The sequence below is a fragment of the Sarcophilus harrisii genome, chromosome 1 (assembly GCF_902635505.1).
Source record: "Sarcophilus harrisii chromosome 1, mSarHar1.11, whole genome shotgun sequence".
In the NCBI taxonomy this organism is placed as follows: domain Eukaryota; kingdom Metazoa; phylum Chordata; class Mammalia; order Dasyuromorphia; family Dasyuridae; genus Sarcophilus; species Sarcophilus harrisii.
The window spans coordinates 217,042,889-217,097,887 of record NC_045426.1 but is presented as its reverse complement, the minus strand read 5'-3'; the positions used below and the strand labels follow the sequence as shown (position 1 = coordinate 217,097,887).

Below are 54,999 nucleotides of genomic sequence, written 5' to 3'. Positions count from 1 at the left end.
ATACTTGTAACTCCTAAGAACTTTTTCTTTATTAGGGCAGTTAGAAGGAGGGTATACAAACAGAGGATGTTGAAGATAAGCTGAATGTGATGGGATGATATCCAAAAAAATCAAAATAAGGAGTGGAAAAAAAAAGGAGAGAATAGGAGGAGGGGAGAGAATGGGAGAAATTATGCCGCAAAAAATATACAAATAAGACTTTTTTATAGTGAAAGGGAAGATGGGGGGGAGATAAGAATGCTTGAACCTTATTCTTATCAGTATTGGCTCAAAAAGGGAATAATATACACAACTGAGTTTAGAAAGCTATCATACCCTACTTCGAAGTAGGAGGAGAGGAGGATGAAAGAAGTGGGAAGAAATATGCCAGTGCTTTTAAAAGGGGGGGCAAATTGGGGGAGGCAATGGTCAGAAACAAAACACTTTGGAGGAGGAAAGGTGGAAAGGAGGGAGAAATGGGTGAAAACAATATGGAGAAAAATTAAACAGTAATCATAACTGAGAATGTGAATGGGATAAGCTCACTCATAAAACAAACAGCAGAGTAGATTAAAAATCAGAATTCTACAATATGTTGTTTACAAGGAATATCCTTGAAGCAGAGAGGCACAGAGTAAAATTAAAGGGCTAAATGTGTTACCTGAAGTTTAAAAAAAAAAAAAAACTTCTCAGACAAAGCAAGGGTTAAACAAGAAAACTACATTTTGCTGAAAGATATCATAGTAGACAAGGTGGTGCAGTAGATAGAATGCTGAACCTGGAATCAGAAGGACTCATCTTCCTGAATTCAAACTTTATCACAAACTAACTAGTGTGATCCTGGCTAAATTAACTCTGCCTCAGTTTCCTGACCTAGAGAAAGAAATGGCAAACCATTTCCGTATCTTTGCAAAGAAAACCCCAAAAGGAGTCACAAAAAGTAGAACACTACTGAAACAACTGAATATAAATAACAATAATAATATAGCATATAAATTATTTAAAAAATTTTAATAATAGCCTTTTATTTTTAAAATACATGCAAAGATTGTTTTCAACATCCACTATTGCAAAACCTTGTGTTCCAAATTTTTTTTTCCCTCCCTCCTCCCTTCCACCTACATAGCAAGTAATTCAGATAGGTTAAGCAGTTATTCTAAACATATTTCCACATTTATCATGCTGCACAAGAAAAATAAGAGCAAAAAGAAAAACAAATGTCAAAGGGAAAAAAAGGAAGCAAGCAACAAAAAAAAAGTGAAAATACTATGTTGTGATCCATATGTGTCCCCATAATCCTCTTTCTAGGTGCAGATGGCTCTCTCCATCCCAAGTCTATTGGAATTGGCCTGAATCATCTCATTATTGAGAAGAGTCACGTCCATCAGAGTTCATTATCACATAATCTTGTTGCTGTGTACAATGATCTCCTGGTTCTACTCACTTCACTTAGTATCAGTTCATGTCTCCAGGCCTCCAAAATCATGCTGCTGACCATTTCTTATAGAACAATAATATTCCATAGCATTCATATACCACAATTTATTCAGCCATTCTCCAACTGATGGGCAGCCACTCAGTTTCCAGTTCCTTGCCACTACGAAAAAGGCTGCTATAAACATTTTTTGTACATGTGAGTTCTTTCCCCTTTTTTGTGATCTCCTTGGGATACAGACCCTGTCCAGCAGGATAGAGACACTTCGGGATCAAAGGGTATGCACAGTTTGAACAGTTGTTTTAGTGTCCCAGTTTTCCCATATCCCCTACATTTATCACAGTTTTCCCACATCCCCTATAACATTTATCATTATCTTTTCCTGTCATTTTCGCTAATCTGAGAGATACATAGTGGTATATAATCAAAATTGTATTAATTTGCATTCCTCTAATCAATAGTGATTTAGAGTATTTTTATATGATTAGAAATGACTTTAATTTCTTTATCTGAAATTGTCTGTTTCCATCCTTTGACCATTGATCCTTTGGAGAATTGCTTGTGTTCTCATAACATTGAATCAGTTCTCTATATATTTTAGAAATGAGGCCTTTATTAGAGCCCTTGAATATAAATTTTTTTTCCAGTTTTCTGCTTCATTTCTAATCTTAGCTGCTTTGATTTTGTTTGTATAAAACCTTTTTAATTTGATATAATCAAAATTATGCATTTTGTATTTTATAATTTCTCTAGTTCTTCTTTGATCATAAATTCCTTCCTTCTCCACGGATCTAAGAGTTAAACCATCCTTTGTTCTTCCAAATGGCTTATAATGTTACTCTTTATGTCTAAAAATCATGAACCCATTTCAACCTTATCTTGGTATAGGGTATTAGATGTTGGTCAATGCCTAGTTCTGTCATATTATTTCCCGATTTCCCCAGCAATTTTTTAGCAAATAATGAGTTTTTATCCCAGAAGCTGGAGTCTTTGAGTTTATCAACCACTAGATTGCTATAGTTATTGATTATTGTATCTTGTAAACCTAACCTATTTCACGGATTAACTTCTCTATTTCTTAGCTATTACCAAATGGTTTTGATGACTGCTGCTTTATAATATAGTTTTAGGTCCCTTGAAATTTTTTGCTTTTTGATCTTCTAGATAAATTGTGTTATTATTTTTTTTCTGCTCTGTAAAGTAATTTCTTAGCAGTTTGATTGATATGGAACTGAATAAGTAGATTAATTTAGGTAGAATTGTAATTTTTATTATATTAGCTCAGTTTACCCATGAGCACTTGATATTCTTCAAATTGTTTAGGTCTAATTTTATTTGTGGAGAAAGTGTCATATAATTTATAATTGGTTCCTATCATTACTGGCTTTGTATTTATATTATCTACATTTAAATGGAATTTCTTTTTGTATTTCTTGCTGCTTGACTTTGTTGGTAACATATAGAAAGGTCAGTGATTTATATGAATTTATTTTATATCCTAAAACTTTGCCAAAGTTGTTAATTGTTTCTAGTAGTTTTTAGTTGATTCTCTAAGTATACCATCTTTATAAAAACTTTCTCTCAGTGATACAAGAGCCTACAGTCACAAAAATTGACCTTGTTTTAGAGAAGAATAACCTCATAACTGTGGAAAAGCAGAAATATTAAATGCATTCTTTTCAGATAATAATGCAATAAAAATTATATTCAATAAAAGGCAATGGAAATGTAGAGTAAAATTAATTGAAAATTAAAGCTAATCCTAAAAAATGAGTGGATCAAAGAACAAAATAATAACAGTCAATAATTTCAATAAAGAGAATGATAACAATGAAACAACATACCAAAATTTGTGGGATACAGCTAAAGCAGTACTTAAGGGAAAATGTAAATCTTTAAATTAATAAAGAAAAGATCAATGAATAGGAATGCAACCAAATATTGAAAAAAAACTATAAAAGAACAATATTAAAAATCTCCTGTTAAACACAAAATTAGAAATCCTGAAAAGCAAAGGAATGATTAATAAAATTAAAAGAAAACCATTGAACTAATAAATAAAACTAGAATCTTGTTTTATAAAAAGAAATCACAATAAAATAAAATGTTGGTTAATTTTGATTTAAAAAAAAACAAACTACTGTATCAAAAATGAAAATAGTGGATTTACCACCAATAAACATAAAATTAAAGAAATCACTGTAATCTATTTAACATGTATAGGACTGCTTGCCATCTTTGGGGAGAGGGTGGAAGGAGGGAGGGGAAAAATCGGAACAGAAGTGACTGCAAGGGATAATGTTGTAAAAAATTACCCTGGCATGGGTTCTGTCAATAAAAAGTTATTTAATTAAAAATAAATTAAAGAAATCATTAAGAACTAAGAACTATTTTGCTCAAACAAGGAAATCATTGTATACAGCCACAGCAATGTCATAAGACGATCAATTGTGATGGACATGATTCTTTCCAACAATCAGATGATTGAGATCAGTTTCAGGGATCTTGTGATGAAGAGAGCCATCTGTACCCAGACAGAGACTGTGGGGACTGAGTATAGATAATAACATAATATTGTCACTTTTTTTGTTGTTATTTGTTTGCATTTTGTTTCCTTATTCATTTTCTTTCCTTTTTGATCTGATCTTTCTTGTGCAGCAAGATAATTATACAAATATATTTACATATATTGGATTTAACATATTTTAGTATGTATAACATATTGGATTACTTGCCATCTAGGGGTGGGGGTGGAGGGAAGGAATGGAAAATTTGAAACACAAGGCTATGCAAGGATCAGTGTTGAAAAATTATCTGTACGTATGTTTTGAAAGTAAAAAGCTTTAATAAAAGACAATAAAAAAGCTATTTTGCTGAATTATATTCCAATAAAACTGACAATCTAATTGAAATGGATAAATCTTTGCAATAATATAATTACTTATATTAACAGAAGAAGAAATAGAATATTTAAAGAATTTATAGGAAAAAGAAAATGAACAAGCCATGAATGAGCTCCGTAAGAAAAAAAAATTCCCAGAACCAGATATAAAAAATGGAAAATTCAGGGCTCATTCAATATTAGGAAAACCATCACTATAATTGACCATATCATTGACAAAACCCACAAAAATCATGATTATCTTAATAGATGTTAAAAAAAAAAGCTTTTGAAAAAATACAACACTCATTCCTATTAAACAACAAGAACAACAACAACAAAACCTTAGAAAGCATAAATATAAATGGAGCTTTCTTTAAAGTGATAATAGCTACATAAACTAGGTAAACATTATCTACAATAGGTGTAAGGCAGAAGCCTTCCCAATAATATTAAGGGTGAATCAATGATGCTTATTATCGCCACTCTTATTCAGTATTGTACTAGAAAGATCACATTGACAGTGACTTAACCCCATCCATAAGTTCTTTCAATACTATGATTTATTCTTTCAGACCTGGCAATTTGATATCTTTAAGAATTCAATAATGTGCTCACTTTTCCACATATACACATATATGGGTGTGTATATATTTATATGTGTATATACATGCATGTACATGTGTGTGTATCACATGCTTAAGTGTACATATAATACATATGTGTATATAATTCATAAATAAATCACTGTCACCAAGATTAAAATAAAAGGAGAAAGCAGGGGGACATTTTTACAGCAATTATCTCTGATAAAGGCTTTATTTCTCAAATTGTTGTTGCTTATTCTTCCTTTTTAAAGAGAACCAATAACTCACAAGTGCTATCTCTACTTGTGCGTGAATTGGATTTAAGTGTGGCAGAGTTATATAAAATTGTTACTCTTTCTTCCTGAGCCATTGAAGTCCATTGACAAGTGAAAAGTCAAAATTACTAGCAATGGTCCAGGATGCAGTAAACAATGTTTGACCAAGCTCTTAAGTGATTCACACACAGCACCTGCTTCAGCTACCTTCTTGGACAGATTGTTCTCAGCTGCCCCTCTTTCCAGAAGTCTTCATGTGCTTGGGGTAGACATTCCCCCAAGTCACTGAGGAGTTTGAAGCCTGTCGGTTACCCTCAGCCCGACTTACCCTGTATCCCAAAATGGGTTGCCAGGCTATGATCCCTTTGCATGCTATAGCTTCTTGGAGCCATAGGTAAGAGTTAGGTGAATCAGGTAGACATTAAAGGTAGATGAGCAGCCATGAAAAGGGCTTGGCAATTTTTTACAACAGACATTCTAAAACTTTATAAGAATATGTCATTCCCTAATTAATAAATGGTCAAAAGATATGAACAGATAGTTTTCAAAAGAAGAAATCAGTTATCTGTTATCAAATGAAAAGTGCTAATTGTTGATTAGAGAAATGCAAATGAAAATAACTCTGAGGTACCATCTCATATCTATCAAATAGGCTAATAAAATAAGACAGAAAAGGAAAATGACTAATATTGGAAGGAATGCGGGGGAAAATTAGAACAATAATGCATTGTTAGTGAAGTTGTGAACTGATCCAATCATTCTGGAGATTAATTTGGAACTATGCCCAAAGTACTATAAATCTGTATATACCCTTTGAACTAATAATATCACTATTAAGTCTATATCCCAAAGATTAAAAAAAAAAAAAAAAAAGGAAAGGATCTATTTGTACAAAATTATTTATAGTAGCTCTTTTTCTGGTGGCAAAGAATTGGAAATTGAAGGGATGTCCATTAATTGGATAATGGTTGAACAAGTTGTGATATATGATTGTAATGGAATATTGTTGTGCTGTAAAAAATGATAAACAGAATCATTTCTTCTGTTTCAGAACAGATCTGGAAAATCTTATATGAACTGATGCAAAGTGAAGCGTGCAGAGCCAGTAGAACATTGTACACTAATAGAGTAGTAACATAGTGGCATGAATAGAGAAATTTGTATTTTATCCTAAAGGTACCAGAGAGTTCTTAAAAACTTCTTGATTAGGGAAATGACATGATGAGAACTGTTGTTTAGGATTTCTAGCTAAGCAAATGGGAGTTTGTAGAGAGTCCAAATTGAAACAGAATTTTTAACTTCATAAAATTTTATTTTTTTTTCCAAATTACATATAAAAGCAGTTCTTAATTTTTTTAAATTTCAAGTTAAAAATTTTTTTCCCTCCATCTCTTCTTTTCCTCCTCCCTTCAGCATACCATTCTAAGGTTTACTTCATATGTCTCCTAATCATGCATTAGGAGACTACTTTACCTGACATTTAAAGCTCTTTAACAAGAAAGTGACTAAAATGTCCATATTTTCTTACTCAGAAATTCCTCTGTTAGACATATACCCCAACCAAGAACCAGTGACAAACCAAAACTATTTGGTATTGGCTAAGAAATAGATTAGTCGATCAGTGGAATAGGTTAACAAGACAAAATGTCAACTATAGCAATCTAGTGTTTGACAAACCCAAAGATCCTAACTTTTGGGATAAGAATTCATTATTTGACAAAAACTGCTGGGATAACTGGAAATTAGTATGGCAGAAATTAGGCATGGACCCACACTTAACACCGTATAGCAAGATAAGATCAAAATGGGTCCATGATTTAGACATAAAGAATGAAATCATAAATAAATTAGAGGAACATAGGATAGTTTATTTCTCAGACTTGTGGAGAAGGAAGAAATTTGTGACCAAAGATGAACTAGAGACATTACTGATCACAAAATAGAAAATTTTGATTATATCAAATTAAAAAGCCTTTGTACAAACAAAACTAATGCAAATAAGATTAGAAGGGAAGCAACAAACTGGGAAAACAATTTCACAGTTAAAGGTTCTGATAAAGGCCTCATCTCCAAAATATATAGAGAACTGACTGTAATTTATAAGAAATCAAGCCATTCTCCAATTGATAAATGGTCAAAGGATATGAACAGACAATTTTCAGATGATGAAATTGAAACTATTGCCACTCATATGAAAGTGTTCCAAATCACTGTTAATCAGAGAAATGCAAATTAAGACAACTCTGAGATACCGCTACACACCTGTCAGATTGGCTAAGATGACAGGAAAAAATAATGACGAATGTTGGAGGGGATGCAGGAAAACTGGGACACTGATACATTATTGGTGGAGTTGTGAACGAATCCAATCATTCTGGAGAGCAATCTGGGATTATGTCCCAAAAGTTATCAAACTGTGCATACCCTTTGATCCAGCAGTGTTTCTACTGGGCTTATACCCCAAGGAGATACTAAAGAAGGGAAAGGGACCTGTATGTGCCAAAATGTTTGTGGCAGCCCTCTTTGTAGTGGCTAGAAACTGGAAAATGAATGGATGCCCATCAATTGGAGAGTGGTTGGGTAAATTGTGGTATATGAATGTTATAGAATATTACTGTTCTGTAAGAAATGACCAGCAGGATGGATACAGAGAGGCTTGGAGAGACTTACACGAACTGATGCTCAGTGAAATGAGCAGAACCAGGAGATCATTATATCCTTCAACAACGATACTGTATGAGGTTATATTCTGATGGAAGTGGATTTCTTTGACAAAGAGAAGATCTAACTCAGTTACAATTGATCAATGATGGACAGAAGCAGCTACACCCAAAGAAAGAACACTGGGAAATGAATGTAAATTGTTTGCATTTTGGTTTTTCTTCCTGGGTTATTTTTACCTTCTGAATCCAATTCTTCCTGTGCCACAAGAGAACTGTTCGGTTCTGCACACATATATTGTATCTAGGATATACTGTGATATATTTAACATGCATAGGACTGCTTGGTATCTAGGGGAGAGGGTGGAGGGAGAGAGGGGAAAAATCGGAACAGAAGTGAGTCCAAGAGATAATGTAAAAAAGTACCCTGGAATGGGTTCTGTCAATAAAAAGTTATAATTATTAAAAAAAAAAAAAAAGAACCAGTGACAAAAAAATATTTGTAAATAGCCCATGTGTGTGTGGTAGCAAGGGCCTAGAAACAAAAGAGGATGTCCCTTAATTGGGGAATGGCTAACAAATTGTCATATGTTAAGTAATAGAATTATACTTTGATGTAAAAAATGCTGAATATGAATAAACAGGGAAAAATACCTAAATTGATGTAAAGTGAAGTAAAAATATCATACACAATTAATACAGTAGTGAAAAACAACTACAAAAGAAATTGAACGTTGTAAAATTACTGCTTACCAAACTCAGTGCTAAAGAGGAGATTTGATTAAATGACTCATCCTGTTTCTTGCAGTGGTAGGGACCTATAGGTATGGAACACAGCATATATCAACGTTTTTCAATATTTTAGTTTATTTTGCTATACTTTTTCTTTTTTGTTGCAAGAGATGTCTCTCTTAGAGGATTGGGAGTGGAGAGGATACATTAGGAAATATAGGTGACATTTTAAAAAAGGGATTAAAAATATTTAAAAAGTAAATTTTATTATTAAAAAAAGTCAACAAATAGATTTACAACCTGGCCCCATCTTACTTTTTTTTTTCTTTTTCTATATAAAGCTCCTCCCCTCCTTCTGTGATTCATTCATATTGGCCTCTGATATTCTGCATATGAAATGCAGTGGGAGAGCAATTTTGATAGGTAAGAATTACCTGGACACCAGACTGGTTTCTCACAGGAAAAGGATATAAATCAGGACAGGACCAAGCAGCATCAGGGGACTGGTTAATCTAAAGGGGTATTCCAGGATAAATATTGTATAGAGAAAGATAGGGGTGGGGGAAAATGGTTACTCTTTGCTCATTAGTGCAGGGGTCCTCAAACTACGGCCCGTGGGCAAGATGCGGCAGCTGAGGACATTTATTCCCCTCACCAGGGCAATGAAGTTTGTTTATTTAAAGGCCCACAAAACAAAGTTTTTGTTTTTACTATAGTCCAGCCCTCCAACAGTCTGAGGGACAGTGAACTGGCCCCCTATTTAAAAAGTTTGAGAACTCCTGAATTGTTAGACCCTCTCTAGGGAGATGTTTGCTTCTTAACTATTGGCCAAATTTTGAGAAAAACAAGCAACAGAAAGTCGTAGCAAGACCATCCTGGAGCAGGCATCTTGTGTACTAGTATCCAAGCTCTTCGTACTTTCTAGTTAACCATGTCCAGTTTACTACAACCCAAGCCTCCTGCTCCTGTCCCAGTAGGCAACAACAATTTTATTTTCCTCCTCTACCCCTAATACAAACAGAGGCCCTGAAGGAGCCCATTCCAACAACACTCCATTTCCCATCTCTTTGCCTTTGTACTGACTGTCCTTGATGTCTGGAATGCATTCCTTCCTCATCTCCAGGTAAGAACACTTAGGTTCATTCAAGTTTCATCCCTTCAGACACTTCTAACTTCTTTCAGATGTCTACAAACTACCTGTAGGCTAAATCTGAAGGCCACCTATTTTTGTACGTGGCTAGCAAGATAAGAATGGATTTTTCATTTTTAAATATAAAACTTTATTTAAAAATATAAAACCATTATTAGCTTAGGAACCATCCAGTCAACTCGGGAATGATAAAAAATAAAAAGCAGGTTTGATTTGGTACAGGCTGGTATTCCTGTTTTAGATGAATCCTTTCCTTATTCTTCTGGCTGCTAGTACCCACTGTTCCATGCTCATATTGTTTTTATTTTGTATATATTAACATATACACATGTTGTTAGTTCCACTAGTATATAAGCTCCTTATCTCTAAGACTGGCTAAAATGATAGGAAAAGATAATGTTGGAGGGGATGTGGGAAAACTGGGATATAGTAGAACTGTGAACAGATTGAACCATTCTGGAGAGCAGTTTGGAAATATGCTCAAAAAGTTATCTAAATGTACAGATCCTTTGCTCCAGCAGTGTTACTACTGGACTTATATCCCAAAGAGATCTTAAAGGAGGGAAAGAGACCTGTACATGCAAAAATGTTTGTGGCAGCCCTTTTTGTAGTGGCAAGAAACTGGAAACTGAGTGGACACCCATCAGTTGGAAAATGGCTGAATAAGTTATGGTATATGAATGTTATAGAATATTATTATTCTGTAACAAACAACCAGCAGGAAGATTTCAGAGAGACTTGGAGAGAATTAACATGAACTGATGCTGAGTAAAATGAGCAGAACCAGGAGATCATTGTACATGGCGGCAACAACAAGGCTATACAGTGATCAATTCTGATGGATGTGGCTCTTTTCAACTATATAATTCAGGCCAGTTCCAATGGTCTTGCGATGGAGAGAGCCATCTGTATCCAGAGAGGGTCTATGGGGACTCAATATGGATCACAACATAGTATTTTCACCTTTTTTTATTGTTGTTTGCTTGCTTTTTGTTTTCTTTCTTATTTTTTCCCTTTTTTGATATGATTTTTGTTGTGCAGCATGATAATTATGGAAATATGTATAGAAGAATTACACATATTTAACATATATTGGATTATTTGCCATGTAGGGGAGAGGTTAGGGAGGAGAAGGGAGGAAAAAAATGCATATGTTTTGAAAATAAAAAGCTTTATACAAATATTTAAGGCAAAAATATGAGGAAACATTGGGGAAAAAAAAACAGTATTTTGGGAAGGTTAATTGAATGCAAGAACTATTTTGACTATGTCTCTGTATTCCTAGCCCTTAATTCAGTGTGTTGTACATATTATACTCTAATAAACATTTGTTAAATTAAAAAAAAAAAGAATAGAAGCTTCTTGAAGGTGGGTGCAGTTTCACTGCTATTTTTTCTACAATGTTTAAAATAGTAAGTGCTTAATAAAATTTTGTCAGTTATATATACTGATCCATTTATATAATACTGATCCATTTATGTTTCATAGTGTGAAGACTTCTTGCAATTACAAAATTCTAAGAAGCAAAACTCTATTGTTATATACATAATTTGGGAGGACCTAGAACTACAGAGACCAGACATGGAAAGCACTTGGGTAGTCAGTTTTCTTAGCTGTGGCATCCTAGAAGTCTTTCTAGCATGTCATAAAGTCAGATCATGTCCTTTGACAGTATAGTAAATAAGAACTGAGAGCCACCTCCATGCTAAAATGAGGCATAAGAACAGAATTTTTGTGGCCATTAGTTGTCTCAGTTATAATAAAAACCATTTAACCCCTTGGCCTCAATGACCTCAACAGTAAAATGAGAAGACTCGAATCAGATAGCCCTTAAGCATCTTTCTTCTAGCCCTAAATCTACAATCCTGTAGTCCCAGATTCACTAGAGAACCAGATTTTACTTGCTTTAGTTGTATCACCACATTGTCTCATTGTTTTCATCACCTTTTACAGTCATTCTTTTTCATATTTTATTCTTTGATCCATTCATTAGTCAGGATGTCATCACTTAGTTGCTGTTAGGATTTGTATTCTTTGCTCTTGTTCCTTGTATAAAGTACTTTTTATTGAATTATGATCTGTAAGAGATGTAGTCTTCCTGCCTCTTTAGCATTTATTTATAATTTCTTGTTGTGTTAGCACTCTATGTAATAGACCATGCAGTGCCAAGAAATTTCAAGCAAAGTGAAAAAGGCTTCAATTTGTGCATGCTGCTCCTAAAAGGTAGATGGTGATACAATAGCAAGCTCCAGTGAGGGAAAGACTACAACTGCAGCAAAGCAATCATTGAACAGAACACTGGTTCAAATCCAATCTCAGATACTTACTAGCTCTGTGACCCTGGGCAAATCATTTAGTGTCTGTTTGCCTCAATTTTTCAACCATAAAGTGGAAATGAAAGTAGCAATAGCCTCCCAGGGCTGTTGTAAGGTTAAATGAGATAATATTTTCCAAGTGCTTTGCAAGCCTTCAAATGCTATATGTTCAGTCGTTCATGTGCCTGAACAAATGGAGATTCAGATCTGACTATTCTTTCATCAGACATGGCCTCTGTCTTGTCAGTTTTTCTCCTACTTCTTACAGCTTTATTCAAGCCTTTTAAATGTACCCAATTCCACCAGGTCTGGCTATAAATATTTGAACAGAGAAGTGAGAGGCTTCATGTTTTGAATAAATCATAAAAATCAGACCTTGAGCAGCCCCAGGGCCTTTTGCAATGGGACTATCTTTGTACTGCAAGGGCTTATAACTGTTTCTCTGATTGTTTCTTAGTGTCATCTTACAAAGACAGCCTGTTTCTATTCTGATCCTTAATAATTTCAATAGGTTTAGTCTTTATCCTTGGATAACACAATGGATAACACAAGAAACTTAAATAATTTTTTTTAAATAATAGCTTTTATTTTCAAAATTTATGCAAGGATAGTTTTCAACATTCACTCTTGCAAAAACTTGTATTTCTTCTTTCCCTCCCTTCCCTCCACCCTAGACAGGAAGTAATCCAATATGTGTTAAACATGTACAATTCTTCTATATATATTCTCACATTAATCATGCTGTACAAGAAAAATCAGATCAAAAGGAAAAAAATAAGAATAATATTTAAAATAATAAAAAATATATATATTATTTTATAGATAAATATACAATAATATATAATTAAATAATATTTAATAATAAAATAATAAATAATAAAAATTTAACAAAATATATAATTTTATAAAAATATAAATATAATTTAAATAAAAATAAAATTATATATGTATTATATATATTTAATAAATAAAAATTATAAAATAAAAATATAATATATTATATAATAATATTAATATATAATAATAATATTAAATATTTAAAATATCAATATAAAATAAGAAAAAGCAAGTTTATAATAAAAATGGTGAAAATACTATGCTGTGATCCACATTCAGTCCCCATAGTCCTCTCTGGGTGCAGATGGCTCTCTCCATCATACTTTGGAACTGGCCTGAATCATTTCATTGTTGAAAAGAGCCGAGTATATCAGAGTTGATCATCGTATAATCTTGTTGTTATTGTGTACAATGATCTCCTGGTTCTACTCACTTCAGCATCAGTTCCTGTAAGTCTCTCCAGGTCTCTTTGAAATCATCTTGCTAATCATTTCTAATAAAACAGTAACTTCAGTCATCTCTTTATGGGGCCAAATAATGAAGCATTTCCTGGGTGATCAAAATAAGGAATGTGATCACTGGTCAAAATAAGGAATGTGATCACTAGTCAATCAACACTCCTGGGTTCTCTTCATAGGTGACAAAGGATAATTTGTAAGAAAGAAGAATAATATTACTAAGTGCTACCAAGCCTTCCCATTCAAACTAATTTTGTATTTATATTTATTTTGTATAATTTTTACCTATGTATTTGTCTTCTCTGCCACTAGAAGGTAAATTTCTTGCAAGTAAAAAAAAAAAATTGTTCTAATGCTCTTATCCTAACCAAAAGAAAATGGCATATATCTCTCTCATTTGCCAAAGACCCTTAGCTAACCAATCTCAAAGGAAGTTGAGAAGGCAGAAATATCTGGAGCATATATTCCATAAGCTGAATATATTTGATTTATCATTTGAAAAAGAAAACAACACTTGTCTGGTTATTCTCCAATTATTCGATGTGTCTGAAGGCAGACAATGAGCCATTTCTTATCTTTTTATATCAATGTTAAGAAGTGCTTTGAACATGGTAATAAATGTTTTTTTTTTAGTTGTCTCTCCTAGGAGAATATAAACTCCTCCGTGGCACATACTGAGTCTCATTTTTTTTTTTTTTTTTTTTTTGTATTCCCCATAGTGTACACATACTACAATGCCAGGAAAATTAGCCACACTTATTAAATGCTTACAACATTGTACAGAAGATGAAGGAAAGATCTCCAGTTGGTTTTTAAAAATCAGAAGCCAAAAAAGGGAAAGAGAAAGCAGGAGAGGTCAGCTGAAGAGATTCAGATCAATAAAAAAGCAAAATTCAGAAGACCTTCGGCAAGGCAGTCCTTCCATTGTAGCAAAACTACTATGAACACTAAAATTTCTACAACATACCACTACAAGAGCCAAATATAAAACTAAGGAGGAAACAAAAAACTATCAGGAAAATTAAAAGAAATCAAGATAAATGTAAAATATTATATTTTTGTTCAAAAAATCAACTTCTTATGTACAAGATAGGAGAATCAATAAGTCATTATATATATATATATATAATTATTATTATTATTATTATATGATGTAGAAGGGTCAATCCTGGGGTAAGAAGGCCTTTTCTGATTCCATTTACAATTCATGCAGTTGCTTCCCCATCCTACCACCAACTTTTCTGTCAAAGCAGGTTAAGAAGCAGTGAGGACAGAAATTCTTTTTTCTTTTTGTAACCCCAGGACTTTGTATATGTGGCACAGGGAAAGTGATGATTTGATTGATTGGTTGGTTGATCCATAGAGCTGATAGTACTATTGTACATAAGGCACTCAAACCTTTCCAAAGGTTAATATGGGAGAGTCTCAAAGAGGTGCTAACAGATCAGACATGCATCTTTAGATGTCTCATTAAAGTGCTATTATCGCAGCATCACTTAACGCCCGAAGGTTGATACCACAGCCAATGGAAAGATAACAATCAAATGGAATACAAAAGCACTTAATAAGTGCTTACAACACGTATATGTTAAGTGCTAGGGATCCAAATAGAAAACTAAGACAGTGTTTACCCTCAAGATCATGTTCTTATAGGGCAAATAACACATAAAGGCATTCAGTTCAACACATAAAGGAGATCTAGTTTCAAGCCAGAAAGACTGGGAAGGAAAGCATGGCTCCGCCCTCCCCCCAACAAATTCCAAGGCAAAATTAGTGGTTAAGACCAGAGGAGTCCAATATTACCAAACCATACTAAAACATAATTGGGAAATATTTAGTAAAATAAATAAAAATACAATAGAACACAATTCATGTTAATTTGTGTTTTTCTAAGCCAATTTTTGACATGAAGAGATCCTTTTGTTTGGTTTTGTGGTCCCCATTTTTATTTGACTTTGACACCATTGATAAAGACAAATGATCCTTGACAGTGTAATAAAATAATCAACTTGCTAGTTAGATTCCCTAGTTAGAATAACCCTATCTGAAAGTGCTTCTCCTAGACCCAATATTGAAGAAATTGACTAAAATGCATCAGAAGAGAGAAATTCCACACAACTCTTCAAAAGTTGAACAATTTAAATTTATAGCCAAGACAAGTAGCAGTTTAAAAATAGATTTGAGTTGTGGAAAACTAGGCAATCTGAATACTTGAAAGTGGGCAAAGGAAGAGAAGTGAACATTGCACTTTTTCAGTACTGAAAACATGTAGAAATGCAATTCTTCTGGAGAATAAAGTCTATTTAAAATGGTTATCATAAAAAAAAAAAGAATAGATGCTCACAGAGGTCAGGAGAATTTGCTTTTATATTCTTATCCCTAGAACTTGGCAGAGTTTTTGATAAGAGTAATCCCTTAATGAATGCCCTTTCATTCTAACAATGTCCAAGGATTATTGGTAGAGTTTGATTCATAAGGAGACCTAAAGTATTACATTACTTTGGCTTTTCAACTATACACTCCTACCAAGACATAGCAGGCATATCTGAAAGTAAAAAGGAAAGTGTTTAGTCAACCTGTTAGATATGAGGAATTCAATATCTTAGTAACATCTTGATTCTTCCAGGCAAGGATGTATTTTAATTCATTAAGAATGAATCAATCCCAGAGAGGTAGAGATCAGTATTTTTCAAGATGTGGTATTATAAGATCCTTTAGTACCCTGGAGTTTTATATGATTTACTTCAATTCAATAATAAGCACTTAATGGGTGCAAGTAGTATGCTAGAAATGGAAACATAAAAACTAAAAACAGTTCCTGCCTCTATGATTCTGTAAGGACATTTCAGTGTTGACAGTTTTATTTGGGTAATTGGGGCATAGGAGAGAAGGGATGAAAAAAGACCTAATTCTATTTTGCTTCAAAATGTCCTTTTATTTTTAAAAAAGGCTATATCTTGGATTAATATTTATAGGTTATATCAATGCATTCAAGCAAAATTGTGTTCTGTAGTTAAATTAATTGGGAGAATTCTGGAATAGTTGATCTTGAAGATTTTCCCCTTTCCCCACAATTATGCAATTCCATGATTAAGATTCTTTATCCTCACCTGGGCAGCTCTTAAAATGCTGTGAGTAATTATAATTTTTCCACATGGTATTTTTCACAATAACTCATAACTATTAATAGTGTTAGTTAGAATCCCTCTAGGGCAATTAGATGTTATAGTTGATAAAGTACTGGGCCTAGAGTCAAGCAAGCTCATCTTCCTGAGTTCAAATCTAGTATCAGACATGTATTAGCTAGTTGTGTGACTCTGGTTGGGTTACTTTTTTTTTTTTTTTTTTGGAGTTTTCTTTTTAAAAAATTTTTTAAATTTATTATTATAACTTTTTATTGACAGAGCCCATGCCTGGGTAATTTTTTTTTTACATTATCCCTTGCACTCAGTTCTGTCCCGACTTTTCCCCTCCCTTCCTTCATCCCCTCCCCCAGATGGCAAACATTCCTATACAAGTTAAATATGTCACAGTGTATCCTACATACAATATATGTGTGCAGAACCGAACAGTTCTCTTGTAGCACAGGGAGAATTGGATTCAGAAGGTGAAAATAACCCGGGAAGAAAAACAAAAATGCAAACAGTTTACATTCATTTCCCAGTGTTCTTTCTTTGGGTGTAGCTGCTTCTGTCCATCACTGATCAGTTGAAACTGAGTTCGATCTTCTCTTTGTCTAAGAAATCTACTTCCATCAGATTACATTTTCATACAGTATCGTTGTTGAAGTATATAATGATCTCCTGGTTCTGCTCATTCACTCAGCATCAGTTCATGCAAGTCTCACCAATCCTCTCTGTATTCGTCCTGCTGGTCATTTCTTACAGAACAATAATATTCCATAACATTCATATACCACAATTTACTCAACCATTCTCCAATTGATGGGCATCCATTCATTTTCTAGCTTCTGGCCACTACAAACAGGGCTGCCACAAACATTCTTGCACATACAGGTCCCTTTCCCTTCTTTAGTATCTCTTTGGGGCATAAGCCCAGTAGTAGCACTGCTGGATCAAAGGGTATGCACAGTTTGATAACTTTTTGAGCATAGTTCCCAATTGCTCTCCAGAATGGCTGGATGTATTCATAATTCCACCAACAATGTATCAGTGTCCCTGTTTTCCACATCCCCTCCAACATTCCGCATTGTCTTTCCCTGTCTTTCTAGCCAGTCTTGACAGGTGTGTAGTGGTATCTCAGAGTTGTCTTAATTTGCATTTCTCTGATTAATAATGATTTGGAACATTTTTCATATGGCTAGAAATTGTCTGTTCATATCCTTTGACCATTTATCAATTGGAGAATGGCTTGATTTCTTATAAATTAGAGTCAATTCTCTATATATTTTGGAAATGAGGCCTTTATCAGAACCTTTGACTGTAAAAAATGTTTTCCCAATTTATTGCTTCCCTTCTAATCTTGTCTGCATTAGTTTTGTTTGTACAAAAACTTTTCAATTTGATATAATCAAAATTTTCTATTTTGTAGTCAATCGTGATCTTTAGTTCTTCTTTGGTCATAAATTCCTTCCTCTTCCACAGGTCTGAGAGGTAAACTATCCTATGCTCTTCCAATTTATTTATAATCTCATTCTTTATGCCTAGGTCATGAACCCATTTTGACCTTATCTTCATGTACGGTGTTAAGTGTGGGTCAATGCCTAGTTTCTGCCATACTAATTTCCAGTTTTCCCAGCAATTTTTGTCAAACAGTGAGTTCTTATCCCAAAATCTGGGGTCTTTGGGTTTGTCAAACACTAGATTATTAAAGTTATTGATTGTTTTGTCCTTTGAACCTAACCTATTCCATTGATCAACTAGTCTATTTCTTAGCCAATACCAAATGGTTTTGGTAACCACGGCTTGCTGTTTTATAATGTAATTTTAGATCTGGTACAGCTAGGCCACCTTCATTTGATTTTTTTTTTCATTAATTCCCTTGAAATTCTTGACCTTTTGTTTTTCCATATGAACTTTGTTGTTATATTTTTCTAGATCATTAAAATAGTTTTTTGGGAGTCTGAATGGTATAGCACTAAATAATAGATTAGTTTAGGTAGTATTGTCATCTTTATTATATTTGCTCGCCCAATCCAAGAGCATTTAATATTTTTCCAGTTGGTTAGATCAGACTTAATTTGTGTGGAAAGTGTTTTGTAGTTTTGCTCATAAAGTTTCTGATTTTCCCTTGGCAGATAGATTCCCAAATATTTTATACAATCAGTAGTTACTTTAAATGGAATTTCTCTTTGTAACTCTAATTGTTGGGTTTTGTTAGTGATATATAAGAATGGTATACTTTGCTAATGGTGTAGATTGTTTCTAATAACTTTTTAGTAGAATTTCTGGGGTTCTCTAAGTATAACATCATATCATCAGTAAAGAGTGATAATTTGATTTCCTCATTGCCTACTCTAATTCTTTAATCTCTTTCTCAACTTTTACTCTGGCTGGGTTACTTAACCCAGCTTCAATTTTTCATCTGTAAAATGAGCTAGAGAAGGAAAAGATGATTTGTGTGGGGAGATGACACAATAATAAAAACATTGAAGAAATGATATACACACAGTATCTGAAGGAGAAAAACACACTAAAATTGCATTAAAAATTTGCATCATTATTAATATGAAAAAAGTCAACTAAGACACCAATGACAATAGACCTACATGCCAATTTTCCCATTTATACAAAATCTGTATGAGTTCTATATATGTGTATATACACATACACACACATATATATGTATATATATACATATATATATATAAATCAAGATATTCTTAATGAGGGGAATTGATAAAAAATGAGGCTTTTACAAGTGATATTCAATAATAGACATATCTTTGCTAATATTGATAATATTAACATTGTACTATATTTATTGCTTTTCAACTATGGAAAAGTATTTGATTCATAAAAGAAAACATGTTATAGGTTTCCACTCATATGTCAAAATGTCTTGAAAATTTGTATTTTTAAAAACTTGTCAGAGGAAGCTATGTGATATGTTGGATAGAACACCAACCTTGGAGTTAGAAGGACCTGAGTTCAAATATAGCCTCAGACACTTACTAGCTGTCTGACCCTGGACAAGTCACTTAATTACCTCAAAAAATAAATTTAAGTTAAAAAGAAAAAATCCTGTTTAACACTTCTCTAATGATAAATATCAAGCAAGGTATAAACAAGGGAAATGTGTACTCAGCAATGATGTTCTCCATTGTAATAAAACACAGAATCCTATGCATGGTAAGCTCCTCCAGATGGTGCTTTTTTGGGGATGACATTGTTCTAACTGCATCAAATCCCTGAACATTGTAGTCTTGCAGAAGAGATCAGTATTCACTTCAAAAAGATGGGCAGACTAAATGTTGGCATTTCAGTATTGATTGCCCTGATCACAAGATGCATTTGAGCAAACACCTTAGCTTGCCCATCAGTATATATATCTAAGACAGTACAGTTGGACTATTAGTTGAGTCTAGAGTTTGGGGAAACTGCAGTGCTCTTTTTCCCACGAAAACAAAGGCCCATCTTTTTTTTCTACTATATGATCCTATTATATGATACTAAGACATGGCCTCCATCTGTCTCCAAATAATCCAAAATGAATATCACACAAATGGCAACAAAGATGTTCATATATATAGTACATGTTACAGACTATCATATATAATCAATGAGGAACTCCAAAAATAAAGAAATAAAAGGAATTGTATGAAACAAAGATACGGATTTATCACAGGACATGAGAAAAGGAGATAAACAGATGGACAGTCAGAGAAATCTACTGGTGACATGACCTTAAAGTGTCAAGTGAAAGTGAAAAAGATCTCTGGTATGGTGGGTGGACCATCTGTGACAAATTTATGGGAGGAAATGAGATGGACAAAAATGATACAACATAAATAGGCCTAGTAAGTTGTAATCAAAATTGTTTGAGGGAACTTTGGAATATATAAGATCACAGATCCATTTCAGTGTCTGTATAGTTGAAATCAATCTGCCCCCATTAGTTGAGGAATCCCTAATTTTCAAATATATCAATACCTGCCAATATAACTCTCTCAGAAGGATCTCAGTCATGCACATACATAAATATTTGTATGTATATATATACACACACACACATGAATATATAATTTTTCTATGTAGTTGGGTGACTTTTGAAGAGAGTATTTTCCTGTCCACTATGTACAACTCCATGAAGATTAAGCAATTATTACTATTACATAAAAACTCTCAGTTTTAGATTCTAGTACAATCTAGATACCAGGTCAACTCTTGTGATATTGTTACAAATGGCTAGCTGAGAAGCTAGCTTATTTCATGTCATAAACCAGCTACTATGGGGCAAATCACTTTGTCCCTCTGAGTTTATTTCTTAATCTATAAATAGGATCATAAAAATGACTGCCCTATTTCATAATTATTATGATGATCATACATGATAATTTATGTAAAGCAATTTATGAGCCACAAAGTGATATATAAATGTCAAATCTTATTATTTCAGTCTCACTTAGCTAAAGTATTCTTTCATTGATGGGGATTATATAACTAGAGACCAATGCACCTTATCCACTCCCAAAGATTTAATGCTTTTTGTAAGTGGCTCCTCAATCTCTACATTATTTATTGCTTATCGGTCTTCTGATCTCCAATCCTGCCATCCCCAACTGCCTAATAGGCATTTCAAACTGATTCTTCTAAAGGCACCTCTACATGCCCTGAAATGGAACTCATTATCTTCTCCCCAGAGCTTAACACTTCAGACTTTCAACTTTTTTATTTCTACCAGGGTCACCATCATCTTTATATCACTGACACAACTCTACTTCAGGTTTTCAACACTTCTCTCCTGTACTTATGCAATAGCACCTGAATTAGACTCACAGCTTCCATTCGTTCTTTTCTCTAAGCCTACAAATAATTGCCAAAAATAATTTTCTTAAAGCAGAGGTCTAACCATGTCACTTCTCAACTCTGACTTGTAGGATCAAATAGAAACTCCTCTGTCTGGCATTTAAAATCCTTTACTCTGTGGCTGCAACTTACCTTTCCAGCCTTTCATTACTCCCTTCACACACTTAGCATTTCAGATATATTATCCTCCTTATGATTCCTCACCTGTAGCATAGCCTGTATGTCTGCCTTTGGATGTCCCTTCAGCCTAAAATACCCTCACCCCTTAAAATGTAATGCCGGAGAAACTGAGCAAGACAGAGATTAGAAAACAATTCAAGAGTTTATTAAATGGAGAGATATATTGGGACCAAATGGATCCAAATGGTCCCAGGGCTGGACAAGTCTGTCATCTCAAAGAATCCAGCATTGAGCATTAGACAGCAAGACTCAACAAGAACAATAACATAATGGGGAAGATACCTGGATGGGGATAACCTAATAGGGGGAGGCACTTAGGATGACACAATGGAGGGAGGTACTGGAGAGGTTACTGATGTTCTAATGACATCTAAAATGGATAAACCTTTATCCTGTCAAACATCAAGAAGGAATGATTATAACCTAAAGATATAAACCCTTTATCTCATCAGCCATTTAAGAGGGAATGATTATAGCCTGGGACTTTGAGTCAGAGCAACTGAGGTAGACATTTATCTCATCAAACATTAAGAGGGAAAGGTTATAACCTGAGGCAGAGTAACTAAATAGGGAAACTATTAGGAATAGGAAACAATTACGTCAGGACATGAAAAGAGAACTGTGGCACAACAAAAATGCCTAGGAACAGTCCCAGCACTACCCTGAGCATTAGATCTTGATTTCCCTCCAAATTGAAAGTAACCTTTCCATATTCCCTTGTTCTTCATAGACTTATTTACATAACATACAGCATGCTGTGTCCTACAATTAAATACACACACACCCCAGCCCAATTTCCTTTAACCTTTGTCACTTCATTAACTTTTCTATCATCATTTAATCAAAGATACTTTTAGAGTACCAACTTTTTCCATATGACGTTAATGAAATCACTTTAGTTAACAATGCAGATAGAAAAAACCATTGATCAGGCAGAGTTACTAAGGGCAGATCTACCACGACTGACTAGATTCTTACAGGAAAAAAAAGAAGTAAAAAGGGAATAGTTAATCCTAAAGAAATCCTTTAAGAAATTTTAAAGAAATTCTTTAATCTTAGCTTTTCTTTTCCCTTCCTTCCCCCACTTATTGTACTTAAGAAATGATTGGTAAGTGGATAAACTTGCAGCTTATTATCTGTTTACCTACACTTATGTGAAATAGTGCTATTCTCCAGAGGACTGTTTGTAAGGAAAAAATCCTTTGGAAATCTTTTAAATTTCCACTTTATTTATACAATAATAAAATGATTCAGCGAGGCTTACAAAGAAAATTATATAAATGATGCAAGATAAATTAAAGTTGCTTTTTAAAAATTTTTAATAGCTTTTTAATTACAAGTTATATGGATGGGTAATTTTACAGCATTGACAATTGCCAAACCTTTTGTTCCAATTTTTCACCTCCTTCCCCCCACCCCCTCCCCTAGATGGCAGGATGATCAATATTAAAGTTTTTTTTTTTTAAAGAGTAAACAAACAAATGTATACTGAAAAGTCAGAAAGGCTATGAAGTCAGTAACTTACAAGTATGAGAACTAATATAGAACCTTTCAAGTCACTGACTCTTTGCTAATTCTGCCACCCACCTCAAAGCTTTCATTGGCCACAGGACTAGAAATTTATTTGGTGATTGTTTATTTGCTTCACCGGGCAGTGATAAGGGTCAATGCCCACTCACCACCCAAGAGTGCACATATATATATATACACACATATAGGAGAGAAAAGTCAAAATAGCTGCATTCTCAGGGCTTGTCACTGGGTAAGTAGGGAGAAGGAGAGGTGTTGGGCCATGGTTTAGCCCTTTAATTCAGTGGGGGTATTTTTCACTACTTTTAAGAAAACATAGAAAGGAAAAACTTCCTTGGTTGTAAGAATTATATGTGGCTATCGTAATATAGCTTGGTAGAGAATCTTTAAGGTTTTTTTGTTTTTTTTTAAATATAATCACTGGATAGTAAATGATATGTCCAAGCAAAGACTAGACCCAAGAGTGAAATTTCAGTTCACAATATAAAAACGGGGTGAATAATTAATCAAGAGTGACAACTAATTGCATTTTAGGATTTGGGGATTGAAGGAACTTTAGAGCTCAACTGGTCCAACTCCTTTACCCTATAGATGAGAAAAATTAAGGCCCAAAGACTTTTTTTTATTTAGTAAAAGGTCTTTAAAAAAAATTAAGCCAGGATATAAACCGAAACCTACTGAGCTCCAAATCCAGAGAAGTGCAGCCCTTCTCTTCCCTCCCCATCCCAACCCACTCCACTGTGATACCTTGAAACAGGTAACTTTTTTGCATAAACTAGTTTAAAAATTAGAAATAGGTGCACAGTGGAATGACATGTTTAGTTTTAGGGTTTGGGAGGAGCAGGCCCCCAAATCAAGCAGCCCATAAGACCTAAAACTTGAAGAAAAATGCTCAGACACCTTTCAGTAATCCCCAGTCACTGCGGGAGGTCAAGAGAAGTCTTGGGATTAAAAACTGCATGTCTTGGTGCCGACGATGACAGAGACCAGCTAGTTCTGTCAATGTCTACACAAACTAAATACTACTTAAGGCCTAGATACTAATACTAACTCATGTACTTTGAGTCTGTCTCTTCCCTCCTAAACACTCCCAGTTAATGTTGTGGAGGAAGGGGAGATACTAATGATAAGATGTGTGTAGTTCTTAAGGGTTTTCAAATTGCTTACAGGTGTTGTTGAGGTATAGACCAAATGTTGAGGTCTAGATTTGGGGTACCTAAATTAAATTAGGGTTTAGTTGCGGTCTAGTGGCAGATTTGGGGTACAGGAAGTCAAACAGAGCTCCCCTGTAACCCCCTTGGATTCGGCGCAAGGATATGGCAGTAAATGAGGTCTAGTAGCGGGGCAAGTCCCCAGTAAAAGCATTTATTAGCCCGAGAGCTAGATTGATAAAAGAGGTTTATTATTGAGTTTAGAAGAAGGAGATAGGTGAAAGTAGAGATAAGGAGGGCACTGGAGGGTCCAGTGGACAGAGGGTCCTCACTAGGCTGGCATGTTTAGAATCTCTGCAAAGAGGGAGTCCCAGTGTGGCCCTTCTATAGTAGGAGACTTAGTTCAAGGGGCTTTTGGGTGTAGCCCCAAAGTTGGCTCAGATCTGAGTGGGGCTGGGACAGGTCCGGATCTTCTATTGGAATTCAAAGGGACCAGGATTTGTGAGTCAAAGAGTAATTTACATTAACTAGGGGGGTTGGGAATCAAAGATTGGAATCTTTCCCACTTCAGTGTCAAGTTTGATCCTGATAAAAATCCTATGAACTTGGTGCTATTATTCTCATTTTACAGATGAGAAAATTGAGCTTGAAGAGGTACTGACTTATTAACTTTATTCCTAGCAGAAAGTCAGTTCATCAGTTTGGCTTTTTTTTTTAAGTATAAAATCCAAGCATTTTAGACCCTAAGAAGTAATCTCAGCTAACAAAATTCTGGTGACTTCCCGAGGGCATAACTTTGAACTGACTCCTTCCAAGCTGGGGAGTTGAATGAAAACTGGGAGTAGCGAGTTGTCCATTCAACTCTCCTTCACGTCCTTCGCAAAAGGAAAGTAAGATCTGATATGTAAATTGTCTGTATAATAATACTCATTCCTTTTGAAGGAGATGAGGTGAGATCTTTCAAGACAGTTGTGAAAATTGAATAAGGCTTCATCTACTTCAGAGTTTGAGTAGGCCTGAAGGATTTTAAGCATTGAGTCAAGGGCATATCTAAGTCCCCTTCCTGCTACCCTCATTTCTCATCTCTACCATCATTTTCTCTATATTTCAGTGAAATAGAGGCAACTATGTACTTATTGGTCAAGTTCAATTTCTTGGGTAGTTCCCTCGTTTAGAATATAAGATCCTCAGCCAATGAGGATGAGGGTCGGTAGTGGGAGGGGTGGTTGCGTTAGGGATAAATAGTGGTAACCCTGCCTTTAGGAGGTACTTCGATTCCCTTCGAGATCTGCTGGACCAGTGCTTCGCCTTTCTCTGGAGAAGGTAAGGTAGACTTTGCTTTGCTTCTAGAGATCTCCAGTATTTTTATTAAGTGGTGAGCCATCACCATTTCTGAACCACACAGCTTGGGGACTAGTCCGGATCACACTAGTTGTGGTGAGTAGGTTAATCCTTGGGGTGCTAGTGGGCTGGCCCCCTGCCCGCCAGCATCCAGGGGTTTCTCCTTGCTCCTCAAGGTAAAGTGGGTAAAGGTAAGTCCTGACTGCTTCGGTCAGAGGATAGACCAGTCAAGTAATTTGCTGTGCAGCAACCCAGAGGTAAACTCACTGTGAGGCCCTTAAGTCTTCGACTCTGGAGGGGTCTCTGGACAGGATGGCTAGGCCAGGCCTTCTCCGGTGACTGAAAGTCAATTGGCGTGTTTGGGCATTTTGGAATTTGGACTCCGTCAAAATTCAATGGGTGTGGCCCAGTGCCAGCCCTCGCCGAGAGAAATGAGAAAAGTGATCAAAAAATACCGGTGGAGAGTCCCTTGGGAGATAAATTCCAAGTCGTTAGAACAAATTGCCAAAATATAAGGGAAAAGAAAAATAAGGTATTGTTTTGTCTGAGGTGATCAAGACATTGAACACACTGGGTGTGACAGACTGAATTTGTACCTGTGACAAAGACTGAATTTGTACCTGAAAGAAAAGATTTAATTTAAGGAAAAGGAATTAATTTAATTCCATCAGGCCTTCCAGGGGCCATGGGGAGGAAAGCTTATGTCTATTTTGAATTTTCCTCACAAGAGGAGAGGGTACTAATTAAGAGGTGCAGTTATGAAGGAGTGAATCTAGTTCAAGAATGACTTTTATTAAGTGGAATGGTCTCAGCTGAAAGACCAAGGAAAAATGTATATGGGAATGATATTGAAGAAGCTACATCAACATCTACCTTGTTTCTATAGTGTGGGGATCACTGGCCCTTTCCATCTTTCCTGCAATTAAACCCTCATAGATGTTTAGTTTCCCCTTTTGGAATGTGAGCTCCCTGAGAACTAGGGCTGTCCTGCTTTTTTACTAGACACTTCAATGTCTGAAGACTGAACGTGCTGTTCAGTCTTTTCAGTTTTGTCTTTATTAATCTGAAAGTTCCTTTTCTGATCTGTGTAATGTTAGAACCATCTACTTGGATATGAAAGATAAGATATAAGCTGTGAACTTTCTAGGATGAACAATTTACTGTCATTATTGAACTAGATTCATCTGCTATAGGAGATTTTTTGAGACTAGAGCTAATATTTACTTTTTTTTGAATTCAGGTATGACTGTCTGCATAATTCAGGGCCCTCAAAGTAGGGGGCCAGTTCAATGTCTATTCAGGCTGTTGGAGGACCGGACTATAATAAAAACTTTGTGGGCCTTTAAAGAAACTTAGCCCTGGGTGAGGGGGATGTCCTCAGCTGCCGCATCTGGCCTTCGGGGCAGTAGTAGGGCAGTAGAGGACCCCTGGATGGTTAATGGTGGAATGGTTAAAACAGCACAGTTACCTGAACTGCCTTAAATCATGTCCCTGATTTTTTTCCTCTTACAGCAAATGTCTGTAATTGAGCAAGTGGTCAGCGGAGATATACATGTAGATATATTAATTATTAGATATTTTAGACTTTGGTTGCTGCTGTTAATCTTTTAGCCTTTTCACTTCCTAGGACTAGAGTTGCCCTAATCATGCCCTGATTGGGCTAAGGTGTTTGTTTTAGGCCCCTTTTACACACTAAGTTGATAGAAGGCAGGGCTATCTCTGGAACTCCAATCCTAGACCCCTGACTGACTTATCAAAGATCTATATTGTCTTCAGAAGCGTTTTTCATTATCATGGGGGGGGGGGGGAAGGGAGCTATGTGGAAAAGAACTTTTGACACCCAAATAATTACCCATTAAATAAGCAGAGAAAATGAAATGAAGGGGAATTCACTCCAGGTGAGGGGAAGGAGGTTTATAGATCAGCTGCCCATGTTGCATTGCTGATTCTTTGCTCCTTACCAATGGCTTTCCTTTTTAAAGTATTAGATCCGGGAACAAGGATGGTTGACTTGTGTACAAGCAGTAGCTGCTACTGCTCTCTTGGTAAGAGTAGGAAGTTGAAGGCAGTGTTATAAGAACAATATTAAATTACTTTAAGTAAGTGCTGGGGAGGAATCTTCAATTGAAATGTGGGGAGGATTGGAAAAGTTGTACTCCCAGAAATGAACCACAATTCACTGAATTGAACCAGAAACTACAAATTACTACTGCTGGGATCTTGTATGAAAGAAGGGGAAAGATAACATACATTGGGTACAGTTGTCAATGAGGTTGGTACAATGTCACCCCAGGGACATTCTACATTTTGGAGTACCTCTAACCTAACAGATCAATGGTCAGTTGCCAATTGTAGTTGGAGGAAGGAGCAAGGCTTATGGAAATGTCAGTATGTCACCTTTGTGGGGGAAGGTCCCCTAGGGACTACAGACTAACAATATTACCTTTTACAAGGAATAGTTCAGACATATTTGAGGGAACAACCTGCTCTAAAGCATCATTATTGGATCTGTGGCTTAACTGCTTATATTCACCTACTTTGTTATATTGGACTTATAAGGCCAAACCAGTTAGAAGGCTAAAGTACTAGATCTTTTGGCTGACCAAGCTACTTAAACCAGAGAGGCTGTTTTACAACAGACTTGTGCTGGATTATTTGTTGGCTGAGGAAGGGGGAGTTTGTGCAAAACAATTGACAATGGAAATCCAGTAAAAGCTCATGTTCCTGTACAGACCTGTCCTGGTTTGGGGAAAGCTGGTGGAAGCAGCTCCTTTGGTTTGGCCTTATTTCTCTCAGTAGTATTACTATCTGCATACCTGGTTCAGTGCCCTTCCTGCTATCCTCCCATTACATCATTTTCTCCCTATTTCAGTCAAATATGGGCAACTAAGTTCAATTTCTTGGGTGGTTCCCTAGTTTAGAATATAAGAGCCTCAGCCAATGAGGATAAGGGTCAATGGTGGGAGGAGTATTTGCCTCTTCCATTGACCCTGCTCCATTGCTTCTCAAACATTGTTTTGCTTCTGGAGATCTCCACCATATGGTTTTCTAATATTGTGGTGGATACAAGCCATTTTCCCTTTCAAGTTTGTCGTCTCCCTATACTCATTGTACTTTTTTCTTGTAATCCTTCATGGATCTACTCTTGCCCTCTTTCCTTTAAAGGCCTCTTAAAAGAAAGCTTCACCCTATTCCTATCTTCAGACAACTAGGAGATAGCACTAATATATAAATCCACATGGAACTTTTTTTTGCTTTACTATTTCAAAAATTCTTGGACATTGCTTCTTCTGACCTCATAATCACCCTCAAGCCACAAGTTGCAATATTATGGCAACTAATACTGAATGCAGGATAACAGAGCTAGGGAAATACTGGGGAGGAGAAACGAGGCTCAAAGGGCCCTTGGGGTGTGGCAACTGGGATTGTATCATTAGATATTGGCAGCTCTTCCCCCTTCCTTCCCCCCCCAATTTTTTTTCGATCATTTGTTCACACTTTTGTATACTCGGATGAATTGCTTGCTCTTTTGTTAATTTGACATGATCCTAAATGATCTTGTATGCATTTTAAATGTAAGTATTTATCCTCCATCTCACATCATTTGTCATTTTGTTTAGCCACGTCCAACTTTGATCCCATTTGTAGTGTTCTTGGCTGAGATACGGTTTGCCTTTTCCATCACATTTTACTGAGGAAACGGGTATAAATGGGCTCATACAGCTGGTAAATAGCCGATATTTGAATTAAACTTGGGTGTTCCATTGCTCTGGTTTTTTGTTGTTGGTGTCGGTTTTTAATCACCTTAAAACTACCTTGTTTAGAGAAATTCTAGCACAGATTTACAGAGCTCCAACTCAATCCCAGTTATTCCAATTTCTAACCCAGCATTGTTTCCACTATCTTGCATGGCCACATGTGTTCTAAGATAGAATTCTCCTGAATTCAGTATAACAAATTTGGGCCAAAAGCAATTAAACTACCACTTCAAAGGAAGTTTCTATTTCACAAGAAATGACCTCATTGAATTCAGAGATTAATTGTAAAGATTTTTAGGGTTAGGGTTTCAATATAATTTTTTTGAGACTTACGTAATTAGTCATTCAATATTCTTAGTTTGTAACAGGAAGAAAAAATGTTCAGATATAACTTCAGCCACATAGTGGACCAGCTTTCAGAAACTGGAACAAGCACTACACTGATTGAGCAGGCCATCTCTGAAAAGGTGCTAAATGATGTAAAACATATTGCGACTAGTCTCAATTCCAAAAGTAAGTGAACATTTAATTGGAGGTAAACATGCATTTAGTGTAGATACTCTTGAAAAAAGGAGATAATACTGCTAGCTTGTTAAAATAGTACTTGTCTCAATGTGCTAAAACCTGATTTGGATTTAAGATAGTGGAAGTTCAATTAAATTAAATCTCCCTCTTGACCAGGAATAAAGTAACATTAAAATAGCATCAACAGAGCTTTGACCCAGAATTAGTTGAGCTCTGATTACTTCCGAAACTGGACCGACACGATTGTTTTGGTTGCTTCCCCCACCCCCAAGCTGATAAAAGCCTAGAAGGCCTGTTGTGTAGGAATGTGGGAGTACTAGACCTAAGGTAATATATAAAATATTATCCTAATACATTAGGATATAATTACTGTATCAACATTGCCAAAAGTAATGACAGCAAAAATATGACAGCAAAAATTGACTGCTCTACCTAGCTGTCCTCATAGTATTCTTATATACTTATATACTTATATATATATAGGACCTATAGACATGTGTATTTCAGCTGGAGTTTAAGAATTGATTATTTGATTACATTTGTAGTCAACCTAAGGCTGGAGAACACAGTAATTGGATTTGGAAGGGTTCCAGAGATCATCTTGCCCAATTCCTCCATATTTCTGGAGAAAGGGAAAGTGCTGGTCACATGGGCAGGGAGTAGGATTTGAGCCCAATTCCTGACTCCAAATTCAATGCCCTCTCTATCATAGCATACTCTTCAGTAGAAAGTAAGACCAGCCTTAAAAATATCGTTGATATAATAGGTTATTATAAATAACCTAAATAGGTTACCATTAAGATCTTTGTTCTAAAATCTTTACAATTAATCTCTGAATTCAATGTGGTCATTTCTTGTGAAATAGAAACTTCCTTTGAAGTGGTAGTTTAATTGCTTTTGGCCCAGAGTTGTCATTACTGGTACTAACTTACATTATTGGAAGCTAAGCACATCAACATTTTCTGGTTTTTAAGTAATAATGCCTCTTGTTTTCAGCTTCAAAGGAGCCTTCAGCTTCAAACGAGCCTATCGAGCAAGAGAGAATGAGCAGACCACAAGTACCAGAACAGGAGGTAATTTTCCTAATTACCAGAAAGAAAATTCTACCAAGAAAAATCTAGTCCTAGCTCCAATATCTCAAATGTCTTAATCTCATTAGAGAGACACTATTCTTATATAAGAAAGAAGTAATAACTAGGCATGTTGAAGTCTCTAGTGGCCTTTTCCGTGTTCTAGTAGATATAGCCTTATTCTAAACATTAAACTTGTGAATTCAAGAGACTGAATTCATAGGAAAGATTGAAGAAAGGCTCCATAGAAATCGTTCCTCTCTTCCCTGCTCCCTATTTGAAGGGTAGTGGAATCTATTAATTGAAGGCAGAAAATTGAAGAGGGCAGAGTAAATAGCTGTGAAGAGATAGAATAAAAATTAATAAATGCCAAAGCACTGGTATTAAATCTAGGGAGTGATCCATTATGAACAGATGACATTTAATTGAAAGGAAATTTTATCGACAAGGGAAGGGTAATAAAATATCACATTTTCTCCTATCACATACCTTGTCCTCAGTAGTAACTGACAACATTCAAGTCAGTTTGGGGGGAGGGGAGGGAGAATGAAATGAACACTTAGTAATTATTTTGTAGGTATTTAATATGTCCTGGGTGCTTTTGTAAACAATATCCTGTTTGATCCCCAAACCTATATAAGGTTGGTGCTATTTTCATTCTGTATTTTAGTTGAAGAAACTGAGGCAAACAGGTTGTGAATTACATAACTGGTTATGCAGTACATTTGAAGATGGAGCTAACTAGTTACTTCTATACAGAATGTAATATTAAACAAAAGCAACATCAAAACTATGTAAAGGACCAACTAATTTATTTCCGGGGGGGGTTCCTTCAAAAGGAAGTGCCTTGTTCCCCTTTATTAAGCTTAATACAGTGGGACACAACCAAATCCCGTTTCTACAAGAAGCAATCACTGCTTGTGAGCCTTGAATCCCTGTCTGCCACACTTGTGTGGCGATTCCTACCATTAATAACAATCCCGTGTTATTATATTATAGTTTACCTTGGCTTTTCTAGTTTCCTTGCCTCTGCTCTCAGAACTACATATGCATCTACTCTTTCATTTCAAAGAACTTCCCTTTCTAATATTTTCTTTTGCCCTGAATTTTGAACTTTAATAATTAACATTAAAATACAAACAAAATGCCCATATTAAACGTCTCTGAAATTTTCTTGTTTACCTTTCCTACTATATCGCTTTCAATTACAATGATGGGATCATTTCCTAGATCAGGTAGATCTTATCAGCACTTAAAATATCAGAAATTCCTATGAATTCAGGGGAAACACTCCTTAAGGGGGGGGAGGATCGATTTCACTTAATGATGGTTACAGGATCAAAAATCTAGTTCGATTTAAGCATACTATATACATGCTTGACTATGAAAAAGCAGGATGGTGCCATACTTTTTTTCTTTCTAGAAATCACATTTATCCATGGATAACGTTCAGCCATTGAAAGAAACAAATTCCAATGATGACATGAGCAAGGAAGCTAGCACAAGCTTATCTGAAATCCAAGAAGAGAAACTAGAAGTACATGTGGACAAATTCTTCCCAATACCACCAGATGTGGGTCAGTGACTATAAAAGTCTACCTTTTCCAGATTAGACTGATTCCAGCATCTTTAGGAAACTGGATGACTAAATTGCTTATAGATACCCTTTAAGGGTACAACAGTGTCATAGCACTTAGAAATTTTCAGCCCTGAATAAGAATCTAATGCTATTTTTAGTGCTAAATGCCTTAGTTTAAGAAAAACTAGATGAACTTGTGAATTTGATCATGTAGCAGTAAATTTTAAGTTATTCTGAGTGATCCATATTTTTCTAATATATATATTTTTAAAATTCAATAGTTAACAAAGAACCTTCAGAGGCAGACTGTTATTTTAGAGAATACTTTTCAAGAAAGAGAAGCAACCTCCAACCCCAAGATACAATGAAAAATATGAGAAGAATCAAGAACAACATCAGAGGACTCTTGTACCAGCTCTATGAAACAATTGAATTGGTAGGATTTTCTAGGATTTTTTTAAGTTACTCCTAAACCAACTAGTTCCTTCTTAATGGTTTTTATAATAGTTATAGTGCTTTTCTATATGGGAATCATTTAACAAGCAGTTTCTAACTTCTATGAATGAATTGGAAAAGAACTAAGAAATTTTCACAAGACAGGTCACTGTTTTGGTTAAGTGACCACTTATACTTTGGTGTAAATTCCTATCTATGCATAATTCACTTAAACCTGCCTTTTGCTGTAGCTTCTACAGTCCTGTCTCTTCTCCCCCCAACCCCCTTCTAAGAGCATGGGACAAGGGAAAAATCTCTCCTTTAAATATTAGAAACATTTAGCTCTAATCAGAGCTTACTCTTGGGATACTGTCTCAATGATGCCCATGATTGTACAGGTATTTACTGGTACCTACCTTCAAATACAGAGGGGGAATTATAAATTGGACTCCTTGATAAATTTAGCAATTTTGAGGAACAATTTGAAGGCAAACACATGTCTTCAAACTTATGTTATCTGTTTCTTGTTCCACTAGACTTGTAGAAGAAAGCAAACTTTTGAGAATGTGCAGAATTACCGTAAGGCACTATTTGAGCTGTGGATTGAGTGGAGTAAGAAGCAGTTAGAAAATGAGGATGAAGATGATATTGAGGTATGTATGTATGTAGACACATAGAACATTGATGTCAAACTGGCTATTGGGTAAACCTGTCTTCCCGTGTATTATAAATACCCAATAGCTTCAAGGTTCACTGAGCATTCAGCTAGGAAGACTTTACCATGTCAATACTGAAGGATGGAGAGAACTTGACAATTGGGAGATCAAAAAAGGTTTGTAAGCAGGGACTCTCATGGCATGAAGATGAGATTATTTCCAAGCACATAGTATTCTGTTTTGGGGCCAAGCCATAGGTAGCTTGGCTGGAGCAGAACACAAAGGGGTAGAGGGGAAAGTTCCTCGGGAGTATCTGACTTTAGGATTCTGCTTTAGGAAGATTACTTTGGTTACCTTGAAAACATAAGAGGGATAAATGAGAAGTCGGGAATCTAAACGAGGCTGTCAAAAGTCTAGGTGAAACAAGATCTGAACCAGGGTGGTAGAACCACCAGTAGAAAAAGGGACAACAACAGATGGAATCCATGACTCCTACAACTGGTGTTGTAGGATGGGGGGGAGGCAAAATGAGCTAGGGATAATGACAAGGTTTAAAAGTTAGGGTAACGAAAAAGTAGGACACCATGTAAAGCCTGAAGCCAATGTATATTTAATGAAATTAAATTTCATTAAGAAATTTAGACACATTGGTACACAATAGTGTACCCTACCATATTAACTTCTTCAGGAAGTCTTGGATTATAGTGGATTATATATAGAATATAGTATATGTTCTAATTATATTCTATAAACAATAAGTTTTAAGGTATCTATGGACCATATATCACTAGTTCAGAAAAAGTTGACTATTACAGTGAATAGACAAATAATTTTTTGTAGCCATATCTGATTTATACCAAGAGTTACTTGTGGCTACTGTAGTCTTCACAAGTATTGAGGTTAGTATGTGGCAAAAACGTAACAAAAGATTTGAGGAAGATTTCATGCAAGATGGGCACTCTTGCTATTCCTGAAATTGTAAACTGAGAAAGAAAAAGTAATCTCAGCATAGTGACTTGGGCACTGAGATTTCTCAGTATCATCCAGGCAGCTGGATTCATTTTAATAAAACCTGATGTAGATTAGATTGGTCTTATGAATCTTTGAAGGAAGCTGAGATTTGGAGACTAATCTTGAGGAAAGGGAAGATACACGCTGGGATATAGAAATGACGATCCACAAGTAACTAGCTAGGACATTGCCGAGTTGGCAGTAGTTGTAGCAGAAGTACTGTCCAAGTTCTTGATCCTGTTTTGAGTGTGAGAAGCATAAAGAAATTTCAGATATCAGAATATGGTGAAGAAATGGGAGACAGACACAAAAGATAGCCCAAATATAGGGCTGATCACAAAAGATCACAAATAAGTCTTGGAGGATCTCTAACATCTAGAAAAGGAAGAAATAAGGGCCTTAAGAAGTTGTAACTTTGCAAGCTCCAAGTGGACCCAGGTTTCAAAACCTCGGGAAGATGTGGACAGAAGTCTTAATATAGTCTAAAAAGGTATCTGATCAGCCTAAAAAGGCTGATCCTCCACAAGCCAAGGTTCCCTAAGCCAGCTGAGACAGGAAAAATGCCTCAAGAGAACATGACCTCCATAAAACCCACAAAACAAAATCGACTCAAAACCTTTCTGAAAGGGAAAGACTAGAAAAAGGAAATAAGTTGTGTCACCTTTCCCCTGGTGCTAAGATGATTGAACCGAAGGGACTAGACTGACAGGAATGCCAACTGTTTAAAAAAAAAAAAAAAAAAAAGGGCTAAAACTTTAAGAAATGAGTTTTGCAGATGGGGCTTTGTAGGAATTTAAATTAACTATTAGCAATTGTCTAAATGTGTGTCAGAATGAACAGCAGCTACATACTTTGTTCCCTTTTTCTTGTAGTTCTTGGAACATGTGACTCTGGATATGTCCCGGAGCATTTCTCTGAAATTGCAGTCAGCCTTCATGGATCTCATGCATAAGGTCCAAGGTCTCCCAAGCAGCCTACAAGACGACATCCAACAGGCCTGCAGTGACATGCAGGACCTCCATACCATCTTTTCCCTAAGCCATGGGTTTGAAGATCTAGACAAGCATCGTCTGGCTCAGAGCCAGGTTAAGCTGATCCAAGCCCAGGGAAATGTAGAAAAATTGTTGTTGTATTATTTCTTAGAAGGATTCTAAACACTTAAGAAATTGTGATCTGGGATCAGATTGATATTTCCAAGTTACTGGCAAGCAGTGTTATGCTAGTTCATATTATGCTCTTTGTACTTTTCAGATTATGCAAATAAAGTTGCATTAAAAACTTGGGTTTTGTGGATCATTTAATTGCAGAATAGATTTGGGGGAGCTAGGGATGGAGTTGCAGGGCCTGGAGTCAAATTCATCAACCTCAGCTGTGTGAGTGGGCAATTCGCAGCCCCTTATTTAACTGAATTAAATTAGGTAATGAATTGTCCCAAAACTCCCCCCCACTAGTAAAATTAACATATCAGCTTAAAATTTTTCTGCAAATAACTAGCAAAAACTGCAAAATTGCTCCTGTTAAATGTGCTAGCCATCAGACAAAAAAGACAGAATAAATGTAATTCATCCCAGCCATTTAATTATCCAAAATTGAACAGCATCATGTACTCTGAAACTGCCTCTTCAACATCTCACAACACTTTTTTTGGGGAGGGGGGAATCTTTGGGAATTTAGGCCACTTGACAAGGCACCCAGCAGCAGAGGCAATATTAGGCACAAAAGGCATGAATTAGGGTTAGAAATTGAGGATCAGTTCTGGGTTAGCTGACCAGCACCAAGTAATTTCCCTCTCCCACTTAACCACAAACACTCTTTTTAGCAAACTTGGCACATGAGAAGATTCTTCCCTCCCTGTCAGTCTCTGGAAAGGGCTCTGTTTTGGTACCCTTGAGTCCCGGGTACTGGCTTGCTGGCTAGATGAGGCATCATTCCAGATGTAATTTTTCAAGTCACCATGGTTTGAACTCCTAGTTTGGTAGGGACCTCACCAGCACCTGAAACGGTACACAAAAAATGGTAACAAAAAACCCAGATCTACTTCTTGGAGGCAAAGTGAAAAGGAGGCAGAATGAGGAGAAAATCTTCTACCTCCTGGTTAGGTTCATGGTACCTGGGTGAACTGTGGACATTATTAAAAGTTTATTAAATTCACACACAAGTGTCCTGATCCTTTGGATCAGGCAGAAAGACATGTCAAACTGTCCCTGTTTGGACACAGACCATTGTGTCAAAGCAAAACAACTTCCCAAGTGGAATAGGATCATGGGTGCTCCATTGGGTGATTTGCTATAAGCCTCAGATGAAAATCACAATTGTCTTTGTGTGAACAGTACACGTATAATTGATTGCAGAATGGGAATGGCCCATCCCGGCCCTCCACAGCTGCCTTTATGAATTTCCCTGTGAAATTGTAGATACCAGCTTCACCTTCACTCCACCTTCCACCTTCATGGACAGCTGCAGACAAAGCATTATACTCTGAGGAGTCACTGTACTTGTCACTGCCAAAGCAAAACAACTTCCCAAGTGGAATAGGATCATGGGTGCTCCTCTAGGACTCGCTGCCTGAACTTATAATCTAGAGCTCAATAATACTTTCCCATAAATAGTGTCAATGGTAAGAGTGGGAAGTAGTAGTGAGACACATATGATGGGAAGATGTGGCAGAGGTAACTCATAACTCCTGTAAGTGCATTCCTGAAACCTGAATCCTCACGTGGCTCCCCTAGGAGCAGAGTTGGCTGCCAGGAATTCCATTCTCAAAGTTGCTTCCTCCCTTGGGTGACTGTATCCATGTTTCTCTTGAGTACATCTCTACTTCCAACTGGACAGAATGTTTCCTACTGGTTGAAAAACTCCCCTTCAAAGTTACATGGAGGGTAAAGGGGACGAAGAAAGGGTAGGGAAGAGAATCCCCAGATCTTATTCCACATTGGCTTTCAGAATTCTCTCCAGAGTTTAGCTATTTCAGATTTCCATGGGTATATGATTAATTTGCTTGCTTTACTAACCATAATGTTTTCATAATGTAGAGAAAGGTCTTCATAAAAGGATCAATGAGTGTACATGTTCCCCATTCCTCTTAATCTGCTTTTTTTTAAATTATAAAAAAAAAAAGTCCTGCTTTATTTCTGCTTTTGTATTCCTAGAAATTAGTACATTGCTGGCATTTTAATAACATTCTTGTTAATTGATCATGGGAGAGAACTTCCAAATCAATGAGATTACAGGTACATTTTGAGTATTTAAGAGATTCACCTCCTCGTTGGTTCTAACATCTACAAACTTTGTTGAACCAAATTTATGAAACAAGTCACAAGAAGGATAATATAAATATATATATCTGAAAAGAGATGTGAGAAAAGAGACATTTCCATACACTGCAAAACAATTGCAGGGAATTCAAAATGAATTGCAAATGGGGTGAAGCAAGTTTGTTCTCAATTCTGACCTCTGAAGACAAGTCTTTATACTGCCACACACTTCACTCAGGTTTTAGCAGATTATTAATAAAAACATCTGCCATCTAGGGGTGTTGTGAGGATATAAATGCTAGTTATTATTGTATCTAACTAGGAAAATATATTAGGACTATTGCTTCTTTAGTTCTGGACACTATCATTCATTCTTAATAGACTCATGTTTATAATCAGAGTATTCTATATTATAGATGTTCGAATATTTGATGGATGAATAATGAAGGTTCTGAGCCAAGTGACTAGTTATATTTCCATGTGAAAAACAGGCATCTAGGTGGCACAGTGGATAGATTATTGGGCAGGAAAATTCATCTTCCTAAGTTCAAATCTAACATCATACACTTACTGACTGTGGGACCCTGGGCAAGTCCCTTCACCCTGTTTGCCTCAATTTCCTCATCTGTAAAATGAGCTGGAGCTCCTTCTCCAGCTATGGAAAACCCAAATATATCTTCACCAAGAAAACCCAAATGGGGTCATGAAGAGTCAGACACAACTAAACAATGGAAATTGTATGAGGTATGCATTGATTTTCCTGACAGATCATTTTGCCATAGAAATTTCAAATCTAAATAGGACTGTAGAGATCCTTTAATTCAACCTTCTGATTTTATGACTAGGAAAACTGAAGTTTAGAGATTGGAATTAAAACCCAGATTTCTTATTAGTCTAATGATAACAGAATCTCAGAGTTGGAAAGGAGTTCTGAGGTTATGTAGTGTACTTCATATGAATACCAGAAAGGATCTGTGATTTCATCATCTTGGGAAAGCTTCTAACATGGTAACTCTCCCCCTCCTCCATAACTTAAAAGTTTTTTTTTTTCCAATTATCTATAAAGATAATTTTCAATATTCACTTTTGTAAGATATTGAGTTGCAATTTTTTTCTTCCTCCTTTCCTTCTTTCCCTCCTCTCCAAGACAAATCTGATACAGTTTGAATATGTATGATCATTTTAAACATATTTCCATATTAGTCATGTGAAAGAAAATTCAAAAAGGAAAACCCATGAGAAAGAAAAGCAAACAAACAAAAAAGATGAAAATACTATGCTTTGATCAACATTCACACTCCATAGTTCTCTTTCTGAATGCAGATGGAATTTTTGATCTCAAATCTATTGGAGTTGTCTTAGATCACTGTATTGCTAAGAACTAAGTCTGTCATAGTTGATCATAACACAATCTTGCTGTTATTGTGTACAGTGTTCTCTTGCTTCTGCATCAGTTCATGTAACTTCTGTAGTTCATCTAAGTTCTTTCCAGACTTTTGTGAAATCATCCTGCTCATCATTTCTTAAAAAAATCATTCCATTACATTTATAACTTATTCAGCCATTCTCATACTCGAAACAGTTTCCAGTTCCTAGCCACAACAAAAAGACCTGCCACAAACATTTGTGCACATGTGGGAACTTTCTCCTCCTTTAAGATTTCCTTGGGATCGGGACTTAGTAGTGACACTGCTAAAGCAAAGGGTATGCAGTTTCTTAGCCCTTTGGGCACAATTCCAAATCAGCATGGAAACATTTACCACTGCAGAGAGAAACTAGATTAGGTCTCAGGAGACCAGTCTTAAGGAGGTGTCTGAGGTACAAAGAAGGGCTTAGTGTAAGTTTATAGCAAAGTAGCAATGCAAAAACAATCCGGTTAGCAGGCAAATTGTGCAGTGTGAAGTGAACTGTCACTTTTAATAAATCCACTTAATGAAGTTGCAGCTGCGAGATTAATTTTCTTTTTAGCATAATGGATCTCAAAATAATGGCATTTATGCAGACATGAGAGCCACATTATAGATGGGAAGTCATTTGGCTTTAGTGATGTCAGAAGACATTCGGCTCTCGGCTAAGAGGTTCAAAATCCTGGAAACTGGCATTGAGCATAATTTGGAACAAGATTATACAATTCAGCTGCCCAGATGAAATAAGAACTCGTAGAAATGAATGGGCAAGACAGTCATTTCTGAAAAAGAGGGGCTCATCTCTTGAGAGACGACATGCATGAAACCCAAGAAAGAAACAGTCATCTTGGTACCCAAGAAAATCCATTCTGGCAGTTTTGCAAGTTTTCAATGAATAAAAAAGTCTTTTTTTCCTTCTTTTTGCCTTTGCAGTTTCATTAGACACAATGAATCTCTCTCAGTTGGGAAGATTTCCCCAACCCCCAGTAAAAGCATGTATAAATGAAATGTATCTATAAAGTCATATTTGGCAATCATATTTCTATATTTTTGAAACAGAGCCTTCCAATAAGATACAAAGTTTTGACACGACTATATAAAACCTTGGGTATTTGTCAAGAACATTCCCATAAGCAAGGCCACAAATCAAAGATCCTTCCTTTCTTACAAAGGAAAACAGTTCTGGCATTAAGACATGCAGTGTTTTATAATATCAAGTAATAAATACAAAAGGAATGCACTACAAAAAGATTTTAGAAATGGGTCTGAAATTTTTCTACCACAGTAAGAATCCTGAAGAAGGATTTCATGGATTGGGGGGATTAACCTATATCTAAACTGAGTTATTTAAACCTTCCATAACTCAGAGTCAACCTGGCAGTTACCTTCTGAGCCTTAATCAGTCATCCCAATGTAGCCAGTCTATCAGTTCTAAATCTGTCTAATTGTATTATCATCTAGTCTCTACTTCTCCCTTTTCACTATGCTGTGCCTCCTTCAAGGAAAGAAGATTATTCCATTACACTGCAGGTTTTGACTCATTCCTTTTATTGTTCACTTAGGTAGTTTTTTCTAGGGATAGAAAATGGAGTAAGGAACTGAGAAAACAATACATGTGTTGACAATAACAATAAAAATGAAAATGATCAACAGGAGTGAATGCATGAAATTAAATAATCAAGTTTGGCTTCGGAGCATAGAGATGAGACTACCTCCTTCGCCCCCTTACAGATTACAAATCCTGATTTAGAACTGGAAGATCATCTAGTTCAATCTCTTCGTATAAAAGAAAAAGAAATGAAGGCCTGTAACTTGCTGAAGGTCAAAGAGACAATAATGTCTGAGGAGGGATTTAAAAAATTTTTTTTAATTAAAGCTTTTTATTTACAAAACATATGCGTGGGTAATTTTTCAACATTGACCCTTGCAAAGCCTTGTGTCCCAAATTTTCTCCCCCTACCCCCATTCCCTCCCCTAGATGGCAAGTAATATATGTTAAACATGTGCAATTCTTCTATACATATTTCCACATTTATTATCATGCTACATAAGAAAATCAGATAAAAAAAATGAGAAAGAAAACAAAATGCAAGCAAACTAAAAATGGTGAAAATACTGTGTTGTGGTCCACATTCACATCCTCTCTCTGGGGATAGATGGCTCTCTTCATCACAAAATCATTGAAAGTGGCCTGACTCGTCTCATTGTTGAAGAGAGCCACGTCCACCACAATTGATCATCGTATAGTGTTCTTGTTGCTGTATATAATGATCTTCTGGTCCTGCTCATTTCACTCAGCATCAATTCGTGTAAGTCTCCCCAGGCCTCTCTGAAATCATCCTGCTGCTCATTTCTTACAGAACAATAATATTCCATAACATTCATATACCATAACTTATTCAGTCATTCTCCAATTGATGAGCAATCACTTAGTCTCCAGTTTCTAGCCACTATGAAAAGGGCTGCCACAAACATTTTTGCACACGTGGGTCCCTTTCCCTCCTTTAAGATCTTTTTGGGATATAAGCTCAGTAGTAACACTGCTGGGTCAAAGCTTGATCGTCCTTTGAGCATAGTTCCAAATTGCTCTCCAGAATGGTTGGATCTGTTCACAATTCCACCAACAATATGTCAGTGTCCCAGTTTTCCCACATCCCCTCCAACATTCATCATTATTTTTTCCTGTCATGTTAACCAATCTGAGAAGTGTGTAGAGATACCTCAGAGTTGCCTTAATTTGCATTTCTCTGATCAATATTGATTTGGAGCACCTTTTCATATGACTAGAAATGGTTTCAATTTCTTTATCTGAAAATTGTCTGTTCATATCCTTTTGCCATTTATCAAGTAGAGAATGGCTTGAATTCTTATAAATTTGAATCAATTTTCTATATATTTTAGAAATGAGGTCTTTTTTCAGAATCCTTAAATGCAAATTCCCCCCGCCCCCCCGCCAGTTTATTGCTTCCCTTCTAATCTTCTCATTGGTTTTGTTTGTACAAAAACTTTTTAATGTAATATAATCAAAATTATCTATTTTGTATTCAATAATGTACTCCAGTACTTCTTTGGCCATAAATTCCTTCCTTCTCCACAGGTCTAAGAATTAAGCTATCCTTTGTTCTTCAAATTTGCTTCTTCAAATATCATTCTTTATGTCTAAATCATGAGTCCATTTCAACCTTATCTTGGTATATGGTGTTAGGTGTGGGTCAATGCCTCATTTCTGCCATACTAATTTCTAATTTTCCCAGCAGTTTTTGTCAGAGTGAATTCTTATCCCAAAAGCTGGGTTCTTTGCTGTAATTTAGATTGCTATAGTTATTGATTATTTTGTCCTGTGAACCTAATCTATTTCAACTACTCTATTTCTTAGCCAATATCAAATGGTTTTGATGACTGGTGCTTTATAATATAGTTTTAGGTCTGGTACAGCTAGGCCACCTTCATTTGCATTTTTTTTTCATTAATTGCCTTGAAATTCTTTACCTTTTATTCTTCCAGATGAACTTTATTATTTTTTCTAGATCTGTAAAATAATTTATTGGGAGTTTGATTGGTATGGCATTGAATAGATTAATTTAGGTAGTATTGACATTTTTATTATATTTGTTCAGCCTACCCATGAGCACTTGATATTTTTCTAATTGATTAAATCAGATTTTAGTTGTGTTTTGTAATTGTGTTCATACAGTTCCTGACTTTGTTTTAGCAGATAGACTCCCAAATAGCTATAGTTATTTTAAATGGAATTTCTCTTTGTATATCTTGCTGCTGGATTTTGTTAGTGATATATAAAAATGCTGATGATTTGTGTGGATTTATTTTGTGTCCTGCAACTTTGCTAAAGTTGTGAATTGCTTCAAGTAGTTTTTTAGTTGATTCTCTAGGGTTCTGTAAAAATACCGTCATATCATTTGCAAAGAATAATATTTTGGTCTTCTCATTACTTAAATTCCTTTAATCTCTTTTTCTTCTCTTATTGCCAAAGCTAACATTTCTAATACAATATTGAATAGTAATGGTGATAGTGGGCAACCTTGTTTCAGCCCTGATCTTACTGGGAATAGTTCTAGTTTATTCCCATTACAAATGAGGCTTGCTGATGGTTTTAAATAGATGCTATTGATCATTTTAATGAAAACTCCATTTATTCCTATAGTCTCTAGTCTTTTTAATAGGAATGGGTGTTGGATTCTGTCAAACGTTTTTTTCTGTATCTATTGAGATAATCATGATCTTTGTTAGTTTGGTTATTGATTTAGTCAACTATGTTAAGTTTTCTTAATATTGAACCAGCCCTACATTCCTGGTATAAATTCTACTTGATTAGGGTGTATTATCTTGGAATGCTATAATCTTTTTGTTAATATTTTATTTAAAATTGTTGCATCAATATTCATTAGGGAAATTAGTTTATAATTTTCTTTCTGTTTTGATCTTACTTGATTTCAGAATCAGCATCATATCTGTGTCATAAAAGAAATTTGGTAGGACTCCTTTCCCTATTTCCGAAATAGTTTGCATATTAATTGTTCTTTAAATGTTTGGTAGAATTCACATGTAAATCCATCTGGCCTTGGAGATTTTTTCTTAAGAGAGTTCATTAATAGTTTGTTTAATTTCTTTTTCTAAAATGGGACTATTTATTTCCTCTTCTGTTAAGCTGGGAAATCTGTACTTTTTGTAGGTATTCCTCCAATTCATTTAAGATTATCAGATTTATTGACGTAATTGAGCAAAATAACTCCTAATGATTGCTCTAATTTCCTCTTCATTGGTGGAAAGTCCTGCCTTTTCATGTTTGATACTAAAAATTTGATTTTCTTCTTTCCTTTTTCTAAAATCTTTAATCTAAAATTTTGTTTATTAATTTAATAGTTTTCTTACTTTCAATTTTATTAATCTCCCCTTTTATTTTCAGAATTTCAAATTTGGTATTTAATTGGCATTTTTAATTTGTTCTTTTTCTAGCTTTTTTAGTTGCAAGCCCCGAGGAGGAATTTTGAATCCAGATCTTCCTGGTTATAAGTCCATATCCCTCTCCACCTCACTGTGCCACATAGGACTATGAGCATGAATATAATGTCAGACTTTTTTGATATATTGGATAGTTTAGTTGTATTTCTTTCCCAGACCCTGTGCTCTCTTTAAATTCCTTGTTATTGAAATGGATCTCTAAAAGGAAGAGAGATACATTGAAAAATGTGAGGTAGAAACAACAAAAATCAACAACAAAATAAATTCCTTTTAAAAGGAAGGCATAGGGACTGCACCTTTGTATAGGAAACTGCCTCTACCAATACAGGTCATTATCCACTTTGGATATTAGAATCTAAAAAGTTGCATACAGTGATGAGATTAAATAATCTGCCTAATGTTATTTAACCAGTATGCAGAAGTGGGACCTTGAACCCAAGTCCTCTTGGCTCTGAGATTAGCTATTTACAACATAGTGTCTCATTTAAAAATAAAAGAAAATAAGAGAGTAAACTCAACTGGTACCATTTTGATAAGCATTTTCATGCTGGATCTGTCCATAAATTTCAACATTGTTTATCCAATTTTAGTAAATACCAGGTGGCCATAAAATAGTACAATCTGGAGATACCCATAAACATCCTTTTTCCACAGTAAAATTAAGGAGACTAACTCAGGAATAAACATCAAATCCCAGAACTGATCATCTACCATTCTCAAATCAATTCTTCCTATCACTTCTGCTACACTATTTTTTTATAATACAGGCTAGTTTGAGTATACACACACATGTGTATATATATATAAATATATATATATATATATATATATATATTTCAATATAGAAAGGTTGTATGGCATAGTAGAAAATTCTGGGTTGAGAGTCAAGAAGATATGGGTTAAAAATCAGATACTTTCTGGTTATGTTATGCTGGACAAGTTACTTAACCTCTCTTTTCCTATTTCTTCACCTGAAAAAAAAGAGGGTTGATGGGACATAATGGCTTTTAAACTCCATTCCAGCATGTAATTGGGAACATATCATTTGTTCAAAATAAATATCTTGGTGGAAGTATAAGTGCACCTATATGAGCTATTCATTGCAACTCCCTAGGAATTTCTCATACTGATTTTAAGATGCCATCTCTGCCCTTTTCCATTTCTGTTTCCCCCAGTATTCCAATCTCCCTGAAACTTAGTAGCATTGATTAATTTATGTTCTGATCACTATTCTATCTAGAAATAAAGCTCTTTATTCCCCATCTGGAAGTGGTGGTGGGGGAAAGTACTTAATATACTTACAGTATCTAGGTGGGACAATGGATAGAGTACAGGGCCTGGAGTTCAAATCAGGACTCTCATCTCCACTTCCTAGCAGTGTGACCCTGGGCAAGCACTTAACCTTATTTGCTTCGGTTTCCTCATATGTAAAATGAACTGGAAAAGGATATGGCAAACCATTCCATTACTATCTATACCAAAAAAACTCCAAATAAGATCATGAAGAAATGGACACAACTGACCACCACCACAATACTATACAAAAACATTTAGCAAATGCTTTCATGATTGATTACAAAATAAAACTCTTTCAATTTCTCCAGTTAAAAATGAACTTCCTTTTACATCATCAAGGATCCATCAGTGGTGTCATAAAGTTCAATGGTTAAGTAGAGGTTCCTGAAATGGTACAAATATTGAGCCCACTGTACCTCTTCCTTCCACAACTGACCCTCGGTAGCTTCCAGAGTGATCCAAATAAAGTAGGGGCTTTGGAGAATACTTCAGGCTTGGGTGTGACAGAAGGGTCCCTAATGCCTACGTGCTTGATATCCTAAGGTTTGTAAGGTATACCCCAATGTGCTAACCACCAATTACTTACTTTCTTATTAACACCAAGTTTCAGGAGCCACATTCAGATTAATTTCTGTGACTTCTTCCATTCCCAGAGTGAACATTTGCACCAAAAGTTTGCTCAAGCTACTAAGTTCCAATATTTTGCTAAAATTTCACCAATTGATCAGGTGACATCTATATGGCATGGTGAGACAGAGAAGGGATAGGGTATGTCAGGACACAGAGCAAATCCAATCATCCATCAAACCTATTTTCTTGAAGAACTTTATTCCATTCACATCTCCCTCCCTCAAAACAAATCCTCAGTAAAGATCTGGCTCCAAGGGAAATTCATCTTTATTAAGTCAAGTGCAAATAACTCTCTTTATTCCAGTCATCTAAAAAGGGCAAAAAACAAATCCCTTTTGGATGTTCCAACATGCCTATCACAAATTTTAAGGAGCCTTCGGTGTTCCTGGAGGTCATAAAAATGCAGAGCTTTTTGGCACTGGCTAAAGTGCTAAATCAGACCACACTCAGAGAAGACATGACTCCAGGGATCCCAAGTTCTTATTTGGACCTCTCTAGTAATCACCACCATCTTAGGTGGAGAAGATTAGCTCACTGCTTGTTCACTCAGGTCCTGAAGACAGTGTCTTCCTCCAGGTAGTCGATAGGACTAACCACTACTAGGAATTCTCCAGTTTTTGCCTTAAATCTGTGACTATTCTCAGTCACAGGGAAGTTTGTAGCTCCCCATCCCTTTCAGGAGACATCTCTTTACTTGAGCAGCTATCAATACCACTAGCTGCCTTTGGGGAGCCAGGCAGTGTCCTTAGGCACATACAGTTTCCCCACCCCACTCCTCCATATTTATGGGATTCTTATCCCAACTCAACCACCTCATCTATCAAGAAGCCATCTTATGTTTACCTTTCTGACTTCGCCAATCATTAGGCAGGCTTCAGGATACAGTGATTATTTATGTGTAGGGGCCCCATTATGTATGAAAGACCTGGGCTTTTTATTGGCCCCAGGCTTGGAAGTGCATCAGAGAAGCTGGAGGCAATGTTAGGAAACTACCATCCAATCACAATCATTTCAATAGTTGGGGTGGTCATCAATTATGAGGAACACCTTAGGAGGCTTATTGAATTGATTACCTGGTTGAGAATACAAATGGAAGTAAAACACTAGAAACTTTGGAGACTATAGATTAACAACATCAGGGGAACAAATAAACCTGAAGGAAATAGGTGAGAAATAATAGCCCTAATTTTAACACTTTCCTCCTGGGACTATGACCAATTTATCCTGTACATAATTGCCTATTGTATCTCTAATCTCCCTACTTTCCCACTTTGAGTTCCTTGAGAGCAGGGATTGTTTTTTTGCAGAGTGCCTGGTCTATAATAGGCACTTAGTAAATGTAGAACTGAGAAGTTCTTGAGATTCAATCTCACCTGCCTCAGTTCAGAGCTGAGATGATAAGCCATGAGTTACTAATAAAGACAGGAAACTGCCATATAAATTACAAACTTACAACATAAAAACTAGACCATTACTTTATCATCTGTTTTAGGATAAATTATCTTCCTCCTTTGTTAGGTAGTAGCTGCTGTTTTGTTTTTCGTTTTTTTAAATCAGGAAGTTATCTTTTATATTGGTTGTTCAGAAGTTAAAGCAATGATACAAATTGAAGTTGTATTTTTTCAGAATTGGCAAATTAACAAGGCCAAGTAGGGTAGGGTATAATTCTGACACAATATATAATAGTCACAACAGTTTTAAGTTTCATCACACACTGAAGAGGGGGAAAAAAAGGGAAAATTTAAATCAACTCTACTACTTTAAAAAAATGGCACATTTATTTTTAAAAAAGACTAACAGTACTGTGCTAATTATCATAATGGTATTGATTCCAACAAAAGTAATCACAAGAAAATCTTTCACAATGCATATTCCTCATAGAGGCAGGAGGTTTAACAGAAGTAATGAGATAATTTCAGAGGTAGCTCCCTTACAATGAATATTCACTATAAAACGTAGTTTGATAAAACTATTTACAACTGAACCAAAATTTATGAAGGTTTTATGATGCTGACACAGCAGTTTGAGACCAAAGTCTGCTGAACATTTCTTAAAACAGTGTCAAAGGAAAAAAAACTTCATGCTTTCTTTCAGTTGTTAGCATCAGTAAGAGTAGTTTTCGTATCTATTCAGTACCAGAAGTCTCTGATGTCTTTTTGTGCCTGTTTATTAGCAAATGGGAAGAGAAATCATAATCACAGTCTGAAGTTCATGCTTTCACATGCTCTCTCTTCTACCATGATCTTCATATGCTGTCCAACTTCTTTAAAATATAGGGTGCTAGGAGAGAGTGGGAAAGCAAAAGCAAAAAATTAGATATTTAGATTACAAGTTCCTACACCTGATTCATTTATTTATTCTGAGTTCTTTGTGAGTAAAATTTCATGGCAAGTAGACCAGGTTCATACATGTGGTATTTTTTACTAACATTCCAAAACTCTACGTAAAGAAATGTCAGTAAATCTTTGTCTGAAAAAGAACTCTAGGCAAAAGAGCTAACAGAATCATTTTTTCATATGTTGATTAAAAATTCAACTGTGTCAAATGTATCATATGCTAATAGTTAAAAACATTTTTTTAATATATTAAATTTAAGTTAAAAAATGATGCTTATTGGTCAAAACAGGCAAAGATAGCAAAAGGTTAAGATTTCCTCACTCTATATACTTTTATGAGTTAATAATGTATCAGTTGGGAGAGGTAGGTGACATAGTAGATAGAGTGCAAGACCCTAAGTCAGGAAGAACTGAGTTTAAAACCAGTCTGAGACACTTCCTACCTGGGTAAGTCACTTAATCTGTTTGTCTCAGTTTCCTCATCTGTAAAATTGGGATAATAACAGCACTCACCTCTCCAGATTCTTTTGAGGATCAAATGAGATAATAATTGTGAAGTGCTAGTATTACAGTGTTAGGCACATTGTAAGGTAAATGTTGGCTATTATCAGCAAAGCACTTATTTGAGTGACATCTATGAACTACACTTCATACTAAGTCATAGGGTTACGAAGAGGAAATGGTCTCTGCTCTTGAGGCACTTATATTCAATAAAAGGAGACAGCACTTGAATTTACAGGTATATACAAAATAAATTAAAAATAACTGGAGAGCAAGAGGCGGCAGTAGAACCTCAGGGAAGATTTAATGTAGAAAGTAGTGTTTGAGGTAGGTTTTGAAGGAAACTAGAAGTTTTATGAAGTAGGAATGATGGTGGACTATACAACCAACACACAAAGGAAAAGAGATAGGTGATGGAGTGGAAGGAACAGAGAGACCAGATTGGCTGGACTGCACAAAAAGAGAGTAATACATCATAAACTCAGTTCTGAAGGGCTGTTAATAGCTACCAGAGAAGTTTACATTTGATCCTTCAAGTAAGAAGAGGCCACTGGAGTTTATTTAGTAGGAAAATTATATGATTAAGAAAACTACCTTGGCATCTCTATGTAGGATGAAACGGGGGAATTATGAGATAGAAGACCAATTAAAACACTAATTCAGTTATCTAGGCAGGAGATGATGAGAGTCTGAACTCAAATGATGGCTATGTGCTTGGAGAGAAGAGAAAAAATGGAAGAGCTGTTATGAAGGTCAAAATTACAAGATTTAGCAACTGAAAAGATAATTAAGGGCTAGGAGTCAAGAATGTGAACTTGGATTACTGAAGGATGGTGGGACTCTACAGAAATAGAGCAATTTAGAAGGTGTGTTTGGGAATTAAAGATGAGTCTAATTCTAGACAGAGTTTTTTGAAATACCTATTCATTCTGAAATATCTAACAGTTGGAGATAAACTGACTAGGATTATAGAAAACAATACTATAAACAACAACATAAACCAAAACTTCAGGGAACTATCTGACTGGAGATAAAATTGATGAGGTTACTAAGAGAATGTAGAGAGAAAAGGATCTAGAACTGAGTCTTGAGGCACACCTACTGTTATCAGGAAATGAGACCAAGAGAAAAAAAGTCAGATATGTTAGAAGGAAAAACAAGAGATTTCTGTCCTGAAAATCCAGAGTGAAAATAGTATCTTAGAAGAGTTGTTTGGTTAAGTATAAAATGTGGCACAGAGATGAAGAAGAATAGGACTGAGATTTCATACCAAGAATGAGGATTCAGATCAATAACTTCGGAGAGGACAGTTTCAATTGAGTCTAGAGGTTGGAAGCCAGACTACAAAGGGTCAAGATGAGGAAGAAGAGGCAAAGAGTGTGGATAGCTTTTTCCGAGTTTGGCTTCGAAAGGGGGAGAGATAGAAGACAATCACTTGAGGGCATAATAAAGCCTTACTTTTTTGTTTTCCAGAATATGGAAGTTTGGGGGTGGGAGAGATACTCTGACATATTTGTAGGCAACCTGGAAGGAACTAGCAGATAAGGAATGAAGATGGACAGTAAGTAGCAGTTTGGATCACAGAGTACAAGAGAAGAAACAGTGTGAGATAGCATTGTACTTTAGAGAGATTTTGTGGAGAACTCAATAAAAGACTAAGGAATTTGGCTTTTATGTAGCCACAAAAGCTTTTGACGCAAAGAAGTGTGACATGATCAGATTTGAGAATTATAAAGATTATGTTGGCAGGGTAAGAGATAATCAGGGCCTAAATTTTGTTATAATAATGGAAATATGGAAAGAGATATCAGAAGAACTACTACTGATTTCCAACAAGTATATCATTTTAATCAACACAACTTTCCTTTTCAGTTGTATCTATGACACACAGATGAAGAAAAGAAGATAGATCTGAATTCTAGTCTCAGCTCTACCACTAACTAGTTGGATGACTTTAAACTAATCACTTTCTTTTTCTAGTCCTCAATTTCCTCAACAAGCCATCTTTGATAAGGAGATAATAATCCCTGGCCCACTTTCTTTACCAGACTGTTGTGAGGATGGAATGATTGGATATATTAAACAAGAAAAAGAAAAAAAAAATGCCAGGCTTTATCCTAGCAAACTACAGAAACAAGGGCCAGGTAAGACTTGTTCATGCCCTATTAACCTGATCCAGAGGCTCCAATGGAATGATTGGATATATTAAACAAGAAAAAGAAAAAAAATGCCAGGCTTTGTCCTAGCAAACTACAGAAACAAGGGCCAGGTAAGACTTTTGTTCATGCCCTATTAACCTGATCCACAGGCTCCAACAGTCTTTCTGGGGGTTCCAAGAGTGATCATTCTGTACGAAGAAGCAGCTTAGTGTAATGGACAGACTGCCTACCACACGCCAGAGTGCAGCTATATACTAAGACCTGCCTCTGATATATGTGTTTCTCTCTCTCTCTCTCTTTTTTATTATAATATTTTTATTGACAGAGATATATAAGTGTTTCCTGGACCAATCACTATAATTCAAAGTGCTCTGAGCAATTCTTTCTATGGCCTTTAAAGAACAAGGCAGGCATAGCATCCATTAGCAGAATTCCCTCACCACTAGGTTTTCTATACCATAGAATCCACAAATTCAGTTCCACTCGCTATCCTATATAAGCAATATATGCAGAGCTAGAATAGTTTCTTAACTCTGTTTGTGTCATGAACCACTTATGGCAGTCTGGTGAAATCTAAAGACTTCGGAATGACTTTAAATGCATAAAACAAAACATAAAATTACAAAGGAAACCAATTGTATTGAAATTATAATAATTAGTGCTCCACATGTAGATTTCATTTTATCCTAATAACAGTATCCTAACAGAGGTGCTATTATTATTACCTCCATTGTACAGATAAAGAAACTGAGGCAGAGGTTAAGTGATTTGCTATTATTATTCTTTTTTTTTTTTTAAATAATAACTTTTTATTGACAGAACCCATGCCAGGGTAATTTTTTTTTACAACATTATCCCTTGCACTCACTTCTTTTTTTTTTTTTTTTTTTTAATTTAATAGCCTTTTATTTACAGGATATATACATGGCTTTACAGCATTCTTCCAAACCTCTTGTTCCAATTTTCCTCTTCCCCCCCCCTCCCTAAATGGCAGGATGACCCAGTAGATTTAAATATATTAAAATATAACTTAGATACACAATAAGTATACATGCCAAAACATTTTTTGCTGTACAAAAAAAATCAGATTAATTATTGTACAATTAGCTTTGGGAAAATCAAAAATGCAGGTGGGCATAAATATAGGGATTGGGAATTCAATTAATGGTTTTAGTCATCTCCCAGAGTTCTTTTTCTGGGTGTGGCTGGTTCATTCATTACTGCTCCATTGAAATTTTGTTGATCCGTTGCTGAGGGATGGCCTGGTCCATCAAACTGGTCATCATATAATATTTTGTTGAGGGTATATAATGATCTCCTGGTCCTGCTCATTTCCTCAGCATCAGTTCATTAAGTCTCTAGGCCTTTCTGTTATCCTGTTGGTCATTTCTTACAGAACAGTAATATTCCATAATATTCATATACCACAATTTATTCAGCCATTCTCCAACTGATGGACATCCATTCAGTTTCCAGTTTCTAGCCACTACAAAAAGGGCTGCCACAAACATTCGCCTTGCACTCACTTCTGTTGCTATTACTATTCTCAACCTCCATTTTATAGACGTGAGAACCGAGAAAGAAGTTCTAACTAGCTTGCTAACGTTATGATGGCTACTTCACAAGTGAGGAAAGTCACACAGATAGTAGTCACTGAGGCAGGATTTGAAGTCAGGTCTTCCCGATTCCTAAAATCGGAATTCTATTCAATATTAACACAAACTAAGGGAACGGACCCCCGAGACGAAAGGACTGGAAGAAGGCTAAGCCGTCTAAACTTTGGTGTTGCGGGAAGAACTTTGGCCTTGAACCCTGACCTACGTGTCCTTGAGGGAGAAGGCAATTAACTTCTCACTGACAAAAAAAAGTGAGGGGAAAGAGGAGCGGAGTCAGCATTTCACAAGGAAGCCCGTCAGACCACGAGCGGCAAGGATTAGGGTTAAGCAGGCGGAAGAGCAGCGGGAGGGAGCGGCGCAGCGCTTTCTCCGGGGGTTATTCCCCTGCTACGCGCCGACATCACGGTCTCCCTCCCGCCGCGCCCCGCGCCCCGCCGCGCGCCGCCGCCCCGCCCCCGCCCCCGCCCAGGCCGCGCCGGTGGGAGAGGTCACTCACTGAGTCGCAGCAGGGCCACGTAGAGGAGAAAGTTGCGGACCGAGTTGACCACGTCCTCGCGCATCTTGCGCTTGAGTTCCTCCGGGTCTAGTTTCGGCCCGAAACCCTCCATCCGGAACATGTTGACTTCGCTCTGTCGGTTACAAGCCGCGTCTCCCTGGGCTCCCGGGCAGCGCACGCAGTCTGCCGGCTCTCCGGAAATCGCGCCCAGCCCCCTTCCGGGCTCTTCGATCACGTGCTCAGCTACGGGGCGCCGGCGGGGACAAACTGCTTGGGACGATGAGAAATAACGTCATCCCGCGAATCCCGGAGTGGAAGGGATGTGCGCCGGGGACGCGCGAAGTAAGAGCGGGATGTGATTGGGGGAAAGATGCTTTGCATGGAATGCCGTTGGACGTTCATGTAGGAGGTCAAGCTGGAAGACGTCCTACCCAAGCTTGAAATGTTATTGTTTTACAATTTTTATTTTTGTTTTAATCCTAATAAACTGCTAATAAAACGGGCGCTTCCATATACATAAACCAGAAGGAAACAAAACAGCAAACCATTGATCTCTATTATATAAACTTGTTTTTCTTTTAAAACATGTGACAAAGTATATCATTATATACATAATATCGTAATATGTTTAACCTGTAACTTTCAAAGCTGTTCTGAAAGCCTCTCATTCTGGTTCTGTTCATTTTTTAACTTCCTTCCTTCCTTCCTTTTCTTCCTTCCTTTCCTTCCTTCTTTCCTTCCTTCCTTCCTTCCTTCCTTCCTTCCTTCCTTCCTTCCTTCCTTCCTTCCTTCCTTCCTTCCTTTCCTTCCTTCCTTCCTTCCTTCCTTCCTTCCTTCCTTCCTTCCTTCCTTCCTTCCTTCCTTCCTTCCTTCCTTCCTTCCTTTCCTTCTTCCTTCCTTTTCTATCTTCCTTCCTTCCTTTTCCTATCTTCCTTTTCCTTCCTTCCTTTTCTTTCCTTCCTTCCTTCTTTCCTTCCATCTTTCTTTCTCCTTCCTTCCTTCCTTCCTTCCTTTTCCTATCTTCCTTCCTTCCTTCCTTTTCCTATCTTCCTTCCTTCCTTCCTTTTCCTATCTTCCTTTTCCTTCCTTCCTTCCTTTTCTTTCCTTCCTTCCTTCTTTACTTCCTTCTTTCCTTCCTTCCTTCCTTCTTTCTCCTTCCTTCCTTTTCTTCCTTCCTTCTTTCTTTCTCCTTCCTTCCTTTTCCTTCCTTCCTTCCTTTTCCTTCCTTCCTCCCTCCCTTCCTTCCTTCCTTCCTTCTCTTCCTTCCTTCCTTCCTTCTTCCTTCCTTCCTTCCTTCCTTCCTTCCTTCCTTCCTTCCTTCCTTCCTTCCTTCTTCCTTCCTTCCTTCCTTCCTTCCTTCCTTCCTTCCTTCCTTCCTTTTCCTATCTTCCTTCCTTCCTTCCTTTTCCTATCTTCCTTTTCCTTCCTTCCTTTTCTTTCCTTCCTTCCTTCTTTCCTTCCATCTTTCTTTCTCCTTCCTTCCTTCCTTCCTTCCTTCCTTCCTTTTCCTATCTTCCTTCCTTCCTTCCTTTTCCTATCTTCCTTTTCCTTCCTTCCTTCCTTTTCTTTCCTTCCTTCCTTCTCCCTTCTTCTTTCTCCTTCTTCCTTCCTTCCTTCCTTCTTTCTCCTTCCTTCCTTTTCTTCCTTCCTTCTTTCTTTCTCCTTCCTTCCTTTTCCTTCCTTCCTTCCTTTTTTCCTTCCTTCCTTCCTTCCTTCCTTCCTTCCTTCTTTCTTTCCTTCCTTCCTTCCTTTTCCTTCTTCCTTTTCCTTCCTTCCTTCCTTCCTTCCTTCC

At 36.2% G+C, this 54,999-nt stretch overlaps 2 protein-coding genes across 5 annotated transcripts; one reads left to right on the top strand and one right to left on the bottom strand.

Moving 5' to 3' along the window:
* The first annotated feature begins 23,159 nt into the window (after window positions 1-23,159).
* LOC116419077 (perilipin-3-like) lies at window positions 23,160-35,834 on the top strand. Of its 4 annotated transcripts, XM_031937036.1 has the most exons (8): window positions 23,175-23,239; window positions 25,422-25,481; window positions 29,616-29,770; window positions 30,779-30,855; window positions 32,276-32,429; window positions 32,713-32,867; window positions 33,403-33,519; window positions 35,406-35,833. In XM_031937036.1, the coding sequence occupies exons 3-8, from the start codon at window positions 29,635-29,637 to the stop codon at window positions 35,685-35,687; spliced, it is 921 nt and encodes a 306-aa protein (XP_031792896.1). In that variant the 5' UTR covers window positions 23,175-23,239; window positions 25,422-25,481; window positions 29,616-29,634; the 3' UTR covers window positions 35,688-35,833. The 4 variants fall into 4 exon arrangements, with proteins under 4 accessions (XP_031792900.1, XP_031792896.1, XP_031792912.1 ...); XM_031937040.1 differs by lacking the exon at window positions 25,422-25,481 and having other exon boundaries at window positions 23,160-23,239; XM_031937052.1 differs by lacking the exon at window positions 29,616-29,770.
* A 12,021-nt stretch (window positions 35,835-47,855) lies between these two features.
* On the bottom strand, window positions 47,856-53,444 carry TOMM5 (translocase of outer mitochondrial membrane 5). The gene is made up of 2 exons (XM_031937027.1): window positions 53,208-53,444; window positions 47,856-48,379 (listed from the first exon to the last, which is right to left on the bottom strand). Exons 1-2 carry the CDS (start codon window positions 53,326-53,328, stop codon window positions 48,345-48,347), a joined length of 156 nt encoding a protein of 51 aa, XP_031792887.1. The 5' UTR covers window positions 53,329-53,444; the 3' UTR covers window positions 47,856-48,344.
* Between the last annotated feature and the right edge of the window lie 1,555 nt (window positions 53,445-54,999).

What these genes read in the sequence shown, in the direction of transcription:
- TOMM5 (XM_031937027.1), bottom strand. Translation starts at nt 53,328, where the DNA reads ATGTTCCGGATGGAGGGTTTCGGGCCGAAACTAGACCCGGAGGAACTC. An exon ending in CGTGGCCCTGCTGCGACTCA is followed by an intron (nt 48,380 to 53,207) that starts GTGAGTGACCTC and finishes ACTCTCTCCTAG; the next exon opens with CACCCTATATTTTAAAGAAG.
- LOC116419077 (XM_031937046.1), top strand. Translation starts at nt 29,635, where the DNA reads ATGTTCAGATATAACTTCAGCCACATAGTGGACCAGCTTTCAGAAACT. An exon ending in GACTAGTCTCAATTCCAAAA is followed by an intron (nt 29,771 to 30,778) that starts GTAAGTGAACAT and finishes TCTTGTTTTCAG; the next exon opens with CTTCAAAGGAGCCTTCAGCT. An exon ending in CACAAGTACCAGAACAGGAG is followed by an intron (nt 30,856 to 32,275) that starts GTAATTTTCCTA and finishes TTTTCTTTCTAG; the next exon opens with AAATCACATTTATCCATGGA.